The sequence below is a fragment of the Pinus tabuliformis genome, chromosome 4_1 (assembly GCF_031772625.1).
Source record: "Pinus tabuliformis cultivar Carrire ecotype Pingquan chromosome 4_1, CPIR1, whole genome shotgun sequence".
NCBI lineage: Eukaryota > Viridiplantae > Streptophyta > Pinopsida > Pinales > Pinaceae > Pinus > Pinus tabuliformis.
This window is the reverse complement of record NC_142303.1, coordinates 401,157,201-401,229,289: the sequence shown is the minus strand read 5'-3', so window position 1 is coordinate 401,229,289 and position 72,089 is coordinate 401,157,201.

Here is a 72,089-nt window from a genome sequence, read left to right as displayed (position 1 = left end):
TTCCCTTCCTCCCATTTTTGAATCCTGGTATTCCTTGACTTTGCTTCTTTGAACCCGCATTGTTCTTCCTCTTGGCATGAACAGAGAATGTAGTGGGGTCTTCTATTAGAAGGCATTTCTTGCTCCACCATTCTTCTTTCTTCTTGAATGCATCTCAACATCAATTCTTCAAACCCTGGAATTCAATCATTGTTAAGTATGATGGTTCTAAATACATACCACTCAAGTGGGAGTCCTCCAGGTGTGGTGAGAGTAGGTTCCCTGTTAGGAATGACTTCTCCAATCGAGAGTAGATCATTCCTGATCTCAGTAATCCTCAAGAAATAGGATTGAATGTCCTCGTCCTTGCCCTTCTTAGTATCCTTCAACTTATTCTTGAGAAATAGAATTTGATTAGCATTACTAACCTTGAACATGCCTATCAAGGTCAAATCAAGAGACATCTTCCATCCATGATAGTCAGATTTATCATGGAGCTTGTCTTCAGCCGGGAAGTAGGATGAAGAATCCATGGAGCCTTTTTTCCTTGTCCAACTGTCTTTGGTGATTGCTCTTTCACTCTTGCTTGGGCTTTTCCTTAACCTCAGCTCTGGTACCATATTAATTTTAGGCAACAATGGTATGTTCTATGCTTGAGAGTAATTTTACTTCAATTTCTTAATTAGCCCAATATCAATATTCAAATTAGCAATCACATCAACATGATAGTAAAATGCAGATAGAACATAAACATAAACAGTAGAAGACAAGCCAAGACAAGAGGACACAAGATGTGGCACCAGCGAGGGACAAACCCCAATGTGGGGAAACTCTTGATCAATTTTTCTTATAGTCTTCAATAGTCTAGCAGAGAGAGATAGTACAATTTACAAATCTGATAATTTATAACAACAACAAAAGATCCGTAACCAGAAAAGTCAACGTTGGTCAACAGGGAAGATTTGACCCTCAATAATTAGTCAACTTCAGTCAACTTCGAAGTCCAAACAACAAGATGAATCAACCCTCAAAACAACCCAAAATCAGCCTAGTCAAATTTGGTCAAGCAACCAACCTGCATTCGGCCCTAGTTGCAGTTAATGCTGGTCAAAGTCAATGTTTTACCTCGATTTCTGTGCCCAAAAATGCAACTTGCCCAAACAAAAATACCTCACCCAAAAACGCAGTCAAATAGGTCAACGTTGTTGGTCAACACATGGTCAAACTGTCCTAGAATTTTGGTCAACGCTGTCAACTCCCAAAACAATAATTTCTTCCTCCTTTCCTTCGCACGTGTGAGAGAGAAAGCTGCCCAGAAATCCGTACCCAATCAATGAGGAGAGAGAGAGATGTGTGAGGATGAGTGTGTCCAAATGAGGCTAAGGCATCAAGGATTTATAAAAAACATTGAGGATGAATAGACGTGACTGTTGAGTTTCTGAGCCTACATAAGTTTGCTGGCCGACCTTGACAATTTGTCCATAATCAAAATAAATTCATAACTTCATTTGTACATGTCGGAATCAGATGGTTTTTAGATCAATCCTACACCTCTCGGAGAGAGGAATCCAAGAAAAATATCATCTGTCATAAAGAAGATGACCCATGTGGAACTAGGCCCTAGTTGCCAATTTTAACAGAGATCTTCCTTGGGCAGGGAAGATATGCTAGAAATATTCTGAAGATGTTTAAAATGCAGGATTGTAGACCCATGTTTACGCCCATGATCACCAACTGGAAGAAGATAGATGATCAGATGTCAAGGATGTCAACCCCACCCTGTATAGACAACTTATCGGTTCTCCCATGTATTTGGTCAACACTAGGCCAGATATCTGCTTCGCAGTTAATACCCTTAGTTAGTTTATGGTAGAACCGAAGAGGGAACATGGGGTAGCAATGAGGCATATTTTGAGGTATGTTTGCGACACAGTCGAGTATGGGTTGAGATATTACCGAGGGGATGACGTTAGACTATGTGGGTTCACAGATGCAGATTGGGTGGCAGTTCAGTGAACAGGAAAAGTACCTCTGGGTAATGCTTCAATGTTGGATCAGGGATGGCTTCTTGGTGTAGCAGGAAGCATAAATCAATAGCACTGAGCTCTGCAGAAGTAGAGTACATGGCAACAAGCACAACTACTTGCAAAGCTATATGGCTTTGGAAGTTGCTAGTAAGCTTGTTCAGGCAAAGGATGGAGGCGACCAATTTCTATTGTGATAATCAAGGTCTTAGCAGCAGTTGGTGCATTTGAAGGAGGTTCCACCACTTTTACCTACACATGATCCAATACTTCATGCTCCTCCAAAGTCAGGTCCAAAGTCATATTTCATGCATGATAGTCAGATTTGTCATTGAGCTTGTCCTCAATCATTGATGATTGCTTTTCTCTCTTTTTCTTGGACTTTGTCTTCACCTGGGCGATGATACCATGTTAAATTTTGTTAACAATGGTATGTTCTATGTTCTATGCTTAACACAATTACTTCAATGTACTTTAAGAAAACCAATGACAATTTCCAAATTAGATTCCAATAGCAATCACATCAACAATAAATCACATTGACAGTAACTGTAGATAGAACATGAGATAAAAGCAAAAGACAAACCAAGACAAGAAGACACTAGATTTGGCTGATGCCAGGGAAAAACCCCAATATGGGGAAAACCCTTTGATCAGTTCTTCTTATTATTGTATCAAATGTTCAACAGAGAGAGGGAGAGAACAAAAAGTCAAAATTGACTTGCCAAATCAAAGTTAAAATAACCCTGTCAAATTTGTAGTCAACTATTGTCAAACTCAACCCTAACCAATCAACAATAGTCCAATTCGGCCTTCAAGAAGGGTCAAAGTTAACCCAAAACAGTCCACCCAGCCTAAGTAAAATTTAGTCAAACTTCAGTTAATGCTGTGGTCAAATAGTCTTGTGGTCAATGCAGGTCAAACTGCCCTAAATACATTAGTTTATGTGCTAAAGAATGCGGCCTCAAGAAATCAGAGTTCTGCCCAGAAAAACACAGTCAAAGATGGTTAAACAACCCCTGGTCAACGCTAGTCTGTTCTATGAAATTTCGCCCTATACTTGTTTTTGAAATTTTCGTCCTTCTATGCCACACGTGGGAGGGAGAGAGGGGTTGTCCAAGCTATACGAACCAATCAAGAGAAAAGAGAGAAAAATGATGTGTGCGAGTGATGTCCAAATGAGGAGAGAGGTGATGATGAGAGGTAAGAGAAGAGAGAGAAGAATGATGCAAGTTGGAAGTAGTATGGTAGTGTCAGCAACAACGCAGATGTAGCATCAGAGTTGCGCAGTGGTTGGTGGGCAATATGGCCAAACATTAGCAATGTGACAGAGGGTGGTACCAAGACAAGGTGTTGTGGCAGGGTGTGTAGCACTAGAACACAATCCTCGCTAAGAAGGAGTGTTAGTTTTTGTAGCATCAGATGCATTCTAGGCTCGAAACTTCGTGGAGAGGTTAAAACACATGAGATCTCCATAACCCATAAATTGTTTATGGAAATTCCACCCAGAAGTGTCTCAATTAGATTATTAGTCGATTTTAAAATATTTCCTAAGTCTAAACTTAGGGAATATGGTTAATTAATCAATATTAATCGAGATAAGGTGAGAATCTTCTAGAAACTCACGTGGATCGACAAGAAATTAATTTTGGCCCCTGATTAAGTTTTAATCTTGGTCATTGGTGCTCCAACATTGGATTATAAGAAGAAGTCGATGGGTAGATGGAGAATACACCAGTCGCAGATACTAAGCGATCTTGGCAGTTCGATCTCCTAGTAGTAGGTGATTCAGCAGTGCGAGCTAGTGACTCACTATTAGGTGGTAGAGGGGCAGCATAGAGATTTTTTGGAGGAGTTTCCAGTTTCGGAGGAGTCAGAAGAGGAGGCTGAATTTATCCTCCAGGAGGCTATGTGTTATCGGGAAATCTAGTGTCTATGCAGAGCCGCTAGTCCCACTAAGGCTGGTAGCTACCTTAGAAACAAACAAACTAAAACCACTTCCGTTTTCATTTATGAGAAATAGATAAGAGGGGAATAAAGGAGACCAACCTCTGTCTTGCGCTTGGTTCCTTGCTTGATTCCTCTCCCTTCTGATAGACCTTTGCCACTAGCTTCCTCGTCTACCCAGCTTCAAAGAGCACCTGTAGAATGAAAGCAGCATAACACTATCCAAGAACATAGATCTATTATCATAAGCAATATAGGACCAGATATATATTGACCACACAAATGCATATATCATCAATCATACAAGAATGTGGAGGAAAACTTGAATAGCTTTATTAATAATCAAGAATAGCAAAGAGGATTACAACCAATTGTTCTGACCCAACATCATCCTCTCAGCAAGAAAGCCCTTCTTCACCTCATGAAAAGCTTAGATCACCCAACACTATGATATTACACCAAGAAACCAGCAACACTTCCTTACAAGATACAAAATTCCGGCCTCTGGATATCTGGGATGAGGGATCCATATATAGATGTTTGCAAGGGGGGTGAGTCAACTTTTGAGATTTGATTAGTGTCCTCTCTCTGATAGTTCTTGATTCCACTTGGAGATTGATGATCTCTTACTCATCCCTGGGCGAATGTAGAGAGGCAAGTGTCACAGGAGAAGTTTCTGGAAGATTCCATGATCCTCCATCTTGCAGATTGACCTTGCCATTTGTCCACTCTCGCCCATCGCACCCCATAGAAGGGCTTTCCAAGATGCATCGCACCTCCTCCCATGTGTATTTAGGTGGGATGCAGCGCACTTTGACCATGGAGCAGGTGAGATGGTCCAGTTTTGACCAGTTCTGAGCAGTTTTTCATGGAGAACTTCTGGGAGAAGATGTAATCAGTTGACCTTGTTCTTTTAGAGGTTGGAACAACGCTTTTAGGGACTTAAGAGCCCTTGTTTTATGGACATTTATGATTGGGGTTGCAGTGCCCAAAATGTCTATAACACTATGCAGGGGTTGTGTAGTGCCTGAAGAGGGGAAATTTGATTTGGTTGTAGAAACAGGTTGTTTTAGGTGCGGAAGGTCGGGAAAATTGCCAGAGGGCCTAGTCAGAGACTTCCAGCAACAGATATAGGCAAGACGCTTGATTCAGAAGGAGTTACGAGCTGAGAGTACAAGGGACTGTGCAGGGCTTGCACAGAGGTTAACACAGAGCATTCTAGGGATTAGTTTTAGAGCTCAAACTGAGCTAGGATTGTTTGGAGAGGAGGTTAAAATTCCCTCAGGTATTTTGTCCAGTATTTTTTCTCAAATAGAAACACCAAATTGGCATCATTTTATTGTACGTAAAATTTTTGTTGGATAATAATAATAAAAATCTCATTTGTTGCACTGATTTTCCCAAGTTGGGCTTTTCCGGGGACGATTGTCCAAAAATAACGATGTCAAAATTTTGTGTGTGTGCTAGAATTTCTCAGTTTCCAGCTTTCAATTTTTCCGCAATACCTTTTTATGGTGAAAATTGCAGTTGTGATTTTATTCATTATTTGTCGTAGCAAATAAACTGCACAATTAAATTTATAGTTAGAATAATAATTTCCAGTTGTTGCAATAGATGAAATTTTCACAGTACCATGCATGTAATGAAGGGGGTTGGATGCGTCAGATTCCAGCTAGAGTCGGGAGGATTTTTTGGAGTTGATAGGGATGTTGTTTGTTCCAGGGTTGATTGTAAATGTGCTCTCAGTATCAACCTTGAAGGATGTCGGATATGTAGTTTTTTTCCAAGATGGACATGTGCTTCTATATTTAGGGGGAGCGACCTTGGATGCAACTATAGTGCTTGGTATCAATGAGGGGCAGTCATACAGGTTGTTGAGACAACCTGTGGGTATATCTGAGGGGATCTTGGATGCAGGATCAATGTCAGTTGCTAAGAGGGAGTAGGTGGCAAGGAAGAGTGATTCTTTAGGTACTGCAAAGAGCCTCGACCGGTATGATATGACATTGTTAGATGCTAATGATCAAAGTTTTGTTGAGAAATCTACGACATGAATTGTTAAAATATTTCTCTGCTTGGTACTTACTTGTGATATACTTTTACTTCTTAGTTTATAGTCTTTTCTTCATTATGTTATTATTGTGTTCTTTTCATCAAGACATTTACCAATATGCACAATAAAAGACAAGTTTCAGCTAGGGCCAAAACCTCGCACCCCTTGAGAGGAAAACCCGATCAAAATTCTTCTTCTAGATATTCAATTGATGAGTACCAAGACCATGACACAGACCCTTGACTCTAGTATCCTCCCAAGAACCTTGTCACTAGCCTTGATGCTCTGCATCTTTCCTTTCTCGACTTCCTTCTTAATCTTGAACTGCTCTATGATTTCACTAGCTTCCTCTAGAGAATCTTGGTCTCTAGATTTTGATCCCGATTACCCAGAAGAAATCTCCTTCGTTGTCCCAGAAGAAACTTCCTCTTTGTTGGCCCAAAGGAATCCCTTCTTCGTTGCCCCAAAAGAAGAAACCTCTCTTTGTTGATCCAAAAGAAACCCTACTTCGCAATACCCAGAAGAATCTCCTTCGCTATACCTTCTTCCCACTTCTTTTGTTGGACTCTTCTTCGCACTTCTTCTTGATCGAATGCTTGTCGAGTTGCTTGCTCTAAGTGAGGCCGAGTGTGTCTTATAAATAAACCTTTCCTCATGTCCTTTAGGTCGACATGATCACTTGTGGTTAGGTCGACTTCTTCTTGTTGTTTCTTCCATCGTTGTAGGTTGACTTGATGAGGATAAGTGACAAGGTCTTGGAGGATAATTTTCATAGACAAGTTTGACATTTTACAAAGTGTAACATGACTTCATTACATGACAATGACTCTAACATTTTATGACTAGATGACAAATAAATCCTAAAGACTCTTAATGGGAGTCTTGACTCAAAAATAAAATCTCTTTCTCATGAAACCAATGAAGCAAGTCAATACAATAATTTTATTTTTCTTCTTTACATCTCATTACATAACATCATAATTACATGTCATTATGAAGACCTGACCTAGTTACACTTTTTAACAGATCCTAGAAGCATGGTTGGAAGGAACATGTCTTCAGATCGGATTCCGAAGCAGGTAACAGGGAAGTCTTCTAGTTCAAAGGGAGTAGCTACAACAACGGATGGCATGGTGGTGTCGCAGATAAACCCAGGTGGAGTAGATTCTCCCTGAAGTACCTCCCTCACTAAGAGGGAGTGTTAAGTTTTGTAGCTCGTAAGGTACTTCTAGTCTTGTGCCTCGACTAGAAGAACCTTGATTTGCCTCTTTAGGAGCTTGCATGCAAGAGGTAGAGTGTGCAAGTGAGTTGCACGCATGTGAATGTGACATGCTTGAGATGTGCATGTAAAGCAAGCTAAATTTATGATTTGTACTTGAGTTAAAGTAGAGAAAGCTAAAGATAGGATATTTACTAAAGTAAAGTTACTTATCTTTAGTTAACTTGATGAGCTAATTTTGGTTGTTGATTTTAACTTAGGAAAGCTATAAATTGAGCCTAAAGTGAGGAGCTAAGACACAACAACAACACAATATTGAGAGAGGCTTCTCAGTGAGCGTGTGTTGGGTCTGAGAGAGTGCAGAGAGGCTGGTGATCAGTTTTGTAATATTTATTTTCTCAGTTCGGTCATTATCAGGATGGGGGCCAAAGTAAGTTATGTGATTAATTAATTAATGAAAACTGTTGATTAGGTAGAAATTTGTTTATGTGCATGTGATTTAGATCAAGTAATTTTGCTTCTGCTAAATATTTTGGTTAGGAACTTAGCCATGTATTTGTTCAGTTAATAATTGTTGTGAACTGAATACCAGGTGCTTGTTTAAGGAAATTCTAATAGCTTATGGAAATAAATACTGAACTGGTGTACTTCAAGGGAACAATGTTTTACAACACGATACACTTCAATTCTTTTCAACCAAATACACAAAGTAGCGCAAGGAAATAAATACTGAATTGGTGTACTTCAAGGGAACAATGTTTTCAGATCTTAATACAAGGTGTCCAAAATAAAATAGACCTAAAAATAACTTATTACATTGGATCTATTACAACCACAAATCTTCCCCTTTAGATTTTTCATGTTTGATACTGAACTGGTGTACACACTTTCCAATATAAAACAGATCTGAAAATAACTTATTAAATTAGATCTATTACTGCTGTAAATAGATAATGAATTGTTGTACTTAAGTTTAACAATTTTTCAGCTCTTAAAACACACTGTCCAACCTAAACACCTCTAAAATAACTTATTACATTGTATCTATTACAACTATAAATCTTCCTCTCTACCCTTTTAGCTTTTACATGTTTGCAAAGTGGCTTCATATGTATTATATATATGATGAAGTTACAAGTGCATACCATGGCTTAATATAAGCGGGTGGAAGTTATTCTCTATGTCACGTCCTAAACATGCGCTTCAAGTTGTAAAGTCCTAAAACAAAAGTGCAACCTTGGAGGAACTTAGGAACATTGCCCATTTTATCATTACAACTACACTTCCTCTCACTTTAAGCTAGCCCACAAGGGTCGTTTCTTTAAGGAAATTTATGATTTACATTCGATTTGTGTGGATGGTGGATGGTGGGCTGCTAATATTAGTGTAAATGCAAGGGTTATGGAGCGAAGTACAAACAAAGAGGGCTTGAGGTTGTGTGGATGGCAGGTTGCTAAGATCATTGTAAATCCAAGGGTTTATGGAGTCAAGTACAAACAAAGAGGGCTTGAGGTTATGGAGAGTGTTAAACCTCGCATTATATTAGGAGATTGTAATCATATCCTAGGTCTAAAGAGTCTAAAATAGATTTTGTGAACACATCGAATCAAGAAAATACTCAAGGTGCTATAAATTAGGGTTTTGAATTAGCAAATTGCAGTAACAAAATAATAGTTTATAACAACAACAAATTTAGCTATGAATAATGAATAAACTGTGTGAAATGAAGGCTAAATTAAAGAGTAAACTAGGGATAAAGTTACAACAATTTTTATGGTTAACAAGGCACATAACAACAAATAAAAATTTGACATCAACTCTAGAAAATGGCTGAAATATTAATGGAAAATCATTTTTGCTTCTCTAATGCACATTTACACAATGTCTAACCTTAGGGAATACATGAATAAGTTATTAAATGCTGAAAATATAAGATTTTTCTATAGCTCAACCTTAATCTACCATGCTATAAAAAGAAACACACATTTTTGTAATTTAAATGAATGCCATAAGAGATATGGGCTAGTGCCTTCTCAATCTAGGGCATATGGAGTCTAGGATTCAGACAATTCTAGGGTTTCCTTGGAGTGATACTAAATCCCAACAACTAGGGAAAATAAACTAATTTATCCTAGGGTTTGAGATCTAGGTTCTTAATTTTCTAGATGATTAAGGGAAAGAAAAATATATCTTTATTCTTCAAATATTTGTAGGGAGGGTTTAGAAGGGTTTAGCCTAACAAGGGACAATGAAGCAAATACCAAATACTAACTTAGCACATGAACATACAAGATAAATCATATAAACCAATTATACTTCACTATGCATCATTTGAGATTGACCACAAGCATTCTTGAAAAGAGATCACATCACATCCCAATTCCATCCAAGAGAAGTCGCTCAACTAGGCGTCCATAGTGCACAAGAGAGAAGAATACTAAGCAAGAGATGAATAATCCAATTTGTGACAATGAATCAAGGAGGTAAATTGCTCCCCTATTTATACTAGGTAACTAGCAATTTAACTCAAAAATAGGAATAAAAGCCCCCAAAAAGTGTGAAATCCATGATATAAGGTGGATAGGTCATCAAGTTGACTGAAAAGATAGCCTCTAAAAAGAAATAACATGAAAAATAGCTTCAAAAAGGTCACATAGGTGTGCAAAATCTCCTCCAAAGGTGACATCATCATCAAAAGGCATGTCTTTCTTTAAAAAGGTGAAATGAATGACTCAAGCGGTTTCTCTCATCCCATAAATCATGCTTCTCCATCCAAAGTGGTGGTCCATCATTGAATGGAATCCTCTCAAACCCTATGTCACCCTCTAAATGATCTTTCCTTCATCAAATGGAGTACTAGGGTGAATCATGAAGCTAGGGCATGACATCATCAAGTTAGAAGGTGTAATTTTCCCTCCATAGGGGTCCCAAGTGATCATCATCATCAATCACTATCAAGAGAAGAGTAATAGACGTCCAAGTTGCCCCAACATCCTTCGTACAATCCTTCGCATCATCAATACAAGTGGTGGAGTGTCCTATGTGAAGTGTTGGAATAGTCTCACATCATTCCTCAAGGAATCTTGTTTGCATTTGGAGCATCATCTAACACATTCTTGGAATCAAGTGAGATCAACATCATGGGTAAAAGAGCTATAAGATCATCAAGGTGGACCATATTTAATGTAAGGCCATCAAAGTACCTCATACAGGGATCATCTTCAAATGTCCCACTAGCTTATGATTGTATACAAGTTTTCAGACATAGGTATGGAATAGTTCTCACATGACCCTATTAGGTGATTCCAACATTTAGGGGAAAAATTGTTCCTATGCTTACCATTTCAAAAGATAAGTGCAAGTGATGGGTCTTCATGAAAGTTGTTGGTGAGCTCCAGTATTGTAGCAATAATGCTACAACTCCTGGGGCCTCCTGTCTCTCATTTTATCAACCCGGTAGTTCGTACAAACTTGGAAGCGACGGTGCTATATGCACAAGTACTAGCTCTTGTCGCAGCTGTCACTTGGTCAGCTGGCACAAGTCCGCTAGGGCTCAAGCCAACTTATATAGGCTCTCAGAAGAATCTTGCTAATTGATGGACGAAAGCTAATCTCACAGGAAAGCTACTTTACTTGACAAAAATGAACTGAAAGCAAATCAAAGCATGTAAACCTAGGAAACCCTAATTTAACTAGTCTGGCCTCTAAAATGCAAGGAATGTAAATGCAACTTCTACCAATGCTGTCATTACCTCTAATAAATGAAAATGCATGGATCTAAACTACTTGCACCATGAAAGTTATGTTTTTGTATTTTTCCTTTAAGTGTGTGGAATGATTGTGATCTTGTGCTAACTAGGGTTTAGTTGTGCAGATGGGATGGAGAAGGAAGGAAAGCGTGGGACAGGTTGGGGAGGCTAGGAGAGGTCCCTAGGGATCCTTAGCATCCATCCACAGAGGTTCCTCGCATTCAGATGCTCAGCAACCGAGAGAGTGGCCTCCTACAGGATGCCTGCAGAGGATCCTACAGGATACTCGGTTTTCTACAGAATGTCTACAAATGGCTACAGGATGACCTACCGTGAGTGTTTGGAGTGATGGAGGAGTAATGGAATGGTAGGGGGAGATGGGTAAGGTAGGAATGAGGTTGGTGATGGCTGTAGAAGTGGAAGAATAGGATGGGAAGTGAGTGTAGGGAGTAGGTTGGAAGGTAAAGGGCTATGTCAACGAAAGGGCTAGAGAATGGAAGTACGTGAGGAGTGAAAGACTTTGGGAGATAACAGAGCGGAGTAGGGGTCAAAGATATGTCTGCATGCGTGATCAAGATGGAGGACGAAGTGATGGAACGAGAGAGAGAGCAGTGTAAGTGAAACAAATGCTTATGACTGTCACTCAACCAAAAATGCATTAACCTAAACTACCTGTGCTTGTAAATTCAATGAGCAACAATCTAAACGCGAAGGAGAATGTGCATGAAGCTGTGGTAAGGGAGTGTGGTGCAGGTGTGAATCATGTGGAAGCATCTAACATAACGTGACTGTGTTTGCAACAATCATGGAATAAAGAAATGCGTATTTTTGGTGGTTAGTCATGGACTTCACTCCAATCCAAAATGAGATGGCAGTGAGCCTTAACAACCTTTTTGTTGGAGCTCCAATCGATTATATCTATCCTCTGCTACACTAAGCAAGTGGAAACAACTTCACCATAAGCGACTCCTATCTAACTCATGAAAAAGACCAATCTTAACAACCTGTAATTCGAATTGCATGTGCAAATGAAAAGCTCAAAGTGCTAAAATGAAATGGAAACAACACTACAGCAGAGGGGATCTATGGCTCTCAGGTTGGGCCCTAACCTGAGAGCTATAGTCTCCTTAAGAAAAACTCAGAACTAGATCAAAATCTGCCTTCTTTATTCATAATCTGATATCATGCCAAATTGGCTTACAAAAAGGAACAAAAACTGAGCTGTGCTCCAAAATTACAATAGCAATACGAGAGTTTCAACAACCTATCTAAGGCTAAGGCCTCCATACTTATACAAAAACGATGATCCAACAAGTGTCCTTGATTTTAGGAGCTCGGCTGTCCAACTAGAGTTTAACTGCTGATCCTGTATGATGGTCATAACTGTTGTTCCTGTAGAGCAGTTTATAATTGTTGTTTCTGTAGAACAGCTGGCTGCTTTTAAGCTCGGAGGGGAGATGGACTAGAGCTCGGAGTTCTTGATGGGAATCACGAGGGATGTCCCTAGAACCATGGACATCCTCTCCTAGAAACCTGCAGTGCCACCTCGTTGTCTCCTTATCTCCTTTTTCGTTGTCTTTTGCTCCCCTTTAATGCCAAAACCTGGAATCATAATGCATTAGTCACGTAGAGAGAGTGCCTACCCTTCTTCCTACAAACAACATGAATAAACTAAGAAATGCATGCATAAGCAATAAAAATGAATGGTTTTGAGCAAGTAGAATAGGCCAAAATGAGCCCAAATTGTACCAAAATTGGGGCTCATCAGTTGTCATAATCTTATACTAGGTTGTATAAGATTTTCATCAATGAGTGCCTTTGTGGAGGGAGCGCTTAGCAACATTAGTCATCTTCCCTCGCCAGTTCCTTTGTATAGGGAGTGCCATCCATGAGTTCCTTCGTAGAGGGAGCGCTTCGTTATTTGAGTCATCTTCCCTCGCCTTTGTTTTTTCCAAGCCCCTTTATTTTCATTTTTCTTTATTTGATTTAGCTTGTTTGACAAGCTTCTTAATTATCACACAATAACGATATTATATTCCTCCTTTAATGTTGTGCAGTTTATCACTTCATCTGGGTTGGGATGTTCTTTGAGAGTTCTTTTTACTTTGATAGGCGTGATATGCATGGATGCTCTTGTGGATGAGTGGCTATATAAGAGTGGGTAGAGTTTAAGCTATAATTGGCTTTTGCTTGCTTTTACATCCCTTTCCATTCTTTTGCATTGTGACTTTTGGATTATGCTTTTTCTTTTCTTACAATTGCATCAACCTTGGGTATTTCCAACCCCTTCTTCTCATAGGATAAGGTATATAGGTTTCTAGCATGAGCGAATGAGAACAACCAATTAAATGATGGGATAATGAAATGAGGAAATAATGACAATTGTTAAGTATGAGCAACATGCAAAACTACCACCCTAGATGGGGTGACTTGAGAAGCGCAAAGGTTTGAGGGGGGAAATGTTGTTGTCAACTCAGGTAATGGAGGAGGGATCCATGTTTGCTTCCGCTCATAATATGTTATTTATGTGGTATGCAATAACAATTACTGTCTACTGTATGTTCATGGTATAATGGGTTTTAACTCTCGACAATCAACTCTTACATGCGATCGTATCTCTGGTGGGTTGGTCACTTGCCTTGGGAAGTCTCTCGAAGTACTTTGGCTTTGGTTCATGATGGTGTTTTCATTCTCTTTGGCTACCTTTCCATCTTTCCCTTTTGACTTTTCCAGTCTCTTCCTCTGGACTTCATTGAGCTAGCCTAGGGAACTTTCTTGTCTGTCTATATGATGTTTACTTGGTTAAGGTGATATTTGCTTGCAGGTTTTTCATGTTTTGGGCTAGGCTTGAGACCTCTTCCCCAACCTTTTCTCTTGTGCCCGCAGGTTCTCACTTCTATATCTTTGTTTCTCTTCGCTGGTTTGGCACCCAATATGACCAAATAGACAACCCCATGAAGATGTAGTTGTGAAGGTCGGGGTTCAGCTGGTGGTTCCTAAGTGCATGCATGGGCCTAATCATTAGCTGACTCTTCCACCAACGAACACTACCTGAGGTGCAACAAGAATTATGGGAGGTATAGGAGGAAATTGTAAGTGAGAGTGATTGTTTTTCGTACTCAAAGGTTTTATTTATTGTTTCAGATTGCTTGTCAGATATGCTCAATAGTCGTCATTTTCATTTGAATCATTATTTGCACATTGTCAATCTTTATTGGCAACTAAAATCACCATTGGTAAAAGTCCTACTGGAGAGGAGATGGAAGAATTCTTGTTTATGTTAGATGAAGTCTAACTATAATTCAAGGACATGGAAAATAGGTTGGCATGGATAGAGGCAGATTTAGCCTCGGCCTTATTAGCCTCGACCTTGTTATAATTTTGTTATGGTAGGGATATTAGACATTATTTGGACAAAGGATCCTTATTATATTTTTGTTATGGTAGGGATATTAGACATTCTTTGGATAAAGGATATTCTATTTTTCCAATGGTCCAGTTTTCCTTTTGGAAAATTAAAGGCTAATAGAGATCAAAGACATTTGTAAAAAAAAAGACGGATCACTACCACAATTAGAGCCTCTTATTTGTGCCCCTCCTAGACAATGAAAGAAAGTCCCAAAGGAAAGCCATAATGGACTAGGAACAAATGATAACCACCAAGGTGAAGTAAGGGGTTAAGTATACAACCCAAGCATCATGATCTATAATCTAAACTCGACACATGATCCATGCTAGGATGCCAAAAACATTAAATGGAATATGTAAAAATGGTTGATGTACCTTACAATAGATTACCCCACTTTATTGGATGAATATTCTAGATAAATGAATGTACCAACAAAAGAATGGGTATTTGTGGATCATGGTTAGGGGTTGTTGCATTATAGGAGAACAATTTTCTCTTAAAGTTACCCATGTATGTGGATGAGTAACATTTGGCTCCAACTTGGGGACATGTGCTCACTGTAAGAGCACATAATCCAAGTGCACAAAAGAAGAGTGCATGAGAATCCCATCAATCCCTGGTGCTCGCAGACTTGTGACCTACATCACTCTAGTATTTACTAGATCTATAGGCGAAACTATTAGTATTATAGCAATAGGGTGATATCATCACTTGGAATATGAGAGATAATAAAAACTACAAGTCAAAAATATAACTAAATTAAACTAAATTACCATTTCGTTATTTTTGAAGAAAAGCAAGGAATGATGAAAAATCAATATTCATGGTACATAACCTTATGTAATCTAATCAAATATGTCATAATTAATCAAGTGCCAAAATAAGGTTTAGAAATTGACCACTAACTAGTAATGGTAACTTCACCCCATCAAGGTTAGTCAGGTAAAAATAATAGGATCTAATAGTTTCATGAACCTTGTATGGGCAGGGGTCATTATCCAGCATGACCATATCTTCCTTTGTTAATCTTTCCCCCTTAACTTTGTGATTAGGGTTCTTCTTGGCTCTATGTCTCCTTTTCTTTTTACACTTTGATCACAAGGATTATCCTACGTGGCTGAATATCAAGAGTGCCTTTTGCTTTAACAAAAGCTGGAAAGATCAACTCCTCAAAGTTAATATCATCATTCAGATGGCATATGTCATTTCCTACACCACCCCTTACTCCCAATTACTATTCCTCAAAGAAGTTTGAAGACCATAATGTTGCCAAGTAATGTTAAGATTTGAAGGTTCTACTTGTTTTTCGTCCTTAACTTTACTATCTTAGACAACTCTATCAATGTTTTCTTCTAAAGTGAAAGCGAATATGCAAAGATCCTGAGAACGACCCTTGGTTGGTGTTCATTTAATTGGTGGAGTCATGATGTCCCCATAACTTGACCAATATGGCGCCATTCAGATTCTCCCTTGATGTGTTGAGCCAACTCTTACTGACTTGATAGGTACTGAATTAGACCATAAGAGAGGATATCTACAGATTTTACATTTAGGTCACTTGGACCTCACTTTTGACAAGCCTGCGCTCAAAGATGCCCATCTACCAAAGCACTTTTTGGAACTTCAAGACTACATCATAGTTTTTCCCCCTGTACACATGTCGACATTAGATGCACTCCCTCAAGATCCCACTAAGGTTAGTTTCGAGTTGGTTCACATAGAATCTAGATATAGATGGACCACAATATACCACGTTTAAATAGGAGATGCCAAATGTGCCACCTATAGCAGCGAGAGACCAAGATGCACCTCATTTTTAGGTTCCCCCCATATTATGAGATTAGAGGATGCTACCATTACCTATATTGGGATTCAAGGGGATCCCTGTTAAATTTAGTTAACAATGGTATGTTCTACGCTTAACACAATTACTTCAATGTACTTTAAGCAACCCAAGGACAATTTTCAAATTAGATTCCAATAGCAATCACATTAACGATAAATCACATTGACAGTAACTGTAGATAGAACATAAAATAAAATTAGAAGGCAAACGAAGACAAGAGGACACTAGATTTGGCGGATGCTAGGGAAAACTCCAATGTGGGGAAAACCCTTTGATCAATTCTTCTTATTATTATATCAAATGTTCAATAGGGAGAGAGTACAAAAAGTCAAAATTGACTTTCCAAATCAAAGTCAAAATAACTCTGTCAAATTTGCAATCAACTGCAGTAAAAAACAACCCTAACTAGAAAGTTAAAAATGGTCAATCCAATAGTGAAACTTCTCCTTTGAAGCTCGGTTAAAGGCAGTCAAACTCGGCCTGCAAAAGTAGTCAAAGTCAGCCCAAAATAGTCATAAAATCTGTGGTCAAAGTGGCCTATAGTGAACGTAGGTCAAAAAGTCCTCCTTTTGCCTCGGTTCCTATGCCCAAAAATGCAGCTCGCTGAGATAGAAATGCACCTTGAAAATGGAAGTCGAAGGATGCTCAAAAAGTCAAAGTCAGCACTGGTCAAACCACAGAGAATTCTGAAATTTTTGGCCCTATAATTCTGTTTGAAATTTGTCCTCCTTTGCCACACGTGTGAGAGAAAGAGAATGCCCAATAGATATACGAACCAATGAGATAAGGAGAGAGAAGAATGTGTGAGTGATGATGATGCCAAATGAGGTGAGAGGTCACTTGTATTTATACAAGTCGTTAAGAGTGAAGAGACACGTCCATTGGGCTTCATGAGCGAACATGATGATGTGGCCGACCTGAGTAATTTGCACATATGTGGGCATAAATTAAAAAACACACATTTGCTTGTCCAAATTAGATCATCTTTATATCAATTTTATCCTCTTGAAAAAATGAATTTAATGCAATAATCATCTCAATCAAATGAGCTGTCCCAAGGTGGAATTTGGTCCTAGTTGCCAATTTTAGCACTCCCTCTCAACTAAGGAGAATTCCATCTGCCAGTCCATCCATCATCATCGATCATCATGCCATTCTATCGTCATGTACCATCTTTGTATCTTCTCATCTTTGCGCCACTGAACAATGATATGAATAATGAAGAAGAATAGATCGAGAGTGATTCACAAGACCTTACCACTCTCCACTGACAAAAGTGAGTCCAGACGAAAGTTAGTTCAGAGGTAGAACCTCAATCAGACTTGATCCAAAATCAAGTTGTTGAACACCATGCATCCTAGACATAGGGAGTACGACAATACATGATGCGTCCATCTGTAGTGCTATGGTTCGTATTCACTTTTCCAACTCATGCGCCAGATGAGAGGTACTTCCCATGAGTCTTGGACTACATGGGTAGGATGTAAGCAGGAGAAGATGAACCACTCATCCTGCTCATATGCCATAGGAGAAGGTGAACCACTCATCCTATGCATATGTAAATCATAGGGGAAGGTGAACCACTCACCGTATGCTCGCTCATAGCTGAAGTAACCCAAGCCCCCAAGACCTCGCAGAGCTCAATGTCCAACTCAAGTGGGACCCTCATGGGAGGGCTTTTCCACTACTCCAAGCCTCTCTCGGGAGCATAATAATTTGGCCTTCCCTAAGTGCTTTGTGAGGATGTCTGCGACCTGCTCATCAGTCCTGATGTGTTGGAGAATTCCACCTGCCGGTCTACCCATCATCATCGACCATCAATGCCATCAATGCCATCCTGTCGTCATGTAGCATCTCTGTATTTCATCTCATCTCTGTGTTGTTGAACAATGATATGAATAATGAAGAAGAATAGATCGAGTGAGTCACAAGACCTTACCACTCTCCACTGACAAAAGTCAGTGCAGAGGTAGAATATCAATTAGACTTGATCCCAAATCAAGTTGTTGAACACCATGCATCCTAGACATAGGGAGTACAACAATACACGATGTGTCCATATGTAATGCTATGGTTCTTATTCACTTTTCCCAACTAATTCGCCATATGAGAGGTATTTCCCATGAGTCCCGGACTACATGGGTAGGATGTATGTTGGGGCATCAAGGTGAACCACTCATCCTACTCATATGCCATAGGAGAAGGTGAACCACTCATCCTATGCATATGTCAATCATAGGGGAAGGTGAACCACTCACCCTACACACGTGTCATAAATTGTAGGGGAAGGTGAACCACTCACCCTACACACATGTCAACCATCATGGGGTATCACAGGTGAAGGTGAACCACTCACCCTATACACAACGCACAAATATGGGAAGGTGAACCACTCACCCCATGGTCGCTCATAGCTCCAAGAAGTACCCCAAGCCCCCAGGAGCTTGTTGAGCTCAATGTCCAACTCAAGTGAGACCCTCATGGGAGGGTCTTTCTACGACTCCAAGTCTCTCTCAGGAGGCTAAGAATTTGACCTTCCCTAAGGGCTTCGTGACAATGTTTGCGACATGCTCATCAGTACTGATGTGTTGGATCTTGATTGCTCCCCATTGTACCATATCCCGGATAAAGTGGTACTTGATATCAATGTGCTTGGAGCGATCGTGTAACACGAGATCCTCTAAAAGGTGAATCCCACTATGGTTGTCACAGAAGTTCACTGTGGTATTTGGCACGTGCTCAAATAGCTCGTTGAAGAGCTTACTCAATTGAACAACTTGACAACAAGCCATACTAGCTGCAATATATTTGGCCACAACGGTGCTTAAAGCAACCAATTTATGCTTCCTGCTCATCCACGAAATCGAAGCAGACCCCAATGAGAAGCAACATCCTGATGTGCTCTTTCAATCGACCACATTGCCAGCCCGATCAGGATCAATATATCTATGTCGCCTCAAATTCTCGGCAATGTATCTTAGTCCATAGTTGATTGTGCCACGAAGATATCTTAAGAGATTCTTAGCAGAAATCCAATGTATGTGATGAGGCTCGACCATAAATTGACTCAATGTATTCACAACGAAGCATATGTTTGAACGGGAGTTCACCAAGAACATCAAGGCCCCCACAAGTTGTCTATATTCAAAAGGGTTTGACAATTCGGGCCCAAAAATACTACCACATAACTTCTTGAAGTTGAGTTCTATCGGAGTAGACACAGACTTGCAATCCACCATCCCACATCTCTCGAGCAACTTCACAATGTATATTCCTTGAGAACGGAAAATCTCACTTGGCTTTTGCCAAACTTATAGGCCTAGGAAGTAGTGCATCATTCCTAGTTCCTTCATCTTGAACTCGGAAGCCAACTCCCTCTTGCATTGATAAATGAGAGGGTTTGCACCTGCCAGAAAGAGATCATCTACATAAAGGACCAAAATGAGAGGTATGTCCTTTTGAATTTTGAAGTATAGGTTAGGATTAACATCGCTCCTTGTAAATTCCAACTTCATAAGATAGCTATCAATCCTCTCATACTAAGCATTAGGGGCTTGCTTCAACCCATAGAGGGCTTTCTTCAACTTGCATACATGTGTCCTTTGATCTTGTATTTTGAGCCCTTGAGGTTGTTCCAATAGACTTCCTACTTAAGCGAGCCTTCCAAGAAAGAAGTCTTAACGTCCATTTGATGTAGGCTCCATCCTTGAGTGGTAGCAAGAGCAATAATAGATTGGATAGTGGTATATCAGGAAACTGGTGCAAATATCTCGTCATAGTCCACTCCTTCCTTTTGAGAGAAGCCTTGAGCAACGAACCTGGACTTGTATTTCTCAACACTCCCATCAGCGCCATGTTTGATTTTGTATAACCATTTTGAGGTGACTACGGACTTGTCCTTCGGTCTAGGCAACACATCCCAAACATCATTTTTCATGATAGAGTCATACTCCTCATTCATCGCATCCTTCCATACTTGGTGCTTTACGACTTCTTCTAATGTACATGGCTTAGTTTGAACAATAGTAATCATAGCAGCTAAGTACCCTTGATACCTGTTTGGATTCTTACTTTCACGGAATGCCCCTCTTGGAGCAATATGTCTTTCAACATCTTTGAGAGTATCTTTGATCCACAATAATCTTTTCCTTGAGGTAGAGGGATCACCACAAGGTGGATGAATGGGATCCATCGAGCCTTCAACATCGGGCATAGGCTCATATGTCGGAGGTTTCTTAACAGAGAAGACCTCCTCAAGAGAGTCTTGAAATCCAGTGCTCGATGCAGGCTCCTATTTTGAACATACACCCTAGTGTTGGGAGCTTCTCCCCATAAGAGCTTAGGTAGGCCTTGATCATGGAGCATGGCACGGGTGGCTTCCATAATTGTTCGATTCTTCCTTCAAGAAACTCCATTTTTCCTCAGGAGTGTATGGAAAGGTTGTCTCCCTCTTAATGCCGGCCTCTCTGCAAAAGTCATTGAGTTCATTTGATTCATATTCAGTTCCATTGTCGGTCCTCAATATTTGATCTTCTTCTCTGTTTGATTCTCCACCAATCCTTATTTTTCAAGCAATAGATCCATGTTTTGTGAGAGAAGTCATCCACAAAAATTGCATAGTACAAGTATCCTCCCAATATCAGTAGTTTGGATTTCACTTGAAGGGAATGGTCCCCTTGTAATTTTCCAAGCTACACAACCTTGACAAACTCCTCCATGATTGATGTTGAAATCGGGCATACCGGTGACCATCTTCCTTACCTTAGGTAAGGCTTTGTAATGTAAGTGGGTGAACCTTTGGTGCCATAACTCAGATTGAAGTGAAACATCACAAGTTAAGGCTCCTAAAGGACATCCTTCAACTTGATAGACACCATCAACCCTAAATCCAAGTGCAAATGCATCTTTAGGGTTTCTTTGCCAAATACGTACCTTTCCCTCAATGAATACTACCTTAAAGCATTTATCTTCTATCGTAGAAATAGACACCAGGTTTTTCTTCAAATCAGGCACATATAATACTTCTTGTAGATGAATTGTTTGACCTTTGATTCAAGTGAAGAGTGATAGTACCTATCCATTTCACGGGGTAGTTGCCATTATCGCCAAGTATGATCTCCAAATTTGTTTTCTTTTCAATCAAATTTGAGAGGGCCTCTTTGTTCCCAGTGAAGTGCCTTGAGGCTCCACTATTAATCAACGAATGATCCAGAGAATCCAGAGGTGAGGCAGTAGATAATGCAGAAACAAGATAAAACTCCTTTTGTTTTTCTACAACATTACTTTCCTCATACCTGGAATTTCTCGTCCTTTTGGGAGGTCCACCATTTCCCAATCGAGCAGCGAGAGCATTCCTCTTTCCTTTATTGTTGAACCTGTTGTTCCTTTGGTTTCCATTGCCTTTGAAATTGTTGTTGTTTTTGTCGTCATCCCTTGGAGAATTCTTCTTGCGAGGACATTATCTAACAAGTGGCCAAACTTGTTACAATTGTAGCACCTTCCTTTGCTTCCTTCTTTGAATCCATGCTTGAATCCTTGACCCTGTCTCCTTGGACCAACATTATTTTTCTTCTTAGCATGAGCAGAGAAAACAGTAGGTTCATTTCCATTTGAAGGCTTCTCTCTTTCCATCATCCTCGTCTCCTCTTGAGTGTATCTAGCCAATAATTCATCGAAACTAGGAATCCTGTCATTGTTGAGGAGAAGTAGGATTGGATAAACTCCCCATTATCCATATTGATGTCCTTCAACATGTTTTTGAGAAAGAGGATTTGATTTGCATTGTTCACTTTGAACATCCCAACCAACTTATCATATATCTCCTTAGAAGTTCCCAAATCCGAAATATAGGCAACCAAATGCTTTTGAATAGAGTCAACCAAAATTTTCTTGGCTTTGACCTCACCTTTTCTATACTTCATCTTAGCAGTAGTTGGTGCATTTGAAGGAGGTTCCACCACTTTTCCCTGCGCATAATCCAATACTTTATGCTCCTCCAAAGTCAGGTCCAAAGTCATCTTCCATGCATGATAATCATATTTGTTATTGAGCTTGTCTTCAGTCTTGAAGTAAGATGAAGAAGCCATTGAAACTTGTTCAATAAATCTTTCTTGGTGGATTGCTTTTCTCTCTCTTTCTTGGGCTTTGTCTTCACCTGTGCGGCGATATCATGTTAAATTTAGTTAACAATGGTATGTTCTACGTTCTATGCTTAGCATAATTACTTCAATGTACTTTAAGCAATCCAATGACAATTTCCAAATTAGATTCTAATAGCAATCACATGAACCATAAATCATATTGATAGTAACTGTAGATAGAACATAAAATAAAAGCAGAGGACAAACCAAGACAAGAAGACACCAGATTTGGCAGATGCCAAGGAAAAACCCCGATGTGGGTAAAACCCTTTGATCAATTCTTCTTATTATTATATCAAATGTTCAACAGAGAGAGAGAGTACAAAAAGTCAAAATTGACTTGCAAAATCAGAGTTAAAACAACCTTGTCAAATCTGCACTCAACTGTAGTCAAACTCAGCCCTAATCAAAAAGTTAAAGATGGTCAACGCAACAATCAAACTTCTCCTTTGAGGCTAGTAAAGAAAGTCAAACTCACAGAGTGTGCTAACACCCTTCCTCTTCACCGGAAAGGAGTTTAACGTGCCCCATGACCTAGATGATTGCGTTACCTGACCAAGCTACCTACGGCTTGCTAAAAAATGCTAAATTTACCAGCAACAAACATAAATTAACGACTCAAATGCAAGATAAGGATCAAGCCTCTTACTTGGAACCTAAGTAATCGGATTTGTTATATAGGGTCCACGAATCCGAATCCGGCGTGTCGGACATGATTCGCCCAAAAATCGTGTCCAAAAAATATGACACTTCGAATCCCAAGCCTGTCATAAAATTCACTAGCGTGTCACGATTTTTGACGTCGTGTCTTGTTTTCCAGGACTCGTTTGGCAGAAAAGTGACCTGCGCGGGTTAGAAAAGGCCGCATTTGTTCATTATAGCCATGTTGTTTATCATTTGGCAAGCATTGTTTGCGCTGTTGGCAAGTGGAGAAGGGTTTATTTTGTGGAAAACAGAATGTTGTCCCACTAGAAGATAAATGTCAAGGTAGAGGGAATAACAAACAAACTACCAAAGGAAACTACTAGTTGGTCCAAAATAACGTGTTTGTTCAATGTTCCAAAGGTGTTTCAACATTGTGCTGAAGATAGAAGCTTCATTCCCATTCCTTTTATAGAAGATATATAATCATATTTACCTTGAGGCTTGGGGTTTCTGGAAACTATATAAATTTCTTCATAAGCACAATTGCCCTCAAAATACATATATGTAAAATAGTGATGCCTAGATCTTTTGAAATGTAATATAATTCATTTGACTGCTCAGTGCTTGCAATGCAGTTGGCTGTCTCTTTTGGGAAGTACCTCTCATTTATATGTGAACAGCTAAAGAATGAACTGACAATTCTACAATTAGATATGATTTTGGGATTCAACTGCGTTAAGTAAGTCATTCACGTATGACCATTTCCATGAGAGGTAGTCGTAACTGACTAATTTCTCGTGATTTTTGAATAGTTCACTTAGCACTCATTGCATCGGGTGATGCTCACAGGGGTGAAGAAGTGGGATTGAAACTAGTGAAATGAATCACATAGCATCAATCATCACTTCCGGGGCTTGCACCCGGTAACCAGGACTTCCCAGGAGGTCACCCATCCCAGAACTCCTCTAGCTCAAGCGCGCTTAACTGTGGAGTTTTCCCCACAATCAAGCCCACTTAGCTTGCTACCCCATTTGCAAAATCTTAGCAAGTATTGTGCCTCATGAACCATTCAAGTAGAGATCCCTTGACTCTTTTTGAATTTAAGTATGGGGGTTTACGCAGTGCATTATATTAGATATCATTTTGGGATTCAACTGTGTTAAGTAAGTCATTCACGTATGACTATTTCCATGAGAGGTAGTCGTAACTGACTAATTTCTCATGATTTTTGAATAGTTCACTTAGCACTCATTGCATCGGGTGATGCTCACAGGGGTGAAGAAGTGGGATTGAAACTAGTGAAATGAATCACATAGCATCAATCATCACTTCCGGGGCTTGCACTCGGTAACCAGGACTTCCCAGGAGGTCACCCATCCCAGAACTCCTCTGGCTCAAGCGCGCTTAATTGTGGAGTTTTCCCCACAATCAAGCCCACTTAGCTTGCTACCCCATTTGCAAAACCTTAGCAAGTATTGTGCCTCATGAACCATTCAAGTAGAATACTTGCTGAGGCACAATACTTGCTAAGGTTTTTCAAATGGGGTAGCAAGCTAAGTGGGCTTGATTGTGGGGAAAACTCCACAGTTAAGCGCGCTTGAGCCAGAGGAGTTCTGGGATGGGTGACCTCCTGGGAAGTCCTGGTTACCGGGTGCAAACCCCGGAAGTGATGATTGATGCTATGTGATTCATTTCACTAGTTTCAATCCCACTTCTTCACCCCTGTGAGCATCACTCGATGCAATGAGTGCTAAGTGAACTATTCAAAAATAATGAGAAATTAGTCAGTTACGACTACCTCTCATGGAAATGGTCATACGTGAATGACTTACTTAACGCAGTTGAATCCCAAAATGATATCTAATATAATGCACTGCGTAAACCCCCATACTTAAATTCAAAAAGAGTCAAGGGATCTCTACTTGAATGGTTCATGAGGCACAATACTTGCTAAGGTTTTGCAAATGGGGTAGTAAGCTAAGTGGGCTTGATTGTGGGGAAAACTCCACAGTTAAGCGCGCTTGAGCCAAAGGAGTTCTGGGATGGGTGACCTCCTGGGAAGTCCTGGTTACCGGGTGCAAGCCCCGGAAGTGATGATTGATGCTATGTGATTCATTTCACTAGTTTCAATCCCACTTCTTCACCCCTGTGAGCATCACCCGATGCAATGAGTGCTAAGTGAACTATTCAAAAATCATGAGAAATTAGTCAGTTACGACTACCTCTCATGGAAATGGTCATACGTGAATGACTTACTTAACGCAGTTGAATCCCAAAATGATATCTAATATAATGCACTGCGTAAACCCCCATACTTAAATTCTACAATTGTTTGAGTAGACAAAGAATGGTGCATTGACCCAAAAAAACATGATCATATGACCTTAATTGGGTACATTATATGTAGTGATCTAGCTGCACTTTTTCTGCAGAAGATACAGAGTAATTGGACATTTTCATTTTGGGTGATACAAATTTCTATTGGCCATTGGCATTGCACCAACACTACCTATGTAACACATTTTGATTTGATGACTTAATGAGAAAACTACAGTTGTCAGTGTGTTTATCTTACTATCTTGTAGTTGTAAGTTGTCTTTCAATTATGAATTATGAATCATGATTTATGTGACCAGTACCACTGACATGTATTTGAATTTTGTATGTACTATGCATGCTATAGATGAAGATCTATGTTTGAAATCAATAAATTTGTATCATTAATTAAAATTTGTGTAAGAAATATCTAATTTTTAATATATATATATATATATATTAATAAAATAATATATAACAAATCTTACGTGTCCTGTTCTGGGGGGTCAACGTGTCTGAATCCGACACCACGAATCTCGAATCCCCGTGTCAGGTGACTTAGCCTAGAACAAAAGAACGTTGAATGGTTTCCTGAATTACTCACAATCACTCGAGAAAACTTTGCTCCATTTTCTCTCTAGAGCACTCTCACAAACTTCAAACAGTGAAAATGAGGGCCTGTCACCCTTCTTATAGTCACATTGGAGGTATGACTCACTTTATCTAGTCTTTGAAATTGAAGTTATTCATTCGTATTTTGGTTTAAACATGCACCTTCTTGCTATTCTTTTAGGTTTTAACCCCATACAGAAATTACCTGCATACGAATTCTAAAACACAGAAAATAAACAATGCGAGCGCATAACACATAAAACACATATACATAGATTTCCTCTGGATCCCAAAACCGGGACTACCAGCTTGATTTTTCATTATGTTTCTTTCAATGTTATAATACATATTTATACATGCCGAAGCATCCAATACCATGGACCAAAAACCATCGCGTCCAAAAAAACATGTGCGAAAGTCATGCACAAAACCATAGGTGGGTCCGCCCAACCTAACATAGGGTCCAAAAGCAAAATTTTCTGGGGCGATGCCCCAGACCCCATAAAGTGGGGTTATGGGTACACCTCAAACCCCCTGTGAGCCCCCCCAGCTACACAATCGGCGCAACGAAGGGGGGCTCTGCGCCCCCTCTAACCCCCCGGTTAACTACGTGGGTTGGTTGTGGAAAGAATATAACACAACCCAACATTCTCCCACTTGTTTTATTTCCACAGGGGGCCACAAGAGAGCTTAGTCATTTTTCCAATCCTGAAACGCCCATGGTCTCTCTACACCAAGAGAACTTCTCAGAGCTCATAGATTTTGTCAATGCATCTGCAATATTCTTCAAAGTGTCCACCTTTACCAGCAACACCTTTTTGTCTTATATCATATCCCTCGCAAAGTGATACTGAACATCAATGTGCTTTGTCTTTGAATGACATGTTGGGTTCTTTGCCAAGAAAATTGCACTTTGGTTGTCACAGTCTATCCTTATAGCTCCCTGTACTAACCCCATACTTGAACACAATCTCTGCAACTAAACTGCTTCCTTGCTTGCATGAGTGGCTGCCATGTATTCCGCCTTTGTAGTTGATAGTGCCACTACAAATTGTTTCTTACTCATCCAACTGACTGCACCTCCAAATAGGTTAAATATATCCCACTTGTAGATCTTCTCTGAACCAGATCTATAGCCTAGTCTGCATCAACAAAGCCACGAATATCCAACATTCTGTCCAATCCTGATCTTCCTTGGTAGCACAAACCATAATCACTAGTGCCACACAAATACCTGAAAACCCGCTTCACTGTTGTCCAGTGCTCCTTCCCTGGTTTTGACATAAACCTGCTTAATACTCCCACTGCACGTGCAATGTCTGGTCTAGTACAAACCATTGCATACATCAAGCTACCTACTGCACTTGCATATGGAACACAAGACATGTCCTCTTCCTCTTCTTGTGTCTTGGGACTCTGTTCAACAGATAACCTCACACCTACAGAAATAGGAACCTTCACCGGTTTACTATCTTGCATATTAAACCTCTGCAGTATTGTCTCGACATACTTTCTCTGGTTTAACTAGAGCTTCCTCTTTGCCCGATCTCTTTTAATTTCCATGCCCAAAATGTAGTTTGCAGCACCAAGATCTTTCATGTTGAATTTGGAGGACAATTGGGTTTTCAAATCCTGGATAGTTTCTTTGTCATTTCCAACCAGCAACATATCATCTACATACAAGACCAAATAAATAACATGGTCACCAATTAATTTAAAATACACACAGTGAGCTGCTTTGCTTCTGGTGAAGCCAAGTCCCCGTATAAATGTATCAAATTTCTGATACCACATCCTTGGTGACTGTTTTAACCCATAACGAGACTTCTTTAACTTGCATACCAGTTCTTTCTTACCCTTCACCGCAAAGCCTTTAGGTTGCTTCATGTATATTTCCTCTTCTAGATCCCCGTGAAGAAATGTTGTCTTCACATCCATCTGTTCTGCCTCAAAATCAAAAGTTGCAGCAACGGATAAAAGTAATCTAATAGAAGTTACCTTGGCAACAGGAGAAAAAATATTTCCAAAATCAATTCTCGGCACCTGGGAATAACCTTTTGCTACCAACCGAGCTTTGTATTTTTCCACCTTTCCTTCTGCATTTGTCTTCTTCTTGAACACCCATTTGCTACTAATGGGTTTCCTTCCATCCGACAACTCCACCAGATCCCAAGCCTCATTTTTGTGCAAAGATGCCATTTCATCAAGGAAAATTTTAAGAACCCCCCTAAATTCATAAATATAATAAATGGGCGAATCTCCATGGTATATAGGAAAAATGGAAGGCGATTTTATCAATAATATAATATGTATATATAATTTTTTGGCGAATCTCTCACTAGGCATGGCTAATATTTTACTCAATTATAAAATCTTGTAAGATCTTGGCGAGTCTTTCACTAAATAATAAAACTTTGTATGGATCTAAGACGATAGAATTTCCCCTTTAAATAGTCTATGCTCACATGAATACCATGGTATTACCATGGGTCAATACCATGGGTTATCATAAACCTGGAGCTTAAAAATTACTATTAGTAACTTATAAAAATTAATAGTTGATTTTTATTTTATTTTTTATTTTAACCAAGCTAAAATGTTTAACCTACATTAAATTACAACATCCATTTTTACTCTTGACCAAGCCCCAAGAGGATCAAATATTTTTTGACTTCACGATATTTGATACCTCTCGGGGGTTAGTAGATCTAGAGTAAAGATGGATCTATGCTGGTTTAATTCCCCCATTTAAATAGGCTACATTCCAGGGGAATACCATGGGTCAATACCATGTGCCATTTTGGTGAATACCATGGGTCAATACCATGTGCCATTTTTATTTTTATTAATTCTAATATTAGGGTTAATAATGGTTTTTTGTATGGTATTAATAACAATCTAGTCCATGGTATTTGTCCCATAGTATTTTGCCCATAGGTTTCACCTAAATATAACCCATTTTTTGAGTGTTCGTAAATATAAGGTGACTTATGGAGTAAATATAAAAAAAATGTTTTATTTGTTTACCATACCTCTCGGTTATTTATATTCTTATTAATTTACTATACCTTTGTTACAAATATGGTATTTGGCCCATAGGATTCACTTAAATAAAACCTCTTTCTTGAGCCTTCATAAATAGAACGAGGGTTATGGACTAAATATAAAAAGAGATTTTATTTATTTACCATACGTCTAGTTTATTTATATTTTTATTTATTTACCATACATTTTGAGTAAGTATAAAAAGATGTTTTATTTATTTACCATACCTCCACTTTACTTATATTTTTATTTGTTTACACCAGGTGACTTATGGAGTAAATATAAATGATGTTTTATTTATTTACCATACCTCTCATTTATTTATATTTTTATTAATTTACCATACCTCTTTTATAAATATGGTATTTGGCCCATAGGATTCACTTAAATAAAACCTATTCTTGAAAATGGGCGAATGGATTCACTTAAGTAAAACCTATTCTTGAAAATGGGCGAATGGAAGGTTGTAACTCCTAATTTCAAGGGCTAAATTTACCTTTTTTACCCTCTCCCTTAAAATAAGGTGGGCTATTTGAGGTGATTTGTAAAAATGTACTATGATACAAAACATTCGCCCACTAAAAATTTAAAACCCCTTAATTTCGCCAAAGGGCGAACATTCGCCCCTAAAATTATCCTTGCATTTCATCAACCATGGCCTCTTTCCAGAGTTTGCCATCCTCTGAATCTACTGCTTCCTTCACAGTTCAGGGATCATCGTTAGTAATAGATAAAGAAAAATTTGAACAGAAAGCATATGGACTATACCTTTCTGGCTGCGTTCTTTCTCGAATTGATCTTCTCACACCTGGAGTTTGTGGCTCTTCATCTTCTGATTCTTCTTCTGCTATAGAGTCTGATTCTTTCTCCTTAAGATCAAACTCTATCTTCTCAGGTTCCTTTGGTTGGACTTCATGTTTAATAACATCTTTTACCTCTCTGAACACCACATCTCGGTTGTACACAACCTTCCGTGTGACTGGGTTCCAAAGCTTATAACCCTTTAAACCATCCTTATACCCAATAAAGATGCACTTTTCAGATTTAGTATCCAACTTGGTTCATTTCTCCTTTGGAATGTGTACATATGCATCACATCCAAATACCCTCAGATGTGAAAGAGAGGGTTTCTTACCAGTCCGTACCTCTTCTGGAGTGTTATCCTCCAACGTTGGTGAAGGTGACCTGTTGACTAGGTAACATGCAGTATCCACTGCCTTTGCCCAGAATTCCTGTCCTAACCCGGCACCACTGAGTATGCTTCTTGCCCTTTCCATCAATGTCTTATTCATTCTTTCTGCAACTCCATTTTGCTGAGGTGTATATGGAGTAGTATTCTGTTGTGCTATACCACACTTCTTACAGAATTCTTCAAATTCCTTGCTACAAAACTCTCCACCATTATCTGTCCTCAACACCTTTATCTTCTTCTCTGTCTGATTTTCCACGAGAGCCTTAAATTCTTTAAACTTGTCAAAGGCTTCAAATTTCTTCTTAAGGAAATATATCCATGTATTCCTTGAGAAGTCATCTATAAATGATACATAGTACACAGAATTACCCAGTGATGGAACCTTCACAAGTCCAAACACTTCACTGTGCACAAGTTCTAATATATGTTTCGCTCTTTTACTACCAGAGGGGAAACTCACCCGATTCTGCTTCCCATATACACAATTTTCACAGAAATCAAAATCCAGAGAGCTATTACTCATACCTTCTACCATACCTTTACCATGAAGTATTCAAAGGCCCCTCTCTCCAATATGTCCAAGTCTTTGATGTCACAACATGGTCGTCTTTCCAGAGACCACTAGATTTTCTGCTCCACTTTCAGGAACCATAAAACTGTTGCACCCATCAATAACAATGCTACCTTGCAGTTTGTACAGAGTTCCAATTCGAAATCCCCGCATCAATACCAGTGCTCCCTGAACCATTTTGCAGGTATCTTTATCGAACACTGTTTTTACACCTGCATCATCCAGCTTGCTTACAGAAATCAGATTTCTGGCCAATGCAGGGATATGCAGAACACCCAGAAGTGTTCTAACCCTTCCACCTTGCAACTTCAACTTTACTTTTCCGTGACCAATGATTCTAGCCTTCCTATCATCCCCTAAGAAGATATCACCACCATCGTATTTCTCATACTCGCAGAACCACTCTCTATGGGTAGTGAAGTAAAAGGATGCACTTGAGTCAATCAACCATGCCTCATGATTTACATGTGTATTTGAAGGAGCCTCTTTCCTTTACATCCCTTTCCTTTATCAAGAGCTTTAGATTTACAGTTTCTTTTGTAGTGCCCTTCCTTTCCCCATTTCCAGCACACAACCTTTACAAGTTTTCCTGGAGATTTAGATCTCCCACTCGATGACTTATTTTTGTTTCTGTTCTGGGACCATCCTCGTACAGACAAGGCATCACCATTTTGGCTCTCCATATTTTTCCGTCTCATCTCCTCCGTCAGCAAGGATGAGACTATTTCATCAAACTGCAAGGCAGTTGCATTGCTACCTATTGCAATAACTAGACTATCCCACGAATCTGGTAGAGAACACAACAAATTGATGCACTTATCTTCATCTGAAATTTTAATATCAACAGGTGCTAACTGACTTACCACAGTATTAAATGCGTTCAGATGCTCTATCACCGAGTCTCCATCTTTCATCCCCAGGTTATATAGTTTTTTCTGTAGGAACAGTTATTCACCAGAGACTTAGATTGGTACAAAGTCCCTAACTTGTCTCACAAAGCCTTTGCCGTAGCTTCCCCTGATACATTCAACAATACTGAATCTGAGACACACAATCGTATTGTGCTCTTTGCCTTTGGATCCAACTTCTTGAATTCTTCATCGGACACTCCCGTTGGTTTAGTACCCGGATCTACCGCGATCCACTGATTTTTATCCATCAACAGATCCTCCATCTTGAGTTTTCACAACACAAAACTCTGACCATTAAATTTCTTGATCTCTATCTTTCCACTACTCGCCATCTTTTTTCACCACCAGAATCGATCTCGCAAATCTTCCACTGAACAGGATCTAGCACAGGCCCAAGCGAAACCCCTCAGCAACAAAGGCGTCGCCTTGAAGCCCAAACTGCTCTGATACCAAATGTAGGTTTTAACCCCGTACAGAAATTACCTGCATACGAATTCGAAAACACAGAAAATAAACAATGTGAGAGTATAACACATAAAACACATATACATAGATTTCCCCTGGATCCCAAAACCGGGACTACTAGCTTGATTTTTCGTTATGTTCCTTTCAATGTTATAATACATATTTATACATGCCGAAGCATCCAATACCATGGACCGAAAACCATTGCGTCCAAAAAACATGTGCGAAAATCATGCACAAAACCATAGGTGGGTCCACCCAACTTAACATAGGGTTACGGGTACACCTCAAACCCCCTGTGACCCCCCCACTACACAATCAGCGCAACAAAGGGGTGCTCTGCCCCCCGTCTAACCCCCCGGTTAACTACATGGACTAGTCGTGGAAAGAATATAACACAACTACATGGACTAGTCGTGGACGTGTTTTTATGCGGAGTTGATCATCTTTGATTCTGGATGAGCACATTCTTTTTTGGGACTTCTTCTCACTCTTGAACTGAAAAACCCCCAAGTTACCTTCTTTGGGCTCGTAAAACTCCTACGAAGAAGATCTGAGGGAGTTTTCTTCATCTGACTCTTTAAAATTTTATGAAGATATATCGAGTTTTCTTCATCTGACTCATTAAAATTTTATGAAGATATATTAAGTTTTTTTCATCTGACTCATTAAAGTTTTATGAAGATATATTGAGTTTTTCTTTGTCTGAATCATTAAAATTTCACGAAGAATATAGTCTACTTCGTCCCGTCGTACTTGTAACAAAATGAGGTATAAGTATATTGAGCATAGGTTTCTCACTTTATCAAGACTCAATGGACTAACTTACAAAAATGCACTGTCGGGTATACTATTAACCCTTTGTCGCACCCGGTCACCAACCATGATATAGGTACCCCTTGGAGTTGTCTCTACGATCTTTTTAGACTCTAAATATGAAAATACCACCGAGTTTACCTTTCTGGACTTGTTAAACTTAATCAGATGTGGAAAAATTGGACAGAATAATGGCTCAATATCTATATTCTGAAAGATCTTTTGGCAACATTACTCTTGTCACTCCCTTGAACATGGCACCCCCTCAGCAATCCTCTTTGTCATCTTCTCGCCGAACCCTACCATCCTATGAGTTTAGCCATGATACCCTGATGTTCCTGCATCCCTATATCCTAACACTCTTTGGTGTTCCTGAGTCTAAGCTGCCTGGTTACCTTAATGTCGTGCCTTTTATTGTTTAAGGGATGCATCTACTCTCTGCTTCTTATATCAACCATACCATCATATGCTTGAAATTGCCCTTCGTCTATTTGCCCCATTGCTCTAAGTCACTCCAAATAAATCATTCTTGTCCCGTTTCGTGTCAACTGATGTACGACACCTTATTTTCTACCTTTGACAAATCTCTACCTATCGACTTCAACATCCTATCTAGGAAGAAGATGGAGAAACATATCCATACCCTAGAACTTGCAGTCCTTAATGGAAGATTACCTTTTGTTTATATTGGCTCCCAGTGAAATGATTCCACGAGTGTTCGACGACAACAAAACTTTCACACTCGCTAGATTGTACTAGACATCTTGGAGACCATCATCATTATTAATGGCCATCCTTGCATCTATTAACAACTTTTATCATTAACTCGTAATCAGACGATTTCTCACATATTTGACTTAAACTCCTTTATTCACATTTGCATAAATATGTCGTTCATGTGAAAATTCCTAAACCAGAATCCATACTGTAGCAAACTAATGTTACTTCTCCTTCTTGTTCATCCATACAAGTTATTTATTGTGTTCTATGGTAAATATCGATGTAAATACTACTGCAGCCTTCACTTAATTAAATTATATGCAAAAACATGAGACTGAGCAAGAAAGAACATACCACACAATTGACATTGTTGTTTTTGGACAAATGTCCCCAGAAAAACCCAATGCGGGAAAACTGGTGCAGCAACTTTGAGGGTTTATTATTATTAAGCAGTAGAAAATTCCGAATACATCTATGAATACCTCAAGGATTATTTAGTTATAGAGAGAGAAACACTGGTAGAAAGATTTGTGAGATTACCTCACACAATCGCTGAGAAAAATCCCGACTGATCCAGACACTGGATGAGGTGCCTTTGGTAGGCCCTATGCTGCCTTTGCGCAGTCCTCATGCAGTCCTTGTGTCAACCCCTCTAGACATTGCGTCACCCAGCTAGCTGATTGATTTGTTGCTCAGAGTCACTGCTCTCAGCCTCTCGGCTTCTGAAACTGGCTCTGCCCAGTAAAATTTTAGACTCTCTCTCACCCTCTGCGTTGCCTTTGCGTGGCCTTCGTGGCCCTACGTCAACCTCTACGTGAGAGCTGCTAGATCACTCTCTACCTCTATCTGTTGATGATTCTCCAATTGAGAAAATCTCTCTCTCTAGATGCTATCCCTGCCCCTCAATTGCAAGAAATCTACTAGATCAGAATTTCCTCCTGAAAACTTCTCACTTCAAAAATTCGATATCTTGATCTCTCGGTGTGTTTTCCAAATGACCCTCAAACTCCCTTAAATAATATTCTCGTTGACATTTAACGACCAAGATTAAAAGCTAATCAATAGCTAAGATCATTTTAGCTTGATCCTCCTCTTCTTCTAGAAGTTACACTCACAATTAGATTAATACCCATTACTATTTTTAATTTCCTAAGTTTAGACTTAGAGTCCTATGAAAAAATATTAATTATTTTAATAAAATTGTCTCTCTGTGGAATTTCCCAAAAAGATTTCTGGGTTTTTTGGAATACATGTGCCCAAGCTGCCCTGCAAAATGTGAGGCCTAGAGCGCATCTAATATTACCCGAATTCAACACTCCCTCTTGGTGAGGAATGTGCTCTAGCAATATACATTGATGCATACTGCTACCCATTACTATTTTTAATTTCCTAAGTTTAGACTTAGGGTCCCATTAAAAAATATTAATTATTTTAATAAAATTGTCTCTTGGTGGAATTTCCCAAAACGCTTTTTGGGTTTTTGGGAATACGTGTGCCCAAGCCGCTATGCAAAATGTGAGGCCTAGAGCACATCCAATGCTACCCCAATTCAACACTCCCTCTTAGCGAGGAATGTACTCTAGCAATATATGTTGATGCATACTGCTCTGATTCTGAAGCATTGTCCTCTGTGTTGTTGATGTCTGACAAGCTGTCCACCAACTACTGCGTTGCTATTGTAACTGTACTACTATTAACACTGCCACTGTCAAAATTGCATCCATACTTAGATTCCTCTCAGGTGTTGCATCTGTGTTGTTGCTAGCACTGCCACTGCCAACTATTATTACACTGCAAACTGTAGCTGCTACTCCATCAACAATGGAAAACATCCAAAATCACTGAAGTAACTGTGTTCAGTATGATACCACGTGAATGCTAAAGCCTAACTGCTGCTAGTCTCTGCACTAACCCTCTAAGTATACTGCGTTGTTGCTGACCTCTGTTCTGTTCCATCTGCGCTGCTGTCAACTTTGTTGTACGCTACTCAGACTCTGGTGCTCCTAACCATTGCAACTTCTCTCCAATACTCCTCGACACCATCCGACACTGGTCCATCCTGCTACCACAAAACTGGGTTCCCGTAGCAAGGTATTGATCTAAGAGGTGGACTCCTCAAGGATCCTGCCCCTCTATAGCTCTTCCGAACTACAGTCCCAAATCAATCCACCTCCTTCCTGGAGGTATTTCGGCTATCATGGCTAACTCCTCTTCGATTTTCTCGGGTGCAACCTTCGGATCGTGTTTCTCATCCTTGTCCTTCTTCTTGAGAGGACACTAGGTAGCGTAGTGACCCATCTCACCACACCTGAAACACTTGATCTTCGAGACATCCTTTTTACATCTTCGCTGCTCCTGTTGTCCTTTCGATGCAAGGGATGCATCATCCTCCTCCTCCTTGGGCTTTGACCCACTACTGCTGGTTCCGTCAAGTTTAACCTTGACTAAGTCTCTCCTTAGCAACTCTTGTTTTAGAGTTTCCCACATCTCATCCCAATTTGGCAATACTGCTATGCCCATGATACTCTAGACAAAGACTTGCCACTCATCTAAGACAGAATTGAGGGTCAGTCTAACCAACTCTAAATCTTGAGGTGTATGCCCCGCAGCAGACAATTCATCACAGGTATCCTTAAGCTTCGTGAGGAATGGATCCATACACTCCCTCTTCTGCATCTGAGCAGATCTCAGCATCTGCTCTAAGTACATCTTCCCCTCCTCGGCAGATCCTTGATATAGCCAAGGCATCCCACATCTCCTTAGTAGTCTCTCCTTGATCATCCTCTTGGCCTTCACCATTTTTTATATGTACTTCTTCAATGGATCTGCATCTACAGGCACAACCACCCTGCTGTCGACATATGTCTTGAGGGCATGCTCATCTAGAAGGAATGACATTCTAGCCTTCCAAATGACATAGTTGGATGCTTCGTCCAACCTGTCTTGATCCCTCAAGCCACTGGTTTCCATTTGTGCCAAAAATAGAAAGTCGAATGACCTCCTCCCTCCTCTATGTTGCTGCTGGTTAGCCTACACACTCCTCGCTGGAGCTAGTAAAACTGTTGCTGCTCAACTCTAGAGAATTCGAATACCTTGGCTAGGAATTCTCTAAGGAAGAAATTCCCTCAACCGTGCTTCTCCTCTTTCTTCTGACGATTTTCTACCTAGCAAACTGCTTGCAGAAAAATCTGCATCCCACCAGCACTCCTCACACTGAGGCTTCAATGCTGCTCCCTCTGCCCCGACAAAATTTTGATCTGGAAGCCCTTCTCTCTGTCGACTCTCTCGAAGAGAGACCACCTCGAAATTTTAGCCCTTTGGGATTTCGAATTGTTGCCTTCTGCAACTTTTCCGATTTCCCTCTTCTACTCAACGCTGGATCTACCCACTCTGCTCTTCTTGCTTCACTTGCAACTCTGATACCATGTGAAAATTCCTAAACTGTAATCCCTACTGCAACAAATTGATGTTACTTCTCTCTCCTTGTTCATCCATACAAGTTATTTACTGGGTGCTACAGTAAATATCGAAGTAAATACTACTGCAGCCTTCATTTAATTAAATTATATGCGGAAACAAGAGACTGGACAAGAAAGAAAATGCCACACAATTCACACTGTTGTTTTTGGACAAATGTCCCCAGAAAAACCCAATGCGGGAAAACCGATGCAACAACTCTGAGGTTTATTTAATTAAGCAGTAGCAAATTATGAATACATCTCTGAATACCTCAAGGTTTGTTCAGTTACAAAGAGAGAAAGACTGGTAGAAAGATTTCTGAGATTAACTCACACAATTGCTCAGAAAAATCTTGGCTGATCCAAACACTAGATGAGGTGACTTGGGCAGGCCCTATTCTGCGTTTTCGCAATCCTCACGCAGTCCCTGTGTCAACCCCTCTAAACACTGCGTCACCCAGCCAACTGGTCGATTTGTTGCCTAGATTCACTGCTCTTAGCCTCCCGGTCTCACACCCTGGCTCTCGGCTTCTAAATCTGACTCTGCCTAGCAAAATTTCAGACTCTCTCATCCTCTGCGTGGCCCTGCGTCAGCCTCTACATGAGAGAGTTGTTGGATCACTCTCTACCTCTCTCTGTTGATGATTCTCCGGCTAAGAAAATCTCTCTTTCTCCAGATGCTATCTCTTCCCCTCAACTGCAAGAAATCTACTCTATCAGAATTTCCTCGTGAGAACTTCTCACTTTAGAAATTCGATCTCTTGATCTCTCGGTGTGTTTTCCAAATGACCCTCAAGCTCCCTTAAATAATCTTCTTGTTAACATTCAATGACCCAGATTAAAAGCTAATCAATGGCTAAGATCATTTTATCTTGATCCTCGTCTTCTTCTAGAAGTTACACCCACAATTAGATTAGTACCCATTAATATTTTTAATTTCCTATATTTAGACTTAGGGTCCGAGTAAAAATATTAATTATTTTAATAAAATTGTCTCTAGGTGGAATTTCCCAAACGCTTTCTAGGTTCTTTGGAATACATGTGCCCAAGCCTCCCTGCAAAATTTGAGGCCTAGAGCACATCCGATGCTACCCCAAATCAACATTTCAAAGAGGTAGCGACCAAGACCTTGGGTAAAGGCTTACATCATTCAACCTTGTTTCCTCTCCCAAGCTGTGTATATTGTTTTTGGAGACAACTCTTCATATTGATAATATTATGACACAACTTCCACATTGTGCCTATCAGTGGGCATGACAGTCATATCTCTTTTGACAATCACTCTGATACAGCTACTTAGCATGGGAATGCCCGACTCAGGACATGTTTACATATTTTTGACATATGTTGTTTTCAGGTCTCCCACAGTTCCAAAGCTCCAATCCTCTCTCTCCCTTCTGTTTATATAAAATATTTAGGCCATCGTCTCCGTCTCTGACCTCACACTTTAGGGGGCATCTGTTATACACAAAATGAGCTCCTCATTAACTCATAGGAGGACACTTTGACTGGAAGAAAAACACTAAGTTGCAGGCCCATTTTCCAGGATAATGCACCCCAAAAACCGAAATAGGGCGTTCTAACGCTGCCCATGACTCAGCAGGGAGCATTAGTCCCTAGGTTAACGCTCTGTTTTGCCTAAAGGGAAGCGTTACTGGATATTTGTGGGATTCCGAAGGTCAAAATGTGAGTTGATTGATTGACACTCCTCTTTTCACTAAAATGTCAGCTCGAAAAGCAAGAAACATACGCCTTAGTGCTAACTAAGGACATTGCTAATCCTAGAAAAGCTACAAGGGAAGGGAAAGAGAAGTAAAGCGAGGCAATGTCCAAGCTTTTCCCTCATTGGAACTCATGGAGCAATCGGCAAGGAAAGAGCCTCTCCTCATCTATAAATCAAAGGCTCAACCACTGTAACAAAGATCAGAGTATTGAGACTAGTATTGTTATGCTCACAAAGAGTAGAGAGAGAGAGAGCGGGAAAGGAGCCAAGGAGCTAAGGGAAGACTTGATTAAGCAACCATGGTTGTAATCATTCTTCTCTCATCAAATAATATAGATTTGCTCCTGTTTTGTCTACTTGATGATGTTGAGACTTCTTTTTTGTATATGTTGATGTGATTTCGAGATTGATAGTCCTCTTAGATGCATGTTAGTTTTATATTCTCTTGTATGTTAATGTTTTTAATCGTCAAGGTTTATATGCTGTGAAGGTTACTTCTTGTCTTGTCTATGTGCAGGTTCTATTCTAGGAGCGGGCGAAGCGGTTCTCCCTTTGTCACACTGAGATCTCCAATGAAACTACACTAGAGATTGAGAGGTAACTCTTCTCTTTTACTTTGTTGATTCTAGATTAACATGGATATGTGCATGTGTCTTTGAGCAGTTGCAGGTCAACTAATTCCGTCTACCTTGGGTCCCGGGAGACCCGAGAGGGTTTTTTTGTCCACAGCCTCTCGTACATTAATCCCTACACAACCATGGCTCCCACTTTCGGAACTATATGATGTCTTATTGGACATCTTTGCTCGGCTTTCGGAAAGAACATTCTTCTTCCTTCTACCCACAGGCTAATGGCATTCTCAAGTACATGTTTCGCTAGTTAGTAGGGAATCATAAAACCTGTTAGCATCGAATATTATATTCTGCACTTTGGGCATACCGAATGTCAGTGAAAAATGCTACAGGCTTCTCACCTTTTCAGCTTGCTTACGACTTGGAAGAAGTTCTTCCTATCGAGTGTCAAATTCCCTCCCTCAAACTAGCTATTGAACTCCTGCTCAATGTTATTGCCGAAAAAGAGTGCTTGCTGTCACTAAATTAGTTGGATGAGACTTATCGAGATGCTGCACTGGCTCTCGAAGCACATAAGCGATGATTCAAAGCTCAATACGATAAACATGTCAAGCCTCGATCTTACCAAGAGGGCGACCTCGTCTTACTTTACGATCAAAAGCACGATTTCTTGGGGGCATCAACACTTCAACCGTTATGGGTCGGTCCATATGTATTTACTAAGGTTCTTTCTAAAGGAGCCTATGAACTTCAGGACTGCGATGGAATCCTGCTCGCAGAGCCCCGTAATGGGAGCTCTATCTGAAAAATTATTTCGCCCAGTGTTCTACTACACTATGCATTTGCTTTGTAATTCTATGTATATAAGTTTTGCTTCTTTAGGACTGCGATGGAATCCCGGTCGCAGAGCCTCGTAATGGGAGCTCTATCTAAAAAATTATTTCGCCTAGTGTTCTACTACACTATGCATGTGCTTTATAATTTTATGTAATTAAGTTTTGCTTCTTTTTTTGTATCTGGATATTTTTTGGTTTTAAATGGGTATTTGTCTCATACACGTCTCTCTTTGCATAGATGTCTTTGTCACCCTTACCATACATTGGATATGCAGATGGTGCCAGTGGTCACACAGGGGACATTGCATCATCTGCTTGGCCCAGGAAAATTTTAAGGATGGAAAAATTTCTTGAAGTTTAAAAACATTGGCGAATCTCACTAATCCCTAATATGCAAACTATAAAATGTTTATTGATATATTTGTAAAATTATTCAAATTTATAATGATTTTATATATAGCCTCTATACAATGTTGGCGATTTTTAAGGTAAAATAATTTTATATTCTAAAATTTGGGCGAATCGTCTTTTATAAAATTGGAAATTGGCGAATCTTTTTTGTGGAAAAATCATGGAAAATTAGCCCACTGGGCGAACATTAGCCCCTAAAATTTTCCATGTGCAGCTTGGGTTCTTTATACACCAGAGTTGGAACTACTTAGTTCCAGGGGGGGATGGGGTTTCTTGGTTATCCCATGTTAATTTTAGATAACAATGATATGTTCTATGCTTTAACACAATTTACCTCAATGTTCCATTAGCAGCGCAATGACAATTTCAAATTATTTCCATTAGCAATCACATTATCTTAATCACATTGACATTAAATGCAGATAGAACATAAAAAAATGTGCAAAAGAAAAGCCAAGACAAGAGGACACAAGATTTGGCAGATGCCAGGAAAAAACCCAATGTGGGGAAAACCCTTTCATCAAATCTTCTTATTATTATTCAATAGTTCAGTAGAGAGAGAGAGAGAGTACTTAGATCAAATTTACTTGCCCAATACATAGTCAAAACAACCCTGTCAAAATCAACAATCAACAACAGTCAATTGCAGGCCTAACCAGAAAGTCAACGGTAGTAAAATCAACCACAAAACGTCCTCCAAGAAGCTCCGTCAACAATTTGAAACGGTACCCTCATAGGAGGGTCTTTCCATGACTCCAAGTCTCTCTCGAAAGATTAAGAATTTGACCTTCCCCAAAGGCTTCGTTAGAATGTTTGTGACTTGCTCATCTATCCTAATGTGTTGGAGCCTTATTGCTCCTCGTTGTACGATAACTTGGATAAAGTGGTACTTGATATCAATGTGCTTGGACCAGTCGCAGAACACACGATTCTCTGATAGGCGAATCTCACTCTGGGTTTTGCATAAGATCATGGTGGTATCCAACATGCGCTCAAATTGCTCGCTGAAGAGCTACCTCAACCAAACCGCTTCACAACAAGCCATACTTGCAGTAATGTATTCCGCCTCTACGGTGCTTAAAGCAAATGGCTTAAAGAAAATGATTTCTGCTTCCTACTCATCCAATATATTGAAGCAAATCCCAAAGAAAAAAAACACCCAACAGCCCTGTCAGCATCTGAATATCCATGAGTGTCAAGTTCCCGACAGTGTATCTCAGTCTATAGTGGATTGTGCCCTGGAGATATCTCAAGAGATTCTTAACAGCGATCCCATGAATGTGACGAGGCTCAACCATAAATTGTCTCAACATGTTCACAACAAAGCATATGTTAGGATGGGAGTTGACCAAGAACATTAGGGCCCCCACAAGTTGACGATACTCGGAAGGGTTCGCTAATTTGAGCCCAACAACACTTCCACATAGCTTCTTGAATTTGAGTTCCATCGGAGTAGATACGGACTTGCAATCCACCATCCCACATCTCTCAAGCAACTTCACAATGTATTTTCCTTGATAAAGGAAAATCTCACCTGGCTTTTGCCAGACCTCCAGTCCTAGGAAGTAGTGCATCTGTCCTAGGTACTTCATCTCAAATTCGGAAGCCAATTCCCTCTTGCATGTTAATTTGGCAACTAGGGTCAAATTCCACATTGGACAACTCAGATTACCAATATGATTCTTGCAATAAATTCCTCTTTGCGAGAGGATCAAAATCGACGTAACGATCACCCGATTCGGTTAAGCGAAAGTCAAGTTTTGAATTATTTTATTCCTTCATTTATTATGGAATGGGTCGGCCCTAACCACTTGGGTCAACCTCAACCCCAAGTAAACCCTCAAGAAATCCTATAAAAGGAAGCGACCTCAAGCTCATTTGAACACACTCGATCAAGGCATGTTTCTATTCTTCTATTTTGTTTTGGCTTGCACAAGTTCATTGACAAAAGTTCGCATTGGGTTCAAAAATACAAGCAGGAGGTTCGCTCTAGGTTAGGGTTTTCTGGATCTCAGTTGCTGGCCCAAAACATAAGTTTTTCGTCTTCGGTCGCAGGCACAGGTTAGGCAAGAGAGCGACTTTGGCTCTTTGGTCTCTCGGAGACAGTTCAATGAGAGCGACTCTGGGTTCAGAGGTAGATCGAAAGGATCCGGTCCCCAGTTGCTTGCACCAGGTAGCCTTGGGAGCGACCCTGTCATCTCAGTCACTCATACAATACGACCAGGGTGCAACTTTGGCTTGTCGGTTGCTCGCACAACTCAACAAGCGAGTGACTTTGGGTCTTTGCAATTCAGTGCCAAAGTCGCACGCATAGAGACCTCCTGGGAGCGACTTTGCAGTTACAGTTGCTCGCATACTGTATTCATGAGAGCGGCCCTGAAGTTTCAATCGCCTGCAGACAGTGTTGATGAGGGCGACCCAGTTCAAATCTAGGGTTTTGACATCTTGGCTTCAGTGAGCTTCAATGATCTGGTAGATCTGAGTTTCTCTGTTGTTAAAACAGATTTGTATATCTGATTTATTGTTTTCCGCTGCAAATCATATGTATTGGGCTCATTGTACTCACTGCTGAAATCGTTTTATGACGATCTACTAAAGATGAAGATTTGAAAGGGTTTCCCCCTTGTGGGGTTTTTCCCTGGTCTTGGACTAATATGTTGTCTCTTATGGTTGTGTTGTTGTCTTCTTTATCATTGCATATATTGTTCTTTCTTCAATTACGTTTATGATTGATTATACTACGAATAATTGGATGCACTGTTAATGAAAAGATAAATTTGGGTTAAAGTAACTAATACAACATTAAACAATCAAAAGATTTGACATGGAATCAGAGCTAAGGTGAAAGTCAAGCCTAGGAGAAGACAAGCTTTGAAGTTTTCTCCTTTAGAAAGCAGATCGCCTAATCAAGGCCAAGATGTTGTCCTCTACCTTCAAGGAGCATGAAAAGTTGGGTGATGCATCAAACTTTGCCGCATGGAAAGTCAGATTGGAGATCATAGTTAACAACAATGATGTGCTGGAATACATTCAAGGAAGGATGCCTGAGCCTCTAGAAAATGCTTCTGCTTCTCTCAAGAACAGGTACAAGAAAGGTGAGTCTAAAGCAAAGAAAATTATAGTTGATGGTTTACAAGATCATTTACTTGCTTAGGTTTACATTCAAGGAAGGATGCCCGAGCCTCCAGAAAATGCTTCTGCTTCTCTAAAGAATAGGTACAAGAAAGGTGAGTCTAAAGCAAAGCAAATTATAACTGATGGTTTACAAGATCATTTACTTGGTTATGTTGGGAATTTAAGAAAGTCTAAAGATATGTATGACTAGAAAATCGACATGTATTAAGTCAACAACCTAAAGGAAATCATCACCTTGAAAGATCAACTCAAGGAACTCAAGATGAACAAAGGGGAAGTTGTTCAATCTTACATTATGAGGATTTCTCGTCTTAGAGATCAATTGCAGAGGGTTGGAGAAAATGTATCTAACAGGGAGCTTGTAGTAGTGACTCTTAGAGATCTCCCCTCTACTTGGGAAACCTTCATTAGCATTATGAGCAACAACAATGTCCTTTCGTCATATGATGAGATTGTTGGAAAAATCACTCAAGAAGAATCTAGAATGATATCAAGAGGAAGGATTCAAAAGCATGAAGAGGGAGACTCGCTGCATACATCACTCATGGCAAAAGAAAGAAGACAATAAGAGGTTCATTAAGGAAGCCTTCTTCTCAAAATAAAAAAAGAAGGAATGACAAATCGACATCTCATATTGAATGCTTCAATTGTCATAAGAAAGGTCATTATGCACAAGACTGTCTTGAGAAAGGAAAGAGGCCACGCTAGAACACTAGAGGCAACTACAATAACAAAAGAAGAAAAGACAATCAAAGAAATAAATGTGACAGAAGAGATGCTATAAGACGAAGAGACTCCTCAAGCGACCGTGAAGAAAATCATCCTCCTCAAAAGAAGCCAAGGGCTCACAAGTATGAAAGTAATGCTATAAATAAATTTGAATACATTCTCATTTATGCTCCTACTAGTTTTTCTCCACCGGATTTGTAGGATAGTTGGTTGGTTGATAGTGGGGTCACTCATCATTTCTTTGGTTATAAAGAAGTCCTCTTTGATCTAGTAGAGAGGGAGACTATGCTAAAGATCATTCTTGGAGACAATTCTACTCATCTTGTGAAAGGTTTTGGGTCCGTCAAATTTGAGCTAAATTTTGGGGAATTAGTTCTACTGCATGATGTCATGTATGTACTAGGATTAATGAAGAATTTGGTATCTGTATCTGCATTGGAAGACAAAGGGATGAGGGTTGACTTGATCAAAGGTAAAGTTCTAACTTGGCTTGCTAATTCATCTATGCGAGATGCCTTCACACTAGCATCGAGATTTGAAGGACTCTATAGGGTCACCAGAAGACCTCTCCTTGCATTGGTTCATAATACCAATCACTTGAGCGAATTATGGCACCGCAGACTGGCTCATCTTCACTATGATGCACTTCCGAAATTGAAGAAATTTGTCTCTTGTATTCCTGATGTTCAGGCTCATCATGATGGAGTTTGTCCAGGTTGTGCAAGTGGAAAGAAAACAAGGGGACCATTTCCCTCCAGTAAGAACAAAACTCATGACATCCTTCATCTCATTCATTTTGATATATGTGGTCTGATGCCTGTACATTCTGTTGGTGGTCATCTCTACTACATAACCTTTATTGACGACTTCGAAAGAAAGACATGGATATTCTATCTTAAGCACAAGGATGAAGCTTTTGAAACATTCAAGGAATTCAAAGCATTGATCGAAAATCAATCAGGAAAGAGAATCAAAGTCTTCAGGTCCGACAATGGAGGAGAATACATGTCAAAATAATTCATAGCATTTTGCAAGAAAGACAAAATCAAGAAGGAAATGATTGTGCCATATACTTCTGAACAAAATGGTCTAGCCAAAAGAAAGTACAGGTCTATATTAGAAGTTGCACATGTTATGCTCCATGATCAAAAGGTGTCAAAGTTCTTTTGGGAAAAAGCTACATCTATTGCGGTATATGTTTAGAACAGGGTGCCTCATCAAGCATTGGAAAACAAGACTCCTAAAGAAATATTCACAGGAACTAAGCCTGATATCAACCATCTTCATGTATTTGGATGCCTAGTATATTTTCATGTGCCGAAAGACAAAAGGAACAAACTAGAAGCTACTGGCAGAAAAGGTATGTTTGTGGGTTATTGTGAAAATTCTAAAGCATATAGAATTTATATTCCTAGTCAGAGGAAGGTTGAAATTAGTAGGGATGTAACATTTGATGAAGATGCAACTCTTGGAAAAGCAAGAGATCTTCCTCCACCTCCTCCTCCCAAGGAAGAGAATGATGACTGGGATATTCTGGATGGTCCGTCTGCACCTGAGCCTGATATGGTTGATGATCCAATCAAACCCATGGATCTGTTAGATCGTCCTCCCAATGATCCTCCCTCCAAGAAGAGACCACTTTGGCTTCGAGATACTTTACAGGATTCTGGGAAAGTGGAAAATAGAAAACAACTCTCTTATGCAGGTCATTTTGATCATGTTTGACATAACATCACATGGAATTTTTAAAAACTATTTCTATTGGAGATATCCCTCTGAATTCACTTTCATTTGGATTTAGAGTCCTTCAAATCGGATGAAAAACAAATAATTTATGATTAAAAAATTGCTGGTTAGTATGGTTGGCCACCGCTCTCCCGCAGGTAATAAATTAATTTTACTTTGTTATTTTTTTCCGTGGATTTTTTTACAGAGTAACTAATTGTTATTTTTTTTATACGTCTTAGATTAGAAGAACTTGATCACCTCTTTTCTTCCATGATTTCATGTTTTATTGCAAGTAGACACTCGTTTTTTATAGGTCCCATGAAAATAAAGCAAGTCAATTTATGAACGAATGATTCTTGAAGGAAATGATAATGAAATAAGAGATTTTCATCTAATAATCTATTAATAAATCTAATATCATATGATTTAGAGTCTTTTTAGGTGCAATGATCTAAAAAATAAAATTCATAAGAGCTTGTTATAAAATTGTTCCCGTTATTGCTCACCAACATGGAAAAGCAAGAGATCTTCCTCTACCTCCTCCTCCTAAGGAAGAGAATGATCACTGGGATATTTTGGATGGTCCGTCTGTACCTGAGCCTGATATGGTTGATGATCCCATATAACTTGGATTAAATCATAATTAAAGGCTCATATCAGTTTGGCTTGATCGGTGGCTTTTTCTGTAAGTTTCATCCCTCATTAGATTAATACTCATTAATATTTTAATTTTCCTAAGTTTAGACTTAGGAACCCCCTTAAAAGTATTAATTATTTTAATAAAATCACTTCTCTATGGAATTTCCCAAAATGTTTTTTGGGTTCTTTGGAATACATACGCTCAAGCCTCCCTGCAAAATTTGAGGCCTTGAGCACATCTGATGCTACCCCAAATCAACACCCAGAACTACAATATTGTAGAAGATTTGGCGCAAGCACTGTTAACTATATCTGCACTCGAAGTATTGCAAACCTGTCCAACACGACGGAAAGCTTTGCTTTCGGCCATTGGTGGGGTTGACCCCTAGGATTCCATGCTAGCAATATTCGACATGGAGAAATGTAAGCCTCGCCTTCCCACCAACTTGCATTTCAGGTGTAGGCTATTTCGAAAGGCAGAGCTATCCGTAGAATGGTCATTGACGAAGGCACTTTGACCTGTGTCGTGTCTAATTCATGTTTGTTCGCCTTGGCTTCTCCAACCCTCTTTCCGCTGTCGAATTCCCTTAAAGCATTCGATGGCCATACATTAATCCCAAAAGGATACCTTGCCAGCTACCCCATCACTCTGAGTGGGAAAACGGTAACGGTGGACATTGAAGTCGTAGATCGTCATCTCAACTATAATCTGCTTTTGGGCCACAGTTGGTCTTATGCCATGACTTCCATTGTGTCTTCGATTTTTTGCCAAATATTCTTTCCATTGGATGGGAGAATAGTCACAATAGACTAGTTGTCCTTCTGCACCCCAGATTACTCCCCTTTGCCTAGTGGCATTGTACCCTTATCGGGTGGTATACCTGACTCCTACGTCAGTGTTGGTACTGGTCTTTTGAAGGGTTCCGCCCTGATGGGTTGCTTTCCCCTCTTGTCGCCAGAGGTTCCACAGATGGTTTCTAAGGTCTCCACTATTACTTATGACCAAACTGATCCCTGGATCCTCTCGGCCCCTTCTGACATTGACTCTTATGGAGAACAAATGTTGCTTTCACCAGCTGAATTAGATTACCAAGCCATTCAATCTGCGTCAGATTCTTCAGTCACTTTGGTTACGACCAACGGTACCATCTCCCCTCCCATAACGCCTCCTTCTAATGATCTCCTCAATGAAGTCTACCTACGGATGAAGTTATTCGATAGATCTTGTCTTTAGAGGAGTGACCTTGGGAAACCTCTCACCATTGTGCTTCGATATCTGATTCGGACGCGACCCCTGTAAAAATCATATCTTTTGAGCCACTTGAGGTAGTTCCCTCGAGTTACATGGTTGTCCAAACTTTGGACTCAGAAGGGAACATGGGCAATCTTTCAAATACGATGCTCATTGATATCTCAGTGAAAATAGGTATCGTGGAAAATATTCAGATTGGAGCCGATTGCAATCCTGAGGAAATTGCAAGCTTCACCTGCCTTTTCAAGGAATTCCGCGATGTGTTCACTTGGTCTCATGAGGAAATGCCCGACATAGATCTCTTATTGACGAGCAAGAGATCAAGAAGTTATGAGCATTCTCTTTATGATATTTTTCTTGCTCGTTAATCCGAAAAAGCCTCGAGTCTCCTTCTTTGGGCTTGTTAAACTACTACGAAGAAGCATGAGCATTCTTTTTATGGTATTTTTTTTGCTCATTAATCTGAAAAACCTGGAGTCTACTTCTTTGGGCTCGTTAAACTAGCACAAAGAGGATATGAGCATTTTTTTTGTTGGACTTTTTCTCGCTCTTGAACTGAAAAATCCCCGACAATTATTTAATGGTTGATACAGGAAGAAGAGGATAGGTTAACTCACTATTTTGCCTAAAGGGCAGAAAATTTGTGAGATTTTGGAGGTCAAAGTGTGGGTGGACTGACTCAAACTCCACTTTTCACTCAAATATTAGCCCGAATAGCAGTAAGCATCTACCTCCGACCTAACTAAGGACATTGCTATTCTCATGGAAAGGGAAAGAGCAATAAAGCGGGGAAACATATTAGCTTTTGCCTCAATGGAACTCATGAGCAAAATTGGCAAAGATGAGCCTCTCACCATCTATATATTGGAGGCTTGGGCATTGTGATTGAGGTCAAATGGTTGTCAAATGATTGTTGAAACTTTGTATGAGATATAGTTGTTATGCTTCCAAGAGGTTGAGAGAGAGAGAAAGGAGCTTGAGGACTAGAGAAAGCTTGATCCAACCAAGATGGTTGTATTCATTTTTCTTCAATCTAATAATATAGATCTGCTGCTGTGTTGTCTACTTGATGGTGTTGATGTAGTGTTTATTTACATGTTGATTCAATACCATAACTTATAAGTAGCTTAGATGAATGTTGTTTCATATCTTTATGTATTAATGTTTTAATCATCAGAGTTTATATGTTGTAGGATTACCCTTTGTCTTGTTTATGTGTAGATGTTGATCGAGGAGCTAGCAGAGGGGTCTTCCACTTTGCTACATTGGGTTCTCCTTACAGGGCTACACCAAGGACTAAGGTAATCTCTCTTCTTCCACTTTGTTAATTATGCATTGATATAGGTATGTATATGCTTCTTTGTGCTAGTTGCAGTTAATCTGAAACGGTCTGCCTTGGATCCCTGGAAGATCCTTGAGGGTATTCCAGCCACAACCACTTGTGCATTTATCAGCATACTTGACAAGCATTGGGTGGTTTATCAGCCCTTTCAACAAGCACCCTAGTGATTGCCACATTGCCTAGTGGTTTATTAGCCTTGCAACAAGCACCTAAGTGGTTTATCATTCTACTTGCAAGCAATCTTCAGTGTTTATGTCGTGGGGTGAATAGGAAGGATGTGGACATCTCCTTTGCCCCATCATCTTGTTTCTAATTGTTTGGCGGTGGGGCATTCTTTCACACCGGACCACCCACTCGCAACTCTCCCTTAGACCATGGATCCATCTGTCCCACTGAGGCCAGCGAATTAAAATTTATTTTATTTTATAATTACATGATGTCTCAGCCAACCATTTTCAATCCTCCATGCTGGCATTACACAATCATCATTTATATTTACAAAAACAGGGGTCTCAACGTAAGGGGTGTTACAAAATATTTCACCATATAGCTCTACATTGACGAAGCGGTGGACCAATCCAAGGTGAAGAATCTTAGGGTAGTGTTTGTCTTGCATATACATAGTCTTAGCGAAAAAACACAAACATTCAGCGTTAAGAGGGGGGCATGTGCACTGCATGCAAAACTAGCATATATAAAATAAATAATGATAATATATATATAAAAGTTCTAACTAGAGAATACACTTCATGCAACACAAGTGTCGACAGATTTTAGCAAATGTGTGTAACTCTCTAGCTTTGTTACTATATAGCTAAGGCTATGTATATGCAGGAGAAACACTACCCTAAGGTTCTTCAACTTTGTTACTAGATAGCTAAGGCTATGTGTATGCAGAAGAAACACTTACCCCAAGGTTCTTCACATTGGATTGGTCCACCCTTTCATCAATGCATAGCACAGAGCTATATGGTGAAATACATTGAGATCTCAATCACCAATGCTCTTATTCCTTATGGTGAGATCTCAAGCCTCAAGAAAAAGTGCAAATCATTTGCAGCTGAGCAATGTATGTTTTTATCCTTGGACACGGAAAAGTAGCTCTATTTGGTTGAAGCAATCATTGAGATTTTCAGCATCAACATGTCCATCATAGGTTGGTATATCGATCTTGTTTTAAATCAATGTTCCACCAAGACTCCGGGATGGGGAGACGCACAAAGGGGACGTGTGGGAGTACGTGTGGGAGTACCGTCAAATTTTAGGGAAATTTAGGGGGGACAGGGGGACGTCGGGGTATATAATTTTTTTCCTTTATATATATATATATATATATATATCAAATTCATATTCTATAATGAAAGCATAAATACAATAATACATACATATTTGAATTAAATAATGAAATACATTGATCCATACTCATCATCCTTACTAATACATACATGATTCATTCATAGACCACAAGATTCAATAATGAAATACTCTGATCCTTATTCGTTATTCATTATTCACCATTCTAGAATCTGCATTGATTTAAAAATTAAATTCATCATTGTAGATTCTAAATTGATTTAAAATTTAAATTCATCATTCATCATTCTAGAATCTAATTCGTACTAAGAAAAATAGACTATGATAGACACTGAATACTGAAACCTAAAGTCTGGAATAGTAAATTGATATAGCTAAAACTCAAAAACTGTGGAGTGATGAGTCTAAAATTTACTCGAAAATACACAGAGCTCTTGGTGCTCTTGATTAAATATTAATTCCATACCCTTGTACATGTTGATATAGCTAAAACTCAAAAACTGTGGAGTGATGAGTCTAAAATTTACTCGAAAATACACAGAGCTCTTGGTGCTCTTGATTAAATATTAATTCCATACCCTTGTACATGACAAAATGCAATGGAAACATTGCAATCCATCGAATCCTGAATTCCTGAAAAACGTCTGCTGGATTTTGAGTGAGATCTAAAATTCTACTTTCTCCATATGAAATCCAGTGAGGTCGGGACCACTTTCAAACATCCGGAGTCATTTTATGGTAATGTTAAAAATTTAAGTAAAATGATGAAAATGAAAGATAAAGTAGAATGCCACATTTACTTTAAGAATTTAACATTACCATGAATTGCATAGCAATAGTAGGGAAATATGGTCAAATACTAGGCTTTTCTGGTTATATATCGTTGTTTACAAGCAAATTTAAGGGGGAACGCATAGGCCATTTTGAGGGGGGAGGCCCTTTTGGGGAGTCGTGTCCCGATGTGAGGAACCGTTTCCCCAAACATCCTCTCGTCCCAGGTGCATGGGGTGCGTGCACCTGATCCTGGGGACGCATTTGCGTTAGATCAGCATGTCCATCATAGGTTGGTATATAGATCTTGCTTAAATGGTGCAATAGAAGGTAAAGAAGAAGCCATGCCATTAGTGGGCGTTTCAGGTTTCTTACCGTTGGTGTCCTCCTGGTCCGGATTCACCTCTTCAGTTTATGAGGACCATGCAAATCACAAGAAATTCGCTCTTCTTCGCTTCTATTCATTGTTTAATGAGGATGAGTTAGTTAGCCTGGACAATTACGTTGATAGCATGAAAGAAAGCCAAAACGCTATATATTATATTGCTGCAGACAACATGACCAGTGCGAGAAATGTCACCTTTTGTTATGGGTACCCATGGTTCGTGGTTGCCTTACTGGATATCATATTTTATCTTTCAGGCATGGTTCCTTATCGATCCAATTGATGAGGTTGCCATTCAAAACCTTAAGTCCTATAAGGACAAGCAGTTTGTGGATATCACCAAAGAAGACTTAGATTTGGTAATTGATTATTTTACGTTTATATGCATGCTCTAGGCACAATGCCGTTGTTCTTTGTAGTACCGTTCAATGCCATTGTCCTGGGCATTGGACATATGCTAACAGGAAGCATATTTTGGAACAAATCATGTTTACTAGAACACACTCATTGAGTTCATGCGCTGGATTGTTATGTTTGAAATTTGGACATGGCCAAAATTTCTATTACGAAGACATGTAAGTGTATTTGATGAATTGGATTGACTTTTTAGATTTCTTTATTGTTTCTGATTTCTACACGAGATTTTCTGAGATTTCTAACGGAAAAGTTTGAACTTTATGAAATGAGTAATGAGTATTTTTTAGTATACTTGTTTTGAAGGATAAACCTGTAGAAAGAATGCTTATGTGAAAAATAGTACATAAGATCTTGATTGCAAATGCTTATGTGAAAAATAGTACATAAGATCTTGATTGCATTTGTGACATATTTGTTGGAGTGGAGTTCTTGAACGTTAGTAAATAAAGATCACACCGTAATGATTACATACATCTTGCAAGAAGAGCCCTGGATTTTATTTGTTCAAGATTATTGTTTGGGTGTGATGCTTAAAATTCTATATGTTGATCAAATGGAATGCCAAAATCACAATGCAGATTTAATTTCAAACAGTGTTTGGTAATAGGTAATACATTTTCTGGTTTCCAGCTTCTGTGGTAAGAATTGTTTGAGTCTACTGCTTCAGGATTATTTGTGGTAAGGATTGTTTGAGTTTACTGCTTCATGATTATTTGTGTGTAGATTTTCCATGCTAAGTTAACAGAGTGGATCCAATAGATGCAGTAAAACCATGTCATTCCTTCGGACGAGGAGCAATATGCTACAACTTTGGCTTCATGGGTAGCTTTCAGTCAATAGATTTTCTCATTTTTTTGATATATTTGTTGAAGGCATCACTGCGACACTAAAAAAGGGTGAATGTTCTAGGGGACAGACTATTTCACATATGCTAACTGCTTTAATAGTGGCATAAGACCTCCCAAGAGGTATATGTTATCTGCAAAACATACTACCCAAAAACTAGTGAAGCTTTTTACAAAGGCAGACTGCCTGATATTCTATTCAGTATTTGAATGGTAAGAGACACTAAGAAAGGGTTGGCTATTTTGTAGATGAATGTTTCAGGGGAGAGACTATTTGAAATATGATAACTGCTTTTAACGGTGGCAAGTCTTCCCAAGAGGTATATATTATCTGTACTTGTGTTTGAACAACGAGCTTTGCATACACGAGTCTAGACTTGTAGAATTGAACTTGCCTGGAAAATATACTAGTACCCAAAAACTAGTGAAGATTTTTAGGCTGCCTGATATTCTATTCAGTATGTGAATGGTAAGAGACATTTGTAGAGGATATTTTGTCTTCAATAAAGAAGCATGGTGACCCAAAAGCTTGGTTTCTTGTTTATAGGTTCTGAATGATGATGATGATATTGCAACTTGGGCACCAAAATAGCAAATAGTTGGAGAACTAATAGACTGCATAGATTTATGGGCAAGAATAGTGTCTTCTAAATGTTTGAAATTGGACAATATGTATTCTTTTCTATATTATGTAATTTCCCCTTTAATATTCTTACTTCGAATTGTTTCTCTCTGCATCACATCTAGAGCTGATCAGAATAAGCAATGGGCGGTTTATGCAGGGCCCGACTGATGGAATGGTAAACTAACTTCTTCGATCTCATGTAAATGATCAAAATGCTGCTAACGTTAATATGAGAATTCCAATCTAATGTATATTCCAATTTACACGTGTTTTGTGAATCCCTGAGCCAGATCCTGACATGTTATATGAACATTGAGGAATATCGCTCTTAATGAAGGTAACGACCATGCAATGTCTAAAATATCTTGTTATAAACTTAATAAACAATTTAGAAGTTAGCAACATATTATTAATAACTCTTTGATAACAGCTGAACGTAAAACAAAGTAGCAATATTTTATTAAACAACTCTTTGATAACAGCTGAATGTAAAACAAGGCTTTAAAAAAGAAAGAAAAAACAAAACAAATAGAAGGGAAAATGAACAGGGTAGGACATCTAAGCCAAATGATACATAGCAGAAATGATGCAGAGTCAATGAGTTCACCCCTCTCTCTATATATCCTCCTTACTATCCATTATAAAAACTTCGTACTTTTATGGTCTCATGCTGAATGATAATCAGTTTCGATATCCTGTAGGAAACCCTGCTGATTGAATGCGATATAACGTCTGCGTCCTCAAAACCATAGAGATTTTAGGCAAGAAGGAAGTTAGTAATGTCAACAGAGGCCACATTTTAAAAATTGGAAGAAAATGATTGAAGTATATGTTTCAAAGTTGACTGTGTTGATTGATATCTACAAGTTCAATCAACAAGTTCTGTTGGATTTATAAAGATCCATTAGGAGTTGAAGGGGAAAAATGTCAGCAAGCAATGGGACATTAAGGTATGAATTCTTTTGCAGGTTTGATATTTAGTTTCCATAAGAGATTAGTTTAATTTCTAATTCTGTAAATTTCGTACCGTGTGCTATTATCTATATATACTTGTTTAATATCAAATTATATATCTATCTATATATATATAAACTTTTTATATAATCTTATGGAACTGAAGTAGTTCAAAGGCGCGTCTATTATTGCTTCCCTCTAATGCTATTTTTCAACCTAGAGACTTATGTGTTGTAGGACTAATTACAATCCTCTTTGCTCGTCATTCATTATCACACTTTAACCATACTTTAAGGGGGTTTCAAATAATCTTGTGTACCTCGCAGGAACAACCGGGTACAAATACCTTCTCGGATGCATTGCGAAGAACAGACCTTCATCTGCCCTGACACACAATACTCTGATTAGCATCCCAGCTTGGTTATACAGCTTTCTAAAGCTAGAGCCCAGCAATTGCGAAAATTGCTGTCGCAAATATGTGAATCAGTGGCAAGTCACAGCTGTTAATGGGAGATGTGTGCTTCGGAGCACCTGAAGACTTAATTTTTGGATCAAGTCAGTGCATCCTAAAAGGGGTTTGTGAGATTAGACTATAGATTTATGGTTAGGGAGTGGCCTGACTTTCTTCCATTTTGTCATTGCAGCACAAATACCTTCCATTATGTTTGAAGGGCAGTCGCTTCACATCCTTGCAAGATGTTTCTTTTACATTTTCACCGGCAGGGACTATCGCTGCCAGCAGCCCTTGTTTTTAATATAAATAGAATTTTCTCAAACATCGGCACCATATGCATATGTGTACTTAATAAAACATATTACTAATATGCATGTTAACAAAGACCACTCTAATCAAAACATGAAAATTGTAATTTGAATTGCAAAACCATATTATTAATATGCATGTTAACAAAGGCCACTCTAATCAAAACATGAAAATTGTAATTTGAATTGCAAAACCAATATTAGTATTCAAAACATGTAATTTGAATTGCAAAACCAATATTAGTATAGCAAGGGAAGCGGTGAGTAATGCAGATGTTTTAATAGTGAATGTGGATAAATATATAAGATTATTAAAAAGGTGTAGTTTAATTTATGGATGAAATGATTAAAATTGTAATTTGAATTATAAAACCAATATTAGTATTGCAAGAGAAGTAGTGAGTAATGTAAATGTTTTAATAGTGAATGTATAAAAATATATACAAATTGTAATTTGAATTATAAAACCAATATTAGTATTGCAAGAGAAGCAGTGAGTAATGTAGATGTTTTAATAGTGAATGTACAAAAATATATACAAAGTTTCGGGTTAATTTTTTATTTTGAGAAGGTATAGTCTAATTTATAGATGAAACCAATATTAGTATTGCAAGAGAAGCAGTGAGTAATGTAGATGTTTTAATAGTGAATGTACAAAAATATATACAAAGTTTCAAGTTAATTTTTGATTTTGAGAAGGTATAGTCTGATTTATAGATGAAACGACTTTATTCACGATCTTTTTTTTATTAGTTTTAACTTAAATTGAGCAGAATTTTTAAAAAACTTGAGTTTAAATTGTTTTATTTGTAGAATTCAAGTGCCTTGGGGTTTTCAGGGTACCGAATTTATTTATGCATTCAAAAATGTATTTTAAAATATAAAAAATCACATTGTTGCTTGAAATTGTATTGTCGGATTCTGTTGAAAAAGGTTGTTTAGTCTATAAGTTAGACTATGCTTTTTAAAAATGTGTGTCTTTCGTTTTCAAAATTAGCCAAAAGACTTTTCTAAATATAATATTTTGCAGTTACTAAAAATATGTAGATTTCCACTTCATATGATTTTTTTTTTGGAAAAAAATAAAAAACATATTTATTAATTCATCATTTATTATTATATTAATAAAGATACTTTAAAAAAATGTATTAATTTTGTCTCAATTACTCAATTAGTGATTGTCGTGGTCTTTGTGAAGTATGTGGTTTGAGGTTCAAATCTCGTTTGATTAATAATAAAGATACTTTAAAAAAATGTATTAATATTGTCTTAATTACTCAATTAGAGATTGTTGTACTCAATTAGGGATTGTTGTGATATAAAGTCTTTGTGAGGTATGTGGTTTGAGGTTCAAATCTCGTTTGATTAACCTTGTGCACCATGCATTGGGGCGTACATGGGTGCACATGGATTTACCTAGAAGTTTGGTGGTAGCAATTAGATCAAGGAATTTGGAAACAATGGAAGAATGCTCCACAAATTCCTAGACTCTGATAAAGTATGCTTGGATGCCAAGCAGAGTCGACAACCTCGTTGAAAGGCAATGCCAGTCATTGCAACTTTTTATGGAAGTAAAGCTTATGTGTCACCTCATTGGCATGGAGAATTCTATGAAAGTTATGTGCGGAGATTCTCTCTTAATGCTCGAGTTACAACTCTGGAAAATATTATCACCAAGAGTTCATAGTTTGGTTCGGGTGGTATTGGTTGAGTGTGGCGTCTCAGAAGACAACTTGTCACTCATGAAGATGAATTTCCTAGAAATGGACGCAATTGATCGTAGAATTTTCGGAGGTCTTTTTTGATGGCCATCTCTCATCTTAAAACATTTTTATGCTGCCATGCTTTTTGTCGTGTTTTCAGTTGTATGCCTTTTGTACATCTAAGAATAGAAGTGTCTTGGTTGTTTTTTTAAGGAAAGGTTAACTAAAAATATTTATGGCCAAATTTCAATGAGCTATTGTGAAAATTTTGGCCCAAAATCTAGTCTTTATTAGTACAAAATTCTTATCCATGAAGTTAAAAAAAATAAAAAATATGAAAGCAACATAACTATTTAATATTAAACTCCATAATAAACATTACCACGATACTTGAATTAAAATTTTAAAATAATGAGAAAGGATGGATGAAGCTCTACAAACCCTCACAGCTAGGGCTAGTCATTCTATGCTCAATTTGCATGAATTTTTGCGGATCTTTTATGTAATGGCAAATTCTAATGATTCAGTGGAAAAGATAGTTCCATTTGAAGGATAGTTTCTTTTGAAGGTATGGCTGTCGATCTAGCAAGTACTACAGTTTGATTGTTGAAATTTGGTTCTGGTATTCTGGTGGTTCAAAAAATTCCTTCACTCAATGTTCCTGTGGATGAGGGAGCTAATAGTGGTAAAAAAATAAATTAGGATTTGGTTTGCAAGTTTAATGGGTTTTGGCCACAGCGGGTTGATGTACAAAAATGGATCTTTGAGACATGGAAGCCCTGGTTGATGTACACAAATGGATTTTTGAGACATGGAAGCCCCTTTTGATAGATGAATTAGATATGTACCCTTTCGCTCAGGGTTTTTTCATGGTGGTTTTTGATAACATAGATGACAAGAAGGCCACTTGTGAAGTTGGGTGTGGTTTTGGGGTAGTGTCAGTCTTTGCCTGCACCTTTAGACTCCCACTCTATGACTCCAGTTTGGGTAAGGCTATGGAACCTTCCCTTTGAAATTTTGGAATCTTCCCATATTTTCCTCTATTGAAAATGCGTTGGGAAAAATTTTCAAGACCAATTTTGTCCAAATACGTGTGGAGATAGACTTAAATAAGGGTTTTAATCTGGAGATTAATCCCACCGCTCCAAACTATGTTTGGGTCCAAAAGTTCAACTATGAGAATATTTCTTTCCGATGTAGAGCATGCTATGAAACAGGGCATGTAATTAGAAACTACCCCAAGCATTTAGAGAATAGCAAAGACCATAAAAAAACTAGAAGGCCCAAATGTGAGAATAAGCTTAGGGTATTCACTATACGTTATTTAAAGAGGATGTGCTTCAAAATAAGAAAGAACCAAATGACAAAAATGACGCAGAGGTGGGCAAGGATGCAAATTGCATCAGTGGAAAAAAAAACAAGGAGGAAATAACAAATGTCAATGAGGATCCTATGGACTCAGTGAAAGTAAAAAAGCAACAAACCCTCATGGAAAATAGATCCCCTTCTGAATCCACAACAATTCTTTGCTAAAAAAGCATCTTCTCGGCAGATCAGGCAAATGAGGATAAATCCAAATTTCACTTGTTGAAGAAAGATATGCCAGAAATAGAAAACAGGCTGGCCTCGTATTGGAAAAAAAGGAAAACACATTTTGCCAAAGAAAACATGAAGTCAGATAGAGTCAAAACAAAAACAGTGAATAATCGAATGTTGGGAGTGGGAGTGTTTTGGAGAAGTTTTAGTTGGAAAAACTCTGAAAATTTTGACCTAATAACCTGATTTTTTTAATAATACAAATTCTTTTAGAAAAAAATTTAATTTTTTTTTATTATTTTAAAATTTCCATTCCCCTCAAATATCAAAATGTAAGTAATTTTTAATATTTTAAAATCTTTATATCGCACTCCCTTTGCTCCTCTAACGATCGTACATTGTTTAAAAAAAAAACTGCTACCTCCATGTTGTCTTTTCCACCTTTTGAACTTGTTGCCACAGAAATTGGCAATCAACCTCTTAAATAATTTCGCGGTCCATCTATGAGACATTTCTCATTGTTTTTTATGGTACTTCTGTGTCGATTTTGTTTGATATTTGGTGTGAATTTGTCACAATGGTAAGCATGAACTACGTGATTTGATGGTTGAACCCCTTTAACTTTTGAAATCATATGGTAAACAACCAAATTTACTTAAAAAAATTGTTGAAATAAAATAATGGTTATTTTAAAATAAATAATTAGAAAAATCATTACTAATATTTTATACAAAATAATTATATATTTAAAACAATATCTAAATTTGTTTTTTTGTTTTTTTAATTAATTATAAAATTTAATTAATATAAAAATTTGAAGTCTCGTGCGGAAATTGACGAGCAACCTCTTAAATAATCGCATGGTCCATTTGTCAGAGGTTTCTGGTTTCTGACCTTTACTGTAATACTCAAGTGTCAATATGGTTTGAAATTTGGTGCAATTTTTTGTAATAGTAAGTATGAACTACGTGATTTGTGCAATTGTTGAATCCATTTGTCATTTTAAATTGTAAAATTTATTAAAAAAAATGACAATAAAAAAATAATAACTTTCATTTATAATAAAAGCCATTACATGAGCGTGATGCACAACTACAGGAAAAATGTTAAATGTCGAACCACATAAAATAAAAAAAATATTGTCTTATTAATTCCAGCTACAAGACAAGTGTTATATGTCGATCCATGGGAAGAAAAAAAATGCTGCTAAAAAATATTAAGTTGGAAGCAGAACCGAGGAAGGTATGCCTCCCCTTCCATACGACCAACGGCAAAGGGAAACCAAATGAAGGCCACAATTGGCAAAATCCTGCCTTGCCTTCAAAATAGACGCACACCCATTCAATAACTTATCTGGAATCTCCAACGATTTGAATCTCTTCAATAGCAAGCCAAGATGCAAACTTCAACACCTCCAAAGTGCAACACCTTTGCCCAACCGTTTGTGCCAAAACCCCTGACCAAAAGAAATGGAAAGCATGGGAGGGATCAATCACAATGTAGGCTCCACAACCACATTCCCCCGTGGAAGTAGCACCATTGAAGAAACCAACAGGCGAAGAGCAATCAATTTCTTTGTATATGACATGACGACTGTGAACTTTAGGCCTCCATGGACCTCCAAGAAAACCCCATTATTCTCAAACAAGTAGGTCACATTTTAGGGATCAAATTCTCAAAAATATACTTATCCTTGCAAAACACCAATACACCCCAAAAATATATATATAGGGGAATTGCCCTGAATTCTTTCTAAGAATTCAAGAAAGTTAGAGTTGTATGGCAAAATTTGTGTAGTTATGCAAGAAAACTTGTTAAAAGGACTATGGGTTTCATAAAAAAATGGTAAGAGTTGTATGACAAAATTTGTGGAGCTACGCAAGAAAATTGGTTATGAGACAGAGTTGCCACACCAACATTCAGAAAAAAGGAAAGTTCTCATGATTTTTCACTTTTTTTTCAGTATCTACTTCCTACTGCAGGAAGGAAACATGTCCTACAAACAGTTTGGTTGCCAAAAAATTGATCCTGCAGCAGGACATGTATCCCTAGCAAAAGTTGCAAGATCTTGATCAATTGGGGTAGCAGAAAATAACAAACTAGCATCGTCTTCAACAAATAGAAAGCATGAAAGAGTGTTTAATGCGACATACAAAAGAGAATCCTAGGATATATTGGAGTTATGGGAGAGAAAGCAACATAAGTATCCTGCAACAACCGATAATCAATTCAATTGGCAAATAATGCTATCTTTCATGCATGTGAGAAGCCAAATTCACTTGTAAGTTTATAAAACTTGTAAATTAGCTAGTACATATCTTCAATGAGCCATAAGGAAGGACAATTTCAAAAGTTCAAAGAATTGTTAGGCATGAAGGAGCTAATTGATTTTTCATTACAAGAGATTGTTAAAAATGTGATGAAAAGTTTTAGTGTTGAATGCAATTTTGCAAAAGTGTAGATTGAAATAACATAGGTGTAGAATTTGCACATATGCAACAACACCATCTCTAGTGTTGTTTAGTCGAAGTGCACTACAAATTATGGTGCGGATATTTTCTAATACAAAGTTAATCTAGCACAAGCACCGAATTAGCACAAAAGTGGCATGGAACAAATTGATAATGTGAAAGCAACTGCTGGGCAAAACATTGTAAACCATAGGTTGTAAAACTTGCCAACAGAGTTGTAATCTTCTTAATGTGGGTCAAAAAGTCATACAACAAACTTGAAAACCATTCGTGGTGAATCATTTGAATTTTTTTAAAGTAACATGATTTAGCTTTTTCTGTTTGGTAAAGAGTTTAAAGGATACCAATTTTTGACACATTCAACAACTATTACTTCTTTTAGTTTTCAAAATTTTCCTCGAATAATTTCTTTTAGGTGAGGAACAAACACGCGATTCATGGGAAGGAAACTTTTTACCCAATCATCATTGGAGTAGAAAACCTATTGTGCTGAGGTAAATGAGCAAAATAAAGGGCTTCCATGTTATTGATTCCCAGTAAACCCATCTCAGATACACTCTCACCTTTCTTGTTAATGGAATTTGTCCCAAATGAAAGATTTGTAGCCTTGATTAGGCATTGGTTGAGATAGCTAGACTCTGAGAATCCATTTTCATTAGTATTCTCTTACAATGTTATCTGGTTGGTTTGTTTACCCTGTCTTGTTGGGATTCCAAAATAATGAAGTCAGGTGTTGCATCATATTCTTTATCCACTTGTGCATGCCAAAAGACCCTCTGAATCCACATGACAAAAGACCAAATTTTTAGCAATCCTTCAAAAAAATTGTAACTTTTGCACCAGAGATTTTGAGGGCGATGTAGGTTTGAACCCTATATAGATAATCCCTGGAAAAAAATATTTAAGAGTAAGAAAAAAATTCATTGAACCCAAAATCGGGAAAACAAAATTGATTTTTCATTATGTTCATTTACAATGTTATAAAAAATTCATAAACCCCCAAATCCATTAATCCTAGATTATAATATAATCATAGTTTCTTTGTTCGGATTTACAAAACCATGGGGAAAACCACCATCTACCTAAAAACCACTAATAGTAAAAATCACTTGCCATAAACTGCTAAAAATGGACACACAAAAAACATGTTAGTCTTTCGCGGACACCCACAATACCCCTCAAATTTAAAGAGAGGATGATCATGATCCACCTTTGGGAAGGAATGCATTAGCTCCAAGGCCCTAGAGATGGAAACTTTTTTTCCTTTTTTAATATCTAACTTGGATTTTTCTTGAGCTTATGTGGGTTGGATTTCCTGCCACCCAAATTTTCCAAGGGAAAATTCAAACCCAACCCTCCATTAAATGGAAGAATCTCCTTAAATTTTGATATGTGGCACAAGGAGTAGTTTTTATTCGCTTCCATAACACAGGGAGGGGATGAGGAGGGGAAGGACTCATAATACGATAGGAAAAGGGACTTGGTTACAAAAATAGTAGGGGCATCATAGTGTGGGGAAGCATGAATGAAGGATTGACCAAGGGGGGCTTCGAACCAAGGGATGCAACAAGGGAAGGGAGAATGATTTTAGTAGGGGCCAAAAAGAGACATCTGAGGAAAAAAGAGGGGAAAGATAATGGAAACAATACTAGAAGAGGAGCCACCAACTGAGCACATGTCTAGAGGAGAGCTTCACACATCCAAAGCATGAGAATGACCCTCTAAACCAAAGGAAGGAATGACACCAGCAGGGGGATCGTCTAGAATTTGTGAAAAGGGCTGAGGAAACTTGGAGGGGCCTTGATACAGACAATTCCTCTAGACATGTTGCACCTCATGGAATTTGTGACATCTAGATGGGACCTTCCAATAATCTACCTTTTGATACCAAGTAGACCTCGTTATGGAAAGTTGTAAATCCACCACCAAATTGATTCTTAGGCTAACATCAATTTGAAACCAAGCCATTTGTTGGTCCTCTTTCATCTGCCAACCATGCTCAACTTTGACGAAAGAGCCAATTTTTGTTCCCAATAGATTTGAAAACCTCCAGTCTCTAGAAATGAAGAGGCAAACTAGGTAGAATGGCCCAAATCCTCAGCTCATCAATAAGCTCCCTCACTGGATTGAAGTATATTGACCAGGGTTTTAGATATAAACCATCACGACGCCAATTCCAAAATTAGCCTTGTATTCATGATAAATTTTCCTCTGAACAAAAACAAAATGTTGATCCATCCCCTTACGATGAGAAATGGCAGGCACATACATGAGAATAGACTCCCACAAAACAAAGATCCACGAGTGAAGCAACCAATATTTATAATATTTCACGCCAAACCTGCCCATAACAATTTTTATGACATAGTCCATTATGTTTGCTAACTCAATATCCCTCCATAATACTAGAAACATAACTTCCTTTTGTTTGTGAATGCACTTACCCCTTCATTTCAAGCTCAGAGCTCACTAGAGTGGAGGGGGACACCTTCGCACTTGCATGAACAAAAGAGGATAGAGGAGGACCAGATCACTGACAAAGCAAGGAGAGGGGAGCAAGAAAAGTAGGGTCTGAAGCATGAGCACTTTAGATGGCAGGAAATCACACGAAGGGCAATGCTATAAGCACCTATTGATCTCGAAAATACCCTGTAAGAGTCTAGAATGCCAACCTCATTAATCGTTGATGACAAGACAAGGAGAGGGAAATATTCATTCTGCTTGCGAAAGATTGGACTACAAGGTGGACTAAGTTTGTTCTCCACGTGGTCCTCCTCCCAGCAAGCCATCTAGCATAAAAATAACAAAAAGACCCCTTTCATCAAGAGTGGGGACACAAGGGACCATAATTTCATGGGTTGGAGTGATGAGGAGGTAAGAACTCAGGAGGAAGAAAACACAGAGACACCCTTTACAGACTCACTACGATAGCAATGGGCCACATGATAGGTGAAACCCATCATCTTCATGAAGAAAAAACACTGAAGAAAATTTGAAGGAAAACACCCTCGCGCCTATGGAAACCTTCCGATAGTTGCAAAGCCCATTTTTCCCATATTTTGAAGGACATGGGGATGAGCTTTGATCCAGTATGTATGCACGGGTCATGAAACCATTTCTAATATAGTTTCTTTGGGTACAACCACACATTCAACCACTACCTCAAGGTGTGTCCATGGCTTCAAGGTTATGCCTTCACGAGAATTGAATCTTGCCTAACAATAAAAAACTCCCCGCTTTGCACGATTGGATCCAATCCTTTTGGGCAATTCATTTTTATTTATTTTCATACAATATTAATAATTGATTAACTTTATCCTTATGTCCCATGCATGATTAATGCCCCCTTATACATTATATAATTCTAAGTCACTTTCTTCAACATCATTTTTAACAATTTAATTTAATTTAACGCTAATGTAATTTGTATAAAAGCTTTTACGTTTAAAATTTCTAAATAATTAAGTTAAATTTAGGTCAAAATCATCATACAAGTTTTCTATATTTTAGTAATGTTAATTTTTTTTTTTTTAATAAGTCTACTCCTATATTGATACAAAATATTTTTACAACGAAGCAACAACCTCAAGAGGCCTAGCTTTGAAGATGGCTTACGCACATTACATATCTGAAAATTGACCCAAAAAAACTAGTAGAAGACCGACTAGAACTCGGACTATGACCAATACATTGAAACAGGAACCACATTGTCAAAAATGTAGACTAACCGGAGTGCCGAAACTGCTTGACTGAGTTGATACATTTAACCCGAACTGTAAACATAGACAAAAACAACTGAACATTTCCCCTTGAATAGACACGGAGACTGCAAAAGAGAATGACAACCTGATTATGCATCTTGAGCGCTGGAAGGCACTTCTTCCACAATCCGACAACCGAAGCTGGAGGAGTCATCATCGTCTGAGGGATGGCCCTCTTCTTTTGGCGGACCAACTTCACTCGGAACATTCGAACACGCCAGAGCTTGCTTATCTTGGGAAGCAGAACTCCTTGGGACATCGCCCTATTGTCTCGGATTCTGAGAGGTGCCTGGCAATTCTTCCGCCCTCAGCATCAAAGTCGCATTTGGAATTTCCGGAACCAAGCCAACTGCGCCTTCACTCAGTTGAATCGTAACAGAAGCAATGAAAGAGTGATTGCTGAGAGTGCAGGGGATTTGAAAGCGGGTTGAATGCGCATGAGTATGGTGTGGGTTCGACATTGCAGCTTGGTTCCCCCAGCCACGACCACGACCTCGCCTGGTAGCAGGATGGCTTTCAGTGCCGCCTCCTGAAGAGCCAGAGAAGGTATCCGAGGAAGAGGAAGAAGCCTGCCGAATGGGACAACCACAGGCGCCGCCCCTTCAGCAGCCCATTCTTTGGTGCAGGATAGGCATGATGCTCAAAGCAAAAAGAGCAAGACAAGCAGCAAGTCTTTGCAGACTAGGGGAGACTGGAAGGGGGAGAGTTATCCCACTCGTCGGTGATCTGAGAAAGCTGGAGGACAAACGACAGAAGAAAATGCTGAAGGGACTTTGGAGAACCAGGAGATCGAGCAGAGAAACTACTCTGCGTGCTTGAGCGCCATGGATTCTTGGATTATCCCAAGAGCATAGCACTACAACTGCGAGGAGGCCAGACATTTGCAAAAGAGGAACATAACAGAATTGGAGAAGCGCCATGGGATTAGAGTGAGGGAGCCTGTGTAGAATGTCGTGCCGCATTAATGCAACCATGAATGAGCTTGCAGGGAGATTGAAGTCTGGCATCAAGTGAGGCCAGGTGTCGTTGAAAGTGCTCCACGCGCCTGCCCCTCCCGCCGACTTCGTACCTCTACCTGTACCGTTCACCCGCATCCGGGATAGTAATGTTAATTTTACTTATTGAAAACAAATCACTTTATTTATTGATTTTTCCTATTGAAAATCACTTTATTTATTGATTTTTCCTATTGAAATAATTACAATTATGCTAATCGTCACTAATTTATTATAACATGTTAAATTCTTGTATCTTAAATTAAATTGGGGTCAAAATCCTCATATAAATTGTTTTTTTCAATAATATTAATTTCATTTAACGGAAACAAAACACTCTATTTATTACACTTTCCCTATTAAAATAATTATAATTATGATGGTCCTAACCAATCTTCTTTAATGTATTAAATTCTTGTATCTTGTTATTAAGACATATTATATTATTTGACAACATGCTCAAACAAATCATATCTCACTTAACATACAAATCTTCTTTAATATATTGAGTTCTTGTCTCCTATTGTTAAGACATTATATTATTTGATCACATGCTCAAAAAAATCATATCTCACTTAACATACAAATCTTCTTTAATATATTGAATTCTTGTATCCTATTGTTAAGACATTATATTATTTGATCACATGCTCAAAAAACTCATATCTCACTTAACATAAAAACATATTTATATCAAGTTTGATTTTATGGTTTCTTCAAAGTAATGATAATTGAGTATATGTAACGAGAGAGACATAGGTGCATGTTTTTCAAAGAAATCATGGTTAAGAGAAGTGTATATGCACATTTAAGATTATATTGCATAGTGGCTTTAATGTGGTGCAAAAAAATAATATTTATTGTAGAAACAAAAAGAATAATATTTATTGTAAAAACAAAAAATAATATTTATTGTAAAAACATCTATTTACCTAGGTTTTCTAACATAGAAGAGCACCTTGTGACTAAAGAAACAAAAAGGTTTCTTGAAGGTAAAGAATATAAAAAACTCCATGGCATACAAAAAGTTGTTACTCTGAAGAAAAAAAATATACAAAAGTGATGTTGGCTTTACTTGCGTGCAGGTCTTCTTTTCCATCTACAATTGTTCCTACCAATACAAATGTATGGGAAAATAGCATTGAAGATGATTTGGGGAGATGAAGCAAGAAGGGGAAGGTGAGATCAGGTTAAAAAAAAAATTAAAAAAATCAGTAATCAATGAAGACAAGAATTAGTTTATAATGCTAGTACTCAAAAGGAAAAATGATTATTAAACATTAAACACACAACACATTGTTTTATGTTTTATTTTGCAACCATAAACTTATGGTAATTGTTAATAACCTTGTGTTGATAGTTTGCACAAGTTTTTAGCTAATTGCAACCATAAATTTATGGTAATTGTTAATAACCTTGTGTTGATAGTTTACACAAATTTTTAGCTAATTGCAACCATAAATTTATGGTAATTGTTAATAACTTTGTGTTGATAGTTTGCACAAGTATTATTGGTATTCAGTTATACATATGTTTTTAATTATAATTAGATATTACATTTGTATTTTATTTTGAGAATGATTATTAGAAACTATCTTACTAACTCTTTAATTTATTATTTTTATTTCTATATTTTATACATATTTTTGAATGGTTTAGATTAGATTTACTAGATCTTCAAAGTTATTTTTTTAATCAAAATAGACTTATGTCATTTTCAATAATAATTATTTTATGCATATTCTTGAATGGTTTAGAATAGATTTACTAGATCTTCAAAGTCATTTTTTTAATCAAAATAGATTTGTGCCATTTTCAATCAATAGTAATTATGTATATTATTATGTTTTATAGAGGGTTAATTTTGCACCCTTTCTATAAGAAGCTTTAGTAAATTATGTTATATATAAATGTTTTACTATTTGTTTTGTCGTCGTTTATAGTTAATAGTTATGTTTTATACAATGTCTCGATAATTTTCCACCCTTTCTGTAAGAAGCTTTAGTAAATTATGCTATATATAAATGTTTTACTATTTGTTTTTGTCGTCCTTTATAATTTTGGCTTTGTAAGTTTCATCTTTATAAGAATAATTTGTTTTTATTTTTATTTTATAAATTAGGTTTCTTAACAAGTATAGTATTTTAAATTTTGTATATGATTGAACTGAATGTTAAAATCTAATAGTTTGCATATAGTTCAGATAAATTGATATTAAAATTTAATTTTCATACATTTTGAAATAGTAGAAATTCAAAGAGATGTGCATATTTTTATATATCATTTTTACTAAATTACATTATTCATGGGTGTTATAATGATATTATTTTACAATTATATTATCTATTTCATTGTAAAAGACTTTTTTATTTTTATTTTACAAAGTAGGTTTCATAAAACTAATAGTAGTATTAGCTCTAAGGGTTAGTTGAATTTGTTGAGTTCTTGACATTAAAAAACACCTTGGTCATGGGAGGTTAGGGGTTAATTCTCATCTGCTCTAAAAAAACACCTTGCAAATGGGAGGTTAGGGGGTTAATTCTCATATGCTCTAAAAAACACCTTGCTAATAAGATCTTACGAGGTTAATTCTCATCTGCTCTTGATGTTAGGCATTTCCAATAGGTCCCAAGAAATGATCCTTTGGAATAGACTTTTTTGAATATTTTTAATCTTCAATATATGTGACCCACATTTAAAAAAATAAAATAAATAGTAGTATTTAAATTTATACATCCATAAATAATCCATTCAATAGAAATAAAGTAATAGATCTTATTCTCTTATCATTTAAATGATAAAGTGTAATTTTTATCTATTCATTTTAATCTAATCTTAAAAATTGATAATACGTCTATATTAATATTTTTTATTAATTTTTAGAAAAACACAATCTCTCTTATTTCATCTTAATTAAAATTAAAATTAAAATTTTATGAAATTAAAAAACTAATAAATTTTAATTATTTACTAAAAAACAATTGATTATAAATAGAATTAAAATTTTATGAAATTAAAAAACTAATAAATTTTAATTAAATTTTAATTATTTAGTAAGAAACAATTGATTTTAAATAGAATAAGAGTTAAAAATATTGAAATAAGATTTAAAAGGAGAAAAATTTTAAATTAAATTTTAATTTCAATTTTTTTTTTTAGTAAAACTCATAATTTTAATTTACTCAGGTTAACTTAATCTAAATTAAAAACTTTTATCAAATCACTTTAATTTAATTTGGAAATTTATAATATTTAGAAAAATCATAATTTTTATTATTTTAATTTAATTTGATATTTTATAATAATGAAAAACTTATAATTTAAATTTATTTATATCTATAATATTCAAATTAAACATGAGTTGGAAATATAATATTCAAATTCAAATTTATTTATATCTATAATATTCAAATTAAATATAAGTTAGAAATATGATGACATAACATATTGATTGTAATAAAAAATAAAATAAGATTTCTTTTAATAATAAATGTTAAGAGATCTAAAAAATTTAGGGTTTTGCTTTAACTAAACAATTTAGGTTTAATTTGTGTGAATTTTTGTAGGATTTTTTTGGGAGATTGTTCAATAGTGAATCTTGGTGATTTGACAAAAAAGTTGGTTTCTTTTGGAGGCATGGTTACTAGTCAAGTAAACACTTTTTCAGTTTCATACAATTATATGGTGAAATTCAGTTTTGGTCTTTTGGTGGTACATAAATTTCATTCCCTCAATGTTCTTGTGGATGAGGAAGCTATCATTCATAAAAAATATTTTTGGAGCATGGTTTGGTTTGCGGGTTTAATGGGTATTGGTCACAGCTAGTTGATTTGCAAAAATGGATCTCTAAGACATGGAAGCCTCTTCTGATAGATGATTTGAATATGTACCCTATGGCTTGGGTTGTGGTTTTTTATTATATTGAGGACTAGAAGGCCATTTACAAAGTTGAGTCGTGGTTTTGGGGTAGTGTCAACCTCTTCATGCAACCCTGGATTCCCACTCTTGATCCAATAACGACATCAATCTCCACGACTCCAATTTGGGTAAGGTTTTCGAATCTTCACATGCAATTTTGGAATCTTCCATCATTATCTTCTATTGGGAATGTGTTAGGAAAGTTTTATTGTCATAGTCCTTAAACTGAAAAGTTTTATAAGACTATTTATTCCCATATATGTGTGGATATGGACTTCAACAAGGGTTTTCCCGCTGAGATTAATCTGATGGCTCTAAACTATGTTTGGGTCCAAAAGCTCGACTATGAAAATGTTTCATTCCAATGTAAAGCATGCTATGAAATGAGGAAAAATATTTTAAAAATTGCCTCAAGCATTTACATAATATCAAAGATCGAAAGAAAAAAAAAGGGTCAGAAAGAACTGAAGACGATCATTATATGGTACACAAAGAGGAATAACATCAATATAATAAAGATCTAGAAGATAAGAATGAAGTACATATCACCAAAGAAGATGCATCAACAACAACAAAAACCGAGCAAGAAAAAACACATGCCAGTGAGATCCTCTAGATTCAGCGGAAGTGGAAAATAAAACAAACCCTCGTGGAAGATGGATCTCCTCCTGAATCCATAAGGATTTTTGTTGGGAAAGCATCTTCTAGGGCAAATCAGGTGGATGAGGAAGAATTAAAAAATCACTTTCTGAAGAAAGATACAACGTAAATAGAAGAAAACATGTGTTGGACACAAGTTGTGAAGAAACAAAAAGGTATTTCGCCAAGAAAAACAAGAAGTCAGACTAAATCAAATAAAAAGTAGTAGGTAATGGAATGTAAACTTGTCTAGATATTAGTGATTTTTTGGAAAAAAATTTAGCTATAAAGGGTTTGAATTTTTTTTTGTTATAGGGAGCTCACTTGATGGTTTGGATTAAGCCTCTATGCTCAATTTCAAACCTGCAAAGAAGTTTGGAATATGTAAAGGTTTTTGCTTTGTAACTAGATTTTTAATAATACAAATTCCTACATGTTTCGTTTAAAATAATAATAATGATAATAAATGTTAAAAAAATACTAATAAATTGGAAATAAATAATTAGTTGTAAATGAAAAAAGATTAAAAATATAAGAGAAAGGAATCTCTACAAGGAAAAGACCCTCTAGCGGAGGTTTTTGCAAAAGCCCCTATAAAAATAGCCCAAAAATTTGTTTGTAGTGGAGGTGGGGGAGAAAATGTTTTAGTGGATGTTTTTTTAATGGTGCATCTATAATATACAAATGCACTAGTTCTTTACTATACATATAAGCATCAATGCCTAATAGAACATGGTGCACCATGGAAGATTTATTAAAAAAAAGTGCACTAAATAACAAAGAGCACTAGTGCGTATACTACTTGATAGCACCATAAAAAGGATAAATTTAAAAAAAATGTCAGTCGTAAAATTCACTTTGCGTAGTTCCATGCTATATTGTGACAACAACCTAGCGTTAAACCAATACTATAATGCCCCGGTGCATACACAGTATACCACACACAGGTGCTTACACTAATCGATAGCACTAGATAAAGGTTTAATTTAAAAAACTGTCAATGTTATATCCACCTGGAGCACTGATGCCCTTCCTGTATTAAAACGCCCAGGTGCGTACTTAGAAAGAGAACTACTATAGGTCTTTTATTTTCAAAAAATTGCAGTGTTATATTCCAATGAAGCATCCATGTTGTTCATGTATTAAAACGCCCAAGTACATCTTAGAAAGAACACCACTTAGGGGTTTTTAAAATGCGGTGCTATATTCCCATGGAGCACCGTTGTGGTTAATTATTTAAACGCCCCAATGCATCTTCACAAGAGCACTGCTATAGGTTTTTTATTTATTTTTTAAATGTGGTGTTATCTTCTTACGAATCACCAATGTTTTTCATGTATTAAAACGCCCTGGTCCGTCTACAAAAGAGCATTGTTAGGTGGTTTTTAATTTTTTAAAAGTGTGGTGCTATAGTCCCACAAAGCACCGGTGCAGTACATGTATTCAAATGTCGTGGTGCGTCTTAACAAGAGCATCACTATAGGGTTTTTAATTTTAAAAAAGATGGTT